The sequence below is a fragment of the Mixophyes fleayi genome, chromosome 2 (genome assembly GCF_038048845.1).
Source record: "Mixophyes fleayi isolate aMixFle1 chromosome 2, aMixFle1.hap1, whole genome shotgun sequence".
NCBI lineage: Eukaryota > Metazoa > Chordata > Amphibia > Anura > Limnodynastidae > Mixophyes > Mixophyes fleayi.
In genome coordinates this window covers 77547795-77619883 of record NC_134403.1, presented here as the reverse complement: position 1 = coordinate 77619883, position 72089 = coordinate 77547795, and the positions used below count along the sequence as shown (strand labels likewise).

The 72089-nt window shown below is 41.9% G+C and overlaps 2 protein-coding genes across 2 annotated transcripts in view; one reads left to right on the top strand and one right to left on the bottom strand.

The window, feature by feature from the left end:
- Window positions 1-573, top strand: part of TSPAN31 (tetraspanin 31) — a 22564-nt gene extending 21991 nt beyond the window's left edge. The window contains 1 exon segment of the mRNA XM_075199335.1: window positions 1-573. This exon segment is cut by the window's left edge and continues 968 nt beyond it. The gene's annotated coding sequence lies outside the window, so the exon portion shown is untranslated.
- A 14875-nt stretch (window positions 574-15448) lies between these two features.
- CDK4 (cyclin dependent kinase 4) lies at window positions 15449-47077 on the bottom strand. Its single transcript, XM_075199334.1, has 8 exons — window positions 46931-47077; window positions 42602-42855; window positions 31690-31825; window positions 27839-28006; window positions 20877-20986; window positions 19170-19220; window positions 18036-18171; window positions 15449-17213 (listed from the first exon to the last, which is right to left on the bottom strand). The coding sequence occupies exons 2-8, from the start codon at window positions 42817-42819 to the stop codon at window positions 17073-17075; spliced, it is 960 nt and encodes a 319-aa protein (XP_075055435.1). The 5' UTR covers window positions 42820-42855; window positions 46931-47077; the 3' UTR covers window positions 15449-17072.
- Between the last annotated feature and the right edge of the window lie 25012 nt (window positions 47078-72089).

Sequence of the window (72089 nt, the reverse complement as noted above, 5' to 3'; positions counted from 1 at the left end):
TTCCCAGTTATACGGCCCAATTCTAGGCTCCTAGAGCCTTGTAAGCCCTGAGACTGTAGTTCACTGATATATAAGAACACAACCATTCCAGGCTGGCAGGGCATGCAGAATACTGTTATATAAAGAATGAAAGTGCACCTATCTCCTATAAATAGTAGAGGCAGGCGTCTTATAATGTTACCTGATATCCATCAGATTCCTCTATTCATTATTAAGTAGTGACCTTACAAAATGCCTTATGGGCTTCACTAGTGCTTTAAAAATTTACCCCACAAAACAATATTTTGCAGGAAGCTTGTTTTTATTGGTGGAAATTGTATTTAGCAAAACTTATTGCATCCCAGTTAAAGGGTTTTGCACCTTGATATGACAATTTTATTGGCTTTTACCTGCCGCCCTGCAACTTTTTACTGAATACATTGCTTTTTCTTCCAGTCTTCTTCTGGACATTACAGCCAACTATTCATATCACTTTGCACATGTTTGTGTGTCCCCTGCTTTAGTTTTGTAGCGGTTTAGTTATGACCTACTCCAAGCACATAAAGATCCATTCCAATAAACTAGTTTCCTGATGGTAGATGCCTAATTTATTTTGTTCCAGAATGTCTAAATACATGCAATCAAAGAGATATTACGTACTTTCCAACTGTATCCTGCCCATAACGTTCTGGTACTGTGTGGCGGTGGGATGCGTTCTGCCTTTGCTGCAGGCGTTGCATTGTGAACTCCATTGTTTAATACTCTAATGGAAAGCTGTAACTGATGTAATCTGTTAGGTCAAGTTGTCCTGCCTATTCTATGTAAGGTTGTCATTTAGTCTCTTTCCATATTTCAATATGCAGTTTCAATGTATGATCGCTAAATTTAACCAACACACGGAGATGCTAATGTTAAAGTCTGTTCCACATTGTTTAATTTAATTTACTGTTTATTGACAGAGCCACGTTGCAGTAGGAGATACACCATGTATTTAATATAACTGCCTGAAACTTTAATACATGTCACAACTTGCATCAGCTTATTTAGAGTAGTAGATACAGCAGTAACAGCCTACAATGAGTAGCTCAGAAAATGCATCTATCTTTAGTAGAAATGGGTAGTGTATTGTACAACTGTCTACAGCCAGAAGTACAGTGAAGTGTGTGAGAGTCTGATGGCCCTTGTACTGTGAGAATTGAACTAGGTTTTACTGCATTGAATACGGAGGTGTCACAAGATTCTCTAATATCCTCAAACCCTTCCAGATGCCTGTTCTTTGCCCACTGTCCTTTCTCAGCCATATGTAAACTATAAGGTCCTTTTTCTCCCAGGGTTTAAAGTTAAGAAAGCAGAAATTATTTATACAAGTAGCTGATTAAGATACCTTATTTTATGTGTTCTCTGACCTATATGTGGCTTGAAGAAGTTACTTCATTTTTCTAAACACTCTTCATGTATTTCTCCAAAACATTTTATTTATTTAGCATGCATAGTAAGTAAAGATTTGGGACAAGTATAAGTGTGAATGATTTGGGGCAACTTTACTGCTACTCCACCACTGTGATTCCACACAACCCTAAACTAGTAAGAGTCTTATCAGAAAAAAAAAGAACAGAAACAGGTAATGGACATTGCTGGACAAAATATGGTTTAAAAAAAAAAAAAATTCTCATTGTTGACACTTGACAATCAAGAAATCAATTCTAAAGGCACTAGAGTTGGAAGGAAAATTTAAGTAAAGTGTCACATGGTTTTTTCGGTACATCTGAGTTAACAAAATCAGAGTTATTACAGGTTAGAACTTTGTTCATTTTCTGTTTTCCCTGACTTTAAAGTCAGGACTTGGCACAACCTTTCCCTGTGGAGTCTTGTCCAGTGGGTACATTGAGCTGTTATCGGCAACACTAGGGAAAGAAATGGAGCAAACAAATTAGCGAGAATAGCAAACACCTCACTTCTCTCCCTAGTTACAGCCTGCAAACTGATTCCGTTACGTCACTTACTCGAGATAAAAATATACGTTAACATTGAAACAAACATAGGTGGCACCGTATCTAATATTATAAGTTTTTAATGGATCTTGGGTGAATACAAATAATGTGTACATATACTTATGTTTAAATCATAATATGCAGAGGGAATAGTCTGTTCATCTAATGTCTAACAAAGAACAGATAATGCACATTCTTTGTGTTTGGCTCTACCAAGGTATGAGGAAACCAGATGTGTTGTGGGGCCCCTGCAAAGTCAAATTCTGTATAAGGGGAGGGATCCTAAAATAGGTGTGTTATTCAAATCTGCCCAGTAACAATAAAGGTGTATAAGACTGTTTAATTGTATTGTTTGGGGGTTCAGACTCTTGTTAGAGTGATGTTCCCATGCCTGCATGTCTGAATAAAGAAGCTAATATTTGGATATTTGGTTTATGACTCTGAATTTTTACTGCTTGGTAAAAACTAAGCTATAACGCTAACAGATCTGTAGAACTGGTCCTGGTGTGCTGCTTCACATTTCATTAGCATGAGACTGTATTGCAATGGTCTGTCTTTTGGCGTGAGTCATTGTCTTGATGATTCAGGATCTCCACTTCTATATCTGGTATATCAGCAGGCCCTGTATTACATGCTAGTTTCTTACCTATATCCACTACGTCTGCTTCTTCCAAGTTTGTGGGAATATTTCTGCAGCTGGTTTTATTTTCTTGGAGGGCTTTGCTCTCGTACTGGGCTTTACCCCTGCTGTAAGCAACACTTGCTTTGAAGCTTTTTGGGATTTATTAACACGCGCAATTGGATTGCAGGACGGACACAGAATTCGGCATGAGCTGTGTCACATGATGCTTACATAGAAATTGTAAAATGTATTGAGATAATATTAATCACAATTATGGAAATGAGGAAGGGTAGGAGAGACATCAGAGATGAGTTTGATTATTAAAAACAAACACCACCAGCATGAATGAGCTCACATATTGCTGAAGTACTGTAGGCAGACTTGACAACATTTGAATGTATCCTTTTATTTATCTAGGGGAGCTAAATAAGGGATAGCATCCTATACCATCTTCCACCAACTTAGGGAAGGAAAGTCGGGGGCCTTCCTTGCATACAAAAAGCAAGAGAGCTAATGGAGTAGTGGCATAAATATGTTTAATACATAAGTGGGTCCATGTTGTTCGTATGAGAGTGAGCCTATGTCGAGAACAGAGCACCAGGAGACCTGCATAGTCAGGCAATCACGTATATTGTGACCGATACATCCTTGCACATATCTGAAGTCTGAAAGAGGTTATATGTCATTTCTTTGGAAGGTAAAACTTTGTATCACAGTACCTGGCTTCTTAAAGATGAAGGTAGGTCTTTGATAATGTCCTCAAGGTATTTTAAGGAGTTAAAAAGGTTCTGAACACAAAGGGCCTAATTCAAATTGGCACGCAATTCGCAGCATAAAAAAAAGACTCTGGAACTTGAGCGTAGTCAACTTTAAAAGACTTAAAGTTGAAACGCGTCAGTGTAATACAGACGGGGGAGCTCTGATTGCCTGCTACATGTGTTTGGTGATTATAACATCGCGATCCCAACCGCTCAAGTCTTTTGGCTTACACTTGATTTCATTGAGCTTGTGACCCGCTCACCTTCTGGTACGGGCAATTGAATCCCGGTCAAATGGATTTTTAATATGTTTTATTAAACTGTGTTTTACGTACTACACAAGCATGTCTTTCTTTTTTCTCTACATTACATTTATAATTATGTGGAGAGGTGAAGATTGAAAAGACGTCTAAACATCATCAGCTGCTGCTAATCCGAATACAGGAATCAGCTGTATCTTGGACGATTGACACTGAATTCTTTGGAGAAAACTGCAGTCTATCATCTTATACAAGTAACTGCTACGTGAACATCAATGACTACTTGACTGTAAGTCTATTTCTTATAGCCTGCAACTTGAAAAATCTCATTTAGAGTGTGAAGAATACGACTACCATTTGAAGTCAGTAGTTGCTTAAATGCCCAGTCAAGTCTTCTGTATTTTATCTGATTCCTTATTATTTTGATGTACTTTTTGTGAATGGAATAGCTTGTTATCATTAGGATAACAGTTATAAAATAGCAAATCTTTTTTCTCTGTATTTTTGGTTATTAGAAAACCCAGTAGCGCTGCAATAACTCCTTCTATACCAGTATCTATTTAAACAGTATAATCTGGGTTTTTTAAAAAAAAAAAAAAAAAAAAGGGTTGTGTATAAAATCAAGCACTTAGCTATGCAGTCTCCATTTGCAAACATTTGTGATCCAAAATGGGTTGTTCTGAAGAGCTGAGTGATGCTGAGGATGCCACCTTTGCAATAAGATGGTTTGGGATATTATTAGAAAGTGGAAGCATTTAGGAACAACAGCAACTCAGCCACAAAGTGGATGGCCACGTAAAATCAGAGCTGGGTCAATGACTACTAAGGCGCATGGTGCATAAAAGTCGCCAACGTTTAGCTGATTCCATAGCTGAAGAGTTCTGAACTTCCACTGGCATTAATGTAAACACAAAAACTGAGGTGGCCGTTTTAATGGAATGGGTTTCGATGGCTGAGCAGCTGCATGCAAACCTCACATCACCAGGACCAATGCGAAGCGTCAGATGGAGTGGTGTAAAGCACACCGACACTGGTCTGTGGAGCAGTGGAAACATGTTCTTTGGAGTGACGAATCACACTTCTCTGTTTCGCAGTCAGATGTGCGAGTCTGGGTTTGACGGTGGCCGGGAGAACATTGCCTGTCTGACTTTATAATGTCAACTGTGAAATTTGGTGGAAGAGGGGTACTGGTATGTGGCTGTTGTTCATGGTTTGGCCTAGGACCCTTATCTCCAGTAAAGGGCACTCTTAATGCTTCAGCTTACCAAGTAATTTTGGACAATGCTATGCTTCCAACTTTGTGACAACAGTTGGGGGAAGGCCCTTTTCTATTCAAACATGACTGTGTCCCAGTCCACAAAGTAAGGACTACAAAGACATGGTTTGATGAGTTTGTTGTGGAAGAACTTGACTGGCTAGCACAGAACCCTGACCTCAACCCCATCGACCACCTTTGGGATGAACTGGAACAGAGACGGAGTCAGGCCTTCTCGTCCAACATCAGTGCCTGACCTCATAAATGTGCTACAGAATGAATGGGCACGCAGCTGGAAAGAAACAGGACCTTATCAATATCGCAACTAACACTAGAGAAACAAAAAAATCTTAATGCTGGAGGAAGGCTTCATTCTATATAAAATATATGAAGATGTGATATCAACTGATAAACTGTTGAATTTGATATCTACTTGTTAAACAACAAATAGGATCCAACTATATGCTATATAAAATAGGACGGCTCTCTATAAAACCAAACTTTATTAAACAGTAGTTATGTAAATCACAATGATGAAAGTTTGACTATTGTTCTATTAAACTTAAGTCGTGCGATAATGCAATGGCATGTAACACACAGTCATGTGGAGGTTAAACATACAGTGTGTCTTTCACGTTTGATATCACAACTTCATATATTTTCTATAGGATGAAGTCTTCCGTCAGTGCTGTTTAAGGTTTGTCTAGTGCTAGTTGGGATGTTTCCTTCCAGCTGCGACATATTGAGACTTTATAATTGCTATTAAAGAGCTAAGTGCCAGATTTCTACAATCTTTTTGTTTTATCCACTTTGAGTCAAGTGTAGCGCAGAGCATGCTAGAGGGGGAATTCGATCATCCGTGAAGTGTTGCGTGAGCCTTGTGCGATGTGCTGCTGTGCGCAATTCCGGTCAATTACAATACTGAAATCTTTTCTCATTTTTGCTCGCACCTCTACCATTTTGACGCTTTGATTTTAAAGACGTAATTAGCTAATGGGACCAAAGGGCATGCATGAGCCGTTTTTCTGGGATCTGGGATTCTTTTCATGGGAAAATTCAATAACTAGTCACAATTGTGGTAGGCTTCTGTCTGAATAGTTTTGACTGTAAGCCACACTGCTGACTTGTAAGTCATAATGGGGAGGATACTACAGAAAACATAGCGAAGGCAGATCTGTTCACCTTTACCCTCTAAGGCCTGCTGATGCATGGCTTTATTGCTGTTACTTGTTGTATTTTACAGCATGTGCCTCTAATGAAAAGTACCAAATAAACAAGAAAAATGCTGTATCATGTAAAATAGTCCATTCCTTTTTTTATGAGACGTTCCCATCCGTTAGAAAATTTAGATCATGGCTTGAATTTAGGCTAATTATCGCTAGTAGGACCATTGGCGTTTAGTACTGCAGGAGAGAGAGTTGCCTATGAGTATAGTATTTTGAATAAAACTTGATGGGGACAATAGATGTAGTCAGAACTTGAAGTAGATCAGTATTGTGCAATGTATCATCCAGTTGCTGGGGCCCTACAAACCGCATCATGCCTGCTTTGGGGGGGAATGGGAGGGGAGTATTATTTGGTAATACGAACATCAACAAGTGTTTGTTAATAGAGTAAATAGAGTAGGGAGGTGGAAAGAGGCAGAGGAATGCCATGATAAAGGCATTTAGGAGGGTAAATCAAAGGTGTGCAAACCAGTATCATGCCTGGGGCCCCGCTAGGTCTTATTCAGGATCGGAGCTGATGGGACTCCTCCTACAGCATACATTTCATTCTATTGCTGCTAGAAAACACAGAGGAGTTCAGCATTAAAAATTCTCATTTTCCATCAGGTGAATTAACAGTTACTTGAATGGCTGAAGATGTGACAAATGGAGGCCTGCTGTTCTGATAGGTGGGGCAGATTTACACCATATTTAGAGTCAGGCTAGTTCTTCTTAAGCAACGATTTTGCTTCTTTTGCAATATAATGTTACACAAGCCATTGTGCTCTTCATACTCAGAGGCTGAAGCATTTTTTCAAAGACATTATCTCAAGTTACATTTTGTTTACTTGGCCTATTGGACAGTTCGTTGATTTTTTTTTTAACCCAAGTTTATTGCTAGGGGCCCTGAAACATTTCTGGATTTAGGTAGGGGCTTCTCAGCTAAAAAACATAAAAATAAAATAGATCTTTCTCTAATACATTAATCCATTTCAGGCTTTACAGGTACATAGTCTGATATAGAGAAGGCTTATAGTCCTCATGATCAATAACATGGTTTTCACACCTAACAAAACTGCTCTCCTTAGGACTTCTGTAATACCCCATTCATACTGCACCAAAATCCCGGGTTTTTGCCGGGGCGAGCTCAAATGACCCGGGTCTTGGTGCAGTATGAATGGTACAAGTCTAAAAACCCGGGTCTTCAACCCGGGATTTATCGAGGGGTAATTCCCGGGTCGGACCCGGGTTGCCTGCACTATGAATGGTGCAACCCGGGCTTTTCAACCTGGGTTGCACAGAAAACAAGCTGATTGGCTGTCTGACCTGTAATGCTCACAATATTTACATTAACTGCATACATAAAACGAGAGGAAAACAACAGTATGGACTGAAACAACTACTTCTATCATCCACACTATAAGAAACAAACGAAAGAGAAAGGTCGCACATACTTTACATAGGTGACTAATGTAAAGTACGGAGCAGTGAGCAGTACAAAACGGAATTGGTGGAAACACTGAAGAAATGTCTGATTGTTTACAAATGATACAATGGAACAATAAAAATTAAAATATCTTATAAGATACACTCACACATCTTTATGGACAAAACAGCGGAAAAGCAGACTATTACAAAAAAAAAAAAAAAATGTTTCAGCCAATGAAAACTGCTCTGGTGATGACTCCCACAAATTGCCAGGGCACAGACTTGTGCAGTATGAATGGGGTCAACCCGGGAAATTCCCGGGTCCGAGGTACAGTATGAATGGTGTTTCTGAGCTGGGACGCTCCGAGCCCCGGCAAAAACACGGCTTTGAAAAACACGGGATATTGCCGGGGCGGCAGTATGAAAGCGGTTTAAATCACAAGTCAGCCCCTTGCTCAGCAGTGACCAAGGAAAAATCAATGAGAGCCACACTCGTGATTGTTAACATTTGTCATAGCATTGAAATAAATTATTACAAATATAAAATATAATTGTAACAGTATTGCCAGACCTGACCCTCAGGTTGCAGTAATTTATCTGTTTCCTCTCCAGCACAAACTCTTAATCTGTGATATTAGCAGCTGTGCACATGAGAGATACTGAGTCCTGTAACACTGCCTTCTCCTGTTATCCACCAAGATATTTAGATAAGGATTATGAAACATACTTAATCTACATACATGTACCTCCTTTATAGAACTGGAAAAGCAAAGCACAACACTTCCTCTGTCCCTAATTTATACTGCTCTTAGTTCGCTCTATTCAGTGCCGATCACCACTAAAGCCTCATACCCTGGTATGTTTGTGTAGATGTACTACTGAATATTTATAATAATACTTTTGTTGTGTAACCTGAATGCAGTTCTCAATATAGCTCTGAAACTTGCCCTAGCAGGGGAGATTTATAAATGCAGTGGGCCTTTGTCCAAGAGTACTGTTTGCCCACTCCCTCCTCCTCCCCCCCTCAAATAAATAAAGTAATAAATTAAATTACACACCAGACAAAGAACTACCCCCTCCCTCCTCACCTGCTTCTAGACTTCTAGGTTTGGTGTGTAGGCCATGCAATTTACCACGAGAGAGACAAAAAGTGACCTAATGGAATGCAGTTCATGTGCCTGAAATAAGTGGCGGAGCAGCGGTTACTCCTCCCTCTGGGAGACCTTATTTTGCTATGTATTCTATTGAAGGTGTTTTTTGACTAGAGCGTGAACACTGTATTGGGTTCAGTCCTCATCTCCTGCTTGTCCAGGATGTCCTCAACTTTGAAGTTGAGCCATCTGTAGCCAATCAGATCACTGGAATGATAGTAGGAGCTGAGGACTGATAATTTGGGAGGCAGGGACCTGTTCCCCTGTGTGATTATGTAGACTGGTCTTGAAGTGAGAAGGAAAGTTATGGCAAGTGCATTGTGTTCTGTATTCTGGAAGCAACTGTTCTTACTTTCTGTACTAGAGGTTGCCATCAATATGTTATTTAGCTTTACTGCCATTGGGGAACACTGTGAGACATTGGAGTGTAGTAGTGGGTGTGGAGTTTAGGCACTTATCAACTTCTTTGATCTCAACTCTCCTCCCCTACTATGCCCCTCGTCTCCTGTGGATACCTCAGTTTTTTTTAAGTGCTTTAGGAGTTAGGATACTTTGGTATAAGCTCCTGCCTATACCCAATTTATTTTAGATTATTGACATGTTTTAATTTTACATTTTTTTTCAAAGGTGCCACGCAGGGATTGATCCTAGGACCCAGAGGGGTGAACAGCCTGGCGGCTTACTTCACTCTGGGTCCCTGCGAAAGTTAAGCAGCAGCCACAGCTCACTTACCCTGCACCTCTTGCCGGCAGTTCATCCACTACAGATGAGCTTTTAGCCAAGATCCAGTTGATTTCTTGTTGCCATTATGGCTTTAGGTGCCCCACATAGGAGCCCCCTTAAATAGCGACTCAGGCACATTGTAGATGTCGCACTGGGGAGATGCAGGGATCAGTCTCTCCCCGCTGACGGACATGCCGGTAAGCCCCCCTCCCCCTACACAACAAGCATCGGCGGTCTAGCTGCGCACCGCTCTCCATGGGAGGCGGTGCAGTCAGTGGAGGGGACAGCCCACACGCTGCCTGGACACAGTAGCACAGCGTGTGTGCGATAGGTGCTGACAGCCATATTATAAATATGCACTGATTGGATTCGCTGAGAGGCGGCCATTTTGGGGCCGGATCCGGAGGAGGAACTTCCTTCCACCACCCTTCTATTTTCCTGGTCCTGCACAGAAATCGCCATATTGGGACTCTCATATCATCGAGCGGCACGCTGCTCTTCTCCTCTCCAGCAACTGGTATCGTTCTTCTGTTTTGAATGTTCCATTTGTATTGCCATTGAAAGCCTGTTATGCCAGATTATTGAGCACTGTATAGGGATTGGTGTATTTTTACAAGTTTTGTGACCTAGTATATAGACTTGGTGTACAAGCTTGCTGTGCTGCCTATAGACACTGCTATTCAGTCAAGTTATATCTGTGAATTGTGTTATCAGTTTGTTTAACCCTGTAATACTTTTCAAAAATGTCTGACAAGGGGACCACCAAAAGTAAGGGATCCTCTGGGGTGTCTGCAGTGTTTTATATTTGTGCCAAGTGTAACTCAAAATTATCTGTTGGACATAACCAAGATGCCCTTTGCACCACATGCGAGGCTGGAACTCAGGAGCGTTGTGGCCCAGTACAAGAACCAGCAGTCATGGAAGAGCCGCTCTGGATCAAGGCCCTAGCCTCAGCCATGGAAAGACTCACCAGTGTGATTTTGCGGGCCACAGAAGTACATGAACCCACTCCTCCATATACACACTCACTTCCCATTGGGGACGCAGGCACATGCTCTCCAAGCCAATCAGCTCAGAGTGAAGAGCGCCTGCTCTCTGTAACCCACAGGGCCAAAAGAATCATTCCGGATGCGGACCAAGGCCGCGATCCTGAATCAGATCATTCCTCAGATGAGGAGGCTAAATCAGACCTGGATACACAGGAAGAGGACTTGGCTAGCACATTAGATTCTGCCTCATTCAATAGTGTAGATAATCTTATTTTTGGTATCAGACATACGTGAGGGTTCCCGGACCCTGAACCCACGGCCCCTTCGGGGTTCCGCTTGTTCAAAAAGACCAAAGCCCAGGTGGTGGCCTTCCCACCATCACCTCAGATGGTGGAGATGGTAGCCCATACTTGGCTTAGGCCGAGTAGACAGTTCTTGATGCCGGGCAGATTTAAAACACTTTATCCCCTCCCGGCAGAAGATTTGATTAAATGGGAGGCTCCTCCCAGGGTTGACACTCCTGTTGCCTGCTTGTCCTCCTCCTTGGCGATCAAAACCCAGGAACGAGTGTCTCTCAGAGAACTCACGGACAAAAAATGTGATCACGCCCTCCGTTCTGCCTACATAGCATCAGGTAGCATGTTCAGACCCACCATGGTGGTGGCCTGAGCCAACAAAGCTGTCCAGCTATGGGCAGAGCAGTTAGTCACAGGCATCCAGAACAACACCCCGTGCGCAGAACTCCTCTCCTTAGCTGAACATATCCAGGAGACCTCCGATTATGTAGGGCAGGCAACCATGGATGCGGTGTCCGTTAATGCTAGAATCGGTGGACTTATCATTGTATCCCGGTGTACCTTATGGCTACGCTCGTGGACCACGGATGCCGATTCTAAAAGAGCCCTAGAAATTTTGCCATTTGATGGCGTCACTCAGTTCGGGGCAGAGCTAGAAAAGGTCATCAATGTGGCCACAGGGGGTAAAAAAAAGTAACGTTCTCCCCGTGAGATCTCACAAGCCGCGTCAGGGACGCTTTTGCTCCTTCTCCCGGTGTCGAGGTGGTCCACCGAGAGGTCAGTCATCTGGAACCAGGGCAGGGTATAGCAGAGGCACGCCTAGACACGGAGCCTCAAGGCCAAATGATCAGCCCCACCCCCACCCTAGAAACTGTTATGGGGCAAGTCTCCTTCGCTTCCAATGCCAGTGGTAGGCAGCCACCGCAGACGTTTGGATATGGGGAGTCATGTCGTTAGGCTACATCATAGACCTGGCCCAACCACCAAGGTTCTTCACGACCCCTATCCCCTCAGGTGCCACAAGCACTTCAGAAAGCTATTCTTAAGTTGCTGAGGGCCGGGGTCATTGTCCCAATTCCAGCGCAGGAAAGAGGTCAGGGGTTCTACTCCAGTCTCTTCCTAGTGCCAAAGCAGGACGAATCCTTACGACCAATCTTAAACCTGCAGTCCCTAAACAAGCAGGTAATTACCCAGAGATTGAAGATGGAGTCCCTTCGGACGGTCATCGCAAGTATGGAGCAGGGAGAGTTCCTAGCATCTATCGACACCAAGGATGCCTACCTGCATGACCCCATATGGGACCAGCCTCACTGCCTTCTCCGCTTCGCAGTAGGGGCCTCCCACTTTCAGTTCAGGGCCCTACCCTTCGGCCTAGCTTCTGCACCAAGCTCATGGCCACACTGGCAGGGATTGAAACAGAAGTGAGTCACAATAGTCTCCTATCTGGACGATCTCCTCTTGAAGGCTCCGTCGGCAGAACTCTTATCTCGTCATATCCAAGCCTCCATGCGGTTCCTGGAAACAAACACGTGGATTTTAAACTTACCAAAATTCTCCCTTATTCCAGCTCAGCAAATGCACTTTCTGGGTCTTGTGTTCGACACTGTAATTTAGAGAGTCTACCTACCACAGGACGAGGTCAGCGCCCTGCACTGCAGGACCTTGTTAGCCCGACAAAAATGTGTCTTCTCAGCTGCATGAAGCTTCTGGGGACCATGGTTTCAGCATTTGAGGCCGTACCGTTCGCTCAGTTCCATTCCCGCCCTCTTCAGATGGAGATCCTGTGAAAGTGGTCAGGATCTCAGGAACATCTAGACAGGCAAATTATTCACCTGTTGAAACCCACTCGCTTATCCCTGGCCTGGTGGTTGTCCATGCAGAATCTAGCCAAGGGTCAGACCCTCCAGACGGGCCTCTGGACCTCAGTGACCACGGACGCAAGTCTGTCAGGCTGAGGAGGGGTAACGGGGTCACTAAGATTTCAGGGACTCGTCTCCCCAGGAAGCTACACTTTCAATCAATTTACTAGAACTCGGCGGTTCACAGGACATTGACAAGGGCACAGAGGTTTATAGCAGGGAAGCCTCTTCAAATCCAATCAGACAATGCCAAGGTGGCATACCTAAACCACCAAGGGGGGACTTGCAGTGCGGGGACCATGCGAAAAACAGCCAAGATCATGATATGGGCGGAGCGCCACGTACGCAGATTTTGGCCGTGTACATCCCAGGTGTAGACAAGTGGGAAGCAGACTTCCTCAGCAGACAGAGGGTTCACCCGGGCGAGTGGTCCTTCGGCAAGGAGGTTTTTGCCCTCCTAGCAGAATGCTGGGGCATGCCAGAGATTGACCTCATGTGCTCCAGGCTGAATCACCAGGTCCCCCGTCTCGGGATCCTCTAGCACACGCAACAGATGCCATGTCTACCCCATGGCGGTTCCGACTGGTGTACCTATTTCCCTCCAATATCCGTGCTCTCGCGGGTGCTAAAAAGGGAGCGGGTCCCCGCAATCCAAGTAGTCCCTCATTGCCCTCGCAGGGCATGGTTCTCAGACATTCTGAAACTGACAACAGACCCTCCGTTCCACCTGCCAATGCTCCCAGATCTCCTCGTTCAGGGCTTCCTGCTCTGCCACGATTTAGATTGTCTGGCTTTGACGGCGTGGCTATTGAGACCCTAGTCCTCAAAGCCAAAGGGTTCTCCCAACGGTTATTGACACTATGATCAAGGCTAGGAAATCATCCTCCTCGGCCATATATCACAGGGTCTGGAAGACTTACATACTTTGGTGTGAGTCACAGGGTTCCCATACTTCAAGGTTTAGCCTACCTAGACTGTTGGCCTTCCTGCAGGACAGCTGGGGTCCCTTAAGGTCCAGCTCTCGGCGCTCTCTATATATTTCCAGCGGAAACTTGTGGCTCTCGGCAAGGTCCAGACTTTTCTGCAGGGGTTTCTTCATGCTCATCCCCCTTTCACTCATCCATTAAAGCCCTAGTACCTCAATCTGGTGCTCAGCCATCCGCCATTTGAACCACTTCAGATGGCGGAGCTACACTACCTCACTTGGAAAACTGTTTTCCTCTTAGCTATCTCATCAGCTGGGAGAGTGTCGGAGTTAGCAGCGCTCTGCTGCACCTCCCCCTTCCTTGTTTTTCACGAAGATAGAGCGGTTCTTCGCACTAAACCATCCTTTGTTCCAAAGGTCGTCTCCAGGTTCCTGGAGGACGACTTGCGGACGTTGGATATGATCCAGGCCCTTCGGTTCAATGTCGACCGCACAGCCACTGTCTGCAGGACCAAGGATCTTTTTATCCTGTACAATGCGCAGAAGCGGGGCGTCCGGCGTCCAAACAGGCTATTGCTCAGTGGATCACGTCCACAGTCAGACTGACTTATGCCAAAGCATCTCTGCCTGTCCCGGATTCGCTAAGGGCTCACTCTACCAGGGCGGTTGGCGCTTCATGTGCTTCGGCGGAGCAGCTATGCAAAGCAGCCACATGGTCATCTGTCCATACACTCGCTAAGTTTTAGAGGTTACAGGGCTTCGCATTCTCAGATGCAAGCTTTGGGTGTAGAGTACTACGCGCAGCCATTTCAGAGCATTCCCTCCCTTAGGGGCAGCTTTGGTATGTCCCCCAATGGCAGGAAAGATTAAAGAAGATTTTTACTCACCGTAAAATCAATTTCTCTTACTCCATTGGGGAACACTGCGCACCCTCCCTTGCTCTGTAAATAGTCTGTTATGTGAATTTGTATGCCTCTGTTCTTTGCCCTTCAGGGCGCCCCTTTCTCATACACTTGGTTAGTCAAAACTGAGGTATCCACGGGAGAGGAGGGGGCATAGTAGGGGAGGAGAGATAAGATCAAAGAAGTTGATAAGTGCCTAAACTCCACACCCACCATTATACCCCAATGTCTCACAGTGTCCCCAAATGGAGTAAAAGAAATTGATTTTACGGTGAGCAAAAACCTTCTTTTTTCAGTATTTATTTTTAAGACAACTGCTAGGGAGCATTTCTCTTGTTCGTTATGCTTAAGGTGATGATCAGGATCAGTGGTTTTTATTGTAGGATGTGTGAATATTACTTATTTTATAGAAGATGTAGAAGCAATATATTTACCCCATCCTTGTTGATCCCTCGCGCTCAAACTTCATCCTCATTCTTCAGTTTTCTTTTTGCAATATAACATTTGACATAAGGTAAATATTGTCACACTTAGTTTTAAGTGTTATTTATTTAGCCATAAGTGACTCTTAATAGAGCGATACCTAAACATGACCCTTGATTGTAGTTTTACATAGATTGGAGGAGTTTTTCCGAGGCCCAATTTCATGAAATCTATTTTGATGCCTGAAACACAGGACAGACTTTTAAAGTAAACCAGCAAAACAACAGGTCAGTTTCACAAAAGATGTAAAAATTTCTCACTGAAAAACTGGGACAAATTAGAATTCCCTATGAAAGGACAAGGCCACATCCCTTTCCCAGGTAGACTGCGTGTTTTTGGTCATCAATTGAGAATGTTAATAGTTATGGCTTTAGCATAAAGTGCTATAAATTTATACACTTTTTATCCCACTCTGTGCCTTGAGAAGCAGTAGATTTAAGATTCGACAAAAAAAACAAAAAAACTTCTGATTCGCTCACATCTAAGAAAGGTCTAACAGTAAAATTCACCATGGTCAGTAACAGATCAACATTTAACAGGTTTAGTCTCACTTGAATAAATGTTTCAAAACTACTTGTATTCTAAAACCCTTTCATTTATTGGATGTTCCCAAAACAACAAATTATATTAGTATTTCTTTATATAATACAATGTGAAACAAACATTTCATTTGGTGTTGGACTTAAAAATTAATAATTTGTGACATTTCATTTGAGTGTCCAATTTAAGAAAGAGAAAAAAAATAGGAAAATACTACAAAGATTTCCATCGCAGAAATCTAAAAAGTGTGCCTATTAGCAATAAGCAGTGCAGGAAGCCATTCTGTAGCTAGAGCTAGTGCCCCCTTTTGAATTGATAGGTCACATTCTCATGAATATGGTTCAGTTAACAAAATGACTGCCTTTACAATAGAAGATACTCTGCTTTTCATGTCCTATGTCTCATTTACAAATGGAAACCAAGTGAAACGCAAAACTGCAACAGTTCTGTTATTCAGGTGTTTTAAAACTAACCTGGTTAAAACAGAATAACATTGCCTTGGTGTTTTACTAGCCAGATAAATTCAAACTATTCATAAGAAAAAACAAAAACATACATTTTGTAAAAGAAGTAACAATAAGCTATTTGTGCGTCAGTTTTGCATTGCAGTGTTTCCAACTGTTTAAAAAAAAACAAACAACTTTTTTCTGAAATAGTTTCTATCACGTCAGTGGGAATGTATTAAATCAGGTATGTGTAGAAAATGTTTGGAGAATATAATTTGATAATACATAAGGTTGGCATCGCAAGAAAATAAATGTGTACAGCCTTTATATCAAAGTTTAAAAAAAGCTGAAAAGGAGCCTGGAATAAATACTAAGAAGCTATTCCGTAATACAAGAGTGTAAATATAACAATCTGTTTCTAAAAAGAGTAACAATACAATTAAAAAGCTCTGACATAAATGAGCGCATTCAGTTATCTGATAATGCTAATCCAATGCCCATCTGACAATTGGATCATTGACATTGTTTTACAACCAAAGTCCTTTATCTGTGCGTGAAGGACAAATGAGTAAATGTATAAAAGGATGATCAGAACAATAAATGTCATATATTTGATAAAACAGCATATGAAAACAAGCATGTCCTCTAAACAGAAAAACAGTCCAGACTGTTTCTAACATTTTCCGACTTCCATGTAGTCTTCCTTACTGTCACCAGTTCTGCATCCACAACTGTTGTAGATCGGGTTCATGAGGCCGAAAGTAAAAAATAGTGATTAAAAAAAGAAATATATCAGGATAACAACCCAACTTTCATGTGTGCACAAATATTTCATTGGCAGATGTATTGCACTTCTTGTTTTGTTTTTTTGAAATTGTAAGGTCTCCAGACAAATAATAAAAAAAATAATGGAGCTAGCTTAGGTCAGGATGACATTGTAGTCTGAAGTTACTGGTGTAGTGTCTTGGCGGGTAAGAATGATCTAAAGTTGTGATGAAAGGCACATACGCAGATATCCCTTTCATCCATTAAGGCAGTGGTGAATAATGGCAGTGTCTTTTATTTAGCTAAAGTCACGAAGATGAATTTTCTGTAACTTGAGAATTCAATCTCGGTCCAATAAGATACAAATTAAGATTGTATCCTCAAAACGTCCTTCCTGATTTCCTCTCCACTAATGGTAAATTCCTGATGGTCTAGAACAAATAAAGTAGATTGTGTTCAGTATCCACACGATGCATCTGTTTCTAACAAATACATTTAGATCACTTCATCTGCTGTGGCTCGTGTATGTGGGAAGGGTGCGGGGTTGGAGCAGGCCTCGGGATCATCGGACAAGAAGTCGTGATGCAGAGCCTGTGATGCAGATATGCGTCTCAGAGGGTTAAATGTTAACATTTCCTAGAAAGAAAGGAGACCTTGTCAATATTTGCTTTTCCATAAACAGTTCTATTTTTTACCCTACGTGATTTGAACAAGTACTGTATGAAAACATGGTAGAGTAAATTGGTTAAACCTTAACACAAGTCATCTTTTTCCAGATTAAAAAAACAAAAAAACAAACAACTCCATAAAATGGACCCCCCCCCCCCCCAAAAAAAAAAGATTTTATTCCAGCTTAATGATGTACTAGATATGATACAAATATGATTTTATTTAGGTGCTGTGCAGTGTAGTATTTGGTATTTTATGTGCATTATTTCTAACTGCCTACAAGCTATAGCCCTATGGTTATCCGCTATTTTAGGCTCCGTGGCTCTCTAATCTGTCCTTCATTAGGGATAGCGGTCTTCTACAAACCTTGTGCGTTCATGGACATTTTTAAAGTTCAGTACAGGCGTAAGTAGCCACCGCGCTGGCACATTAGGCTTGTGGGTGGTTGGCAGGTCGTTTTGCGGAAAGCTACAGTTTGAAATCACCCAAACGATCTAGTAACATTATTAAACGGGTAGATATCTGTTAATTACTTAACAAATATTGATATTTAGAAAATTGGACTTGAAGTGTACATTTATTTTCATAAGAATACGTTTCTATCTGTCCTTCCAATGTCATCAGCACTGGAACTGAACCAAATCGAAAATCTGCCCGTTATAGTAGATATATTACGAGATAGTCGCCCCAGTCAATCCAAGCAAGGATTATGAGGATTGGGCTTTTAGATTATGTATATTTATCTACCTTCTCTAACACACCATATACATGTTGGACACCAGTGCTTACCAGCAGAAGCTGAGCGCCAGCGGCATCAATTTCAGGGACAGACTTCTCCACTGGCTGCTGACTCCTTGGTGAAAAGGCTGAACGTGGCAGTGTTACGTCCTCTGGCCACTCATCCTCAGATGGGAGTCCTATCATACTGCAGAAAAAGGGACACAACAAGGAAAGACACTGTCATATAATGGTTGGCTTAGTGGTTAGCACTTCTGCCTCACAGCACTGGGGTCATGAGTTCAATTCCTAACCATGGCCTTATCTGTGAGGAGCTTGTATGTTCTCCCCGTGTTTGCGTGGGTTTCCTCCGGGTGCTCCGGTTTCCTCCCACACTCCAAAAATATACTAGTAGGTTAATTGACTGCTATCAAAATTTACCCTAGTCTGTCTCTGTCAGTGTGTGTATGTTAGGAAATTTAGACTGTAAGCTTCAATGGGGCAGGCACTGATGTGAATGAGTTCTCTGTACAGCGCTGAGGAATTAGTGGCGCTATATAAATAAATGGTGATGATGATGATATAAGAAATGATCACTTCTGTTTAAGGTGTCAATTATCCAGTGTCACACACACTCATTGCCAATTGTAGTTACCAGCCCTGCTCCCGTCACCCCCAGCTGCCATGCTAAATGCAGATATTATGGATGTCTCTTATCAGCATGCCCACTCTGATGAACACTTTGGCAACATTGTTGCTTGCTTCTTGGCCCAGACACTGCCCACTTTTATGAACATTGGCATCTTGCCTTGAATTAAACAGCTCTCAATATTTTGTATTACTTAATGACTATACCACCTTTGTGGACATTTTTTCTTAATAGTTAAATGCTAAAGACTCAGGGACTATTTTATACATGCAATCACCTACCTAGCTTACTTAGTTTATTATATACACTTTAGAGGAGTGTAACAGATAGCTGAATTAAAATGAACTTAGAGGGTGTAGTATGCAAAATGATCTCTTCAGTGACTTATCTAACTGAAGGGTCAAACCACAATTTTTTGCCTTTCTAGCAATTATTTTGTTCAATAAAATAGTAGTAACCAGGTGGAAGGGTGTCTGAAGTTTTCTCATGCCACATTCACTTGATTATCTAGCACATAAAACATTCTATATTCCAGGTGTTGCAAAAACACAACTTACTCAAAAATCTTGCAGAGCTGGTCAGCTTCCGAATTACCACAAAAGAGAGGTCTAGAAAAATAAAAATCGAACACAAAAAATAACAGTGAATACTTCTTATTGGCATATGAACAAGGCAAGTGGTAACAGAATGGGTAAAAAGACAGTCTTTGTATTTCCATTAATGTGCTATTATATGCTGTGGAGAAGCCCCTTTGATAAGGCGTTTATTACATACCACTGCACTTAAGATGTGTAGCGCCACATACACATTATTTCCAAGTACTCCTTAAATCACTAAAAACCCAATGAAATTGCACTGCCTTGTACATGACTTGATGCAGGTCTCCAGTCTGTACAGACGTGCGTGTTCTGGTATTCTAGAACACCTGGCTGTAAGGATTTATCTGTCCCCCATATTTCAGGCTGTGACTGCCCTCAGCTGAGTGTAGCGGTGAGGATGCAGCAGCTTCCAGCACCAATCACATACTGCATTGCCATCATGTATGCATACAGAACAGGAAGCGTATAGAGCACAAAGTGGTCCTATCTCTGGGGAAGGATCCATTGACTGCTGAAGGTGAATGGTGAGCTTGGTGGCCGTGTCAAGACTCGATAAGTCCAGCAATTAGGTCATAAGTGAAATCCAGATAACCTCAAGAAAAATCAAAGTGAAAGTTGCTGGTAAGAGACTAATAACACTGAGAAATTAAACCTAGTAAAATTAACAAACTCCCATTCACCGAAAATCATAGTTGGCAACCTTAAGATTGGCCTTCGGGAGCCTGGTGTGGAGGTGGGCGTGAGGGGACGGGACTCTGTGAATCGCATTGTTTTGGGCCCCGTCCCCTGTGACGTAATGACGCAAGCTCGTCATTTTGCCACTGAGGGCGGGCCAAAACGATGCGACTCCCGGAGAATCGCATCATGTAGACTTGAAATCTGCCCATTTTACTAGGAAGTGGGCAGACGCAGGAGAATTGTCAGCTCTCCCGGGAGACCTAACCGGATTTCGGGAGTCTCCCGAACATCGAACATTCCGGGAGATTTGGCAAGCATGTCTAAAATATATAAACATGGGAAGGTGTGCTCTCCCACTAGCACTAAGCCAGGCTTTCAGCACTTTCCCTGGGGCATATTTGATTCAGTTTCTCCTCCCCAATGTGCCCAAAACCACTATAACTAAACAAAAACATAGGTCACATTCTCCATAAACACAGAAGCATTTTGCACAAGTGACACTACATAAATGCCATGCTGTCCCAAACTTAGAAAGAAAAGGCACCAGACCATGTACAATGTCCACATATGGTATCCTGGGACTCAGAGCTAGCGGAATAATTTTAGTGTTGGACTAATAAAGATTTAAAAAATTTGCTGCCACTATCTGTATAAATAATAAACAGTGATGATGTTGGGATAGATTATATATCTATCTATATATCTCAATATAGATATATCTATTTTTTTTCTACCACCCCCAGTATAACAAAAATAAAATCACACCCCCCCCCCCACCTAGAACATTATATATCTATCTTGCACAGACTAAAATAATACATTCATGTTATTCCCAGTGAAACAGACTAAATGTGCTTTTGCAAGACGTGATTCTGTTCTGCATCAGCAGTTTGCAGATGAGTAATACATTTTAATAAAATGTCATGTACCCAACAGCTGAAAAACCTCTGAGCAGTGAAATACTAGGGAAACAGTCAGTGTACTCACTTCCGCCTGAACATCTCTGCAAAGATGCATCCTACACTCCAAATGTCCACTGGTGTGGCATATGTAGACTGTAGTAACACTTCAGGGGCTCGATACCACAAAGTCACCACCTGCACAAAGAATTCAAATATATGCATATATGTAACAATGAACCTGAGCAAGACAGCTTTAGAGCAATTTATTCACCACAAATCTCGCACACAGCACTAGCAATTATTTGAGTTATGTGAAAAGAGAGCAAGAAAAATCTAATTTTATACTTAAGGGAAAAAATGTAATGTCAACTAGAATGTACATCTAAATGCTAAATGGACCAGGCTGCACTAAAAATAACTTTATTGAACAGTTGCATATATTATTAGTTTACAGTTGTATCCTTGTGACTTGGTGAGTGTGGTTCCAGCTTGACAAAACGTGCATTAAGCGGTGCTTCTATTGTTGTATATATTGGCAAAGCAAAACCTTATACCATTTAAATAAAATTAACATTTATGAAAAAAGGCAATGGATGAAACACTGATCAGAGAATAACCAGGCACTCCACCAAAACTTCTGACTTCATCCATATTGGCTCCTCCACGGGTAGCTGTCAACCCTAAAAGAGGACATTCAGCTGGTTTGCTGTATCGGACAGCATGCTGCTCAGTGAAAATTAAGCTATTTCAAGATTATACTGCTATACCATTACTCCAAGGAATAAAACTATATCATAGGCATGCTGCACTCGCTCCATTACAAAGTACTATTAAGTAGACATTCAGCACCAATTGTCATGTCTGCAGGTCCTGCAGCACAGAGGCATAATAATGTACTAGCAGCCGATGTTCCGATGATTTGTTTTAGTGTTACTCTGGTTCATTTTGAGAACATTGGGAAACCACTTGTTTGCAACTATAACAGTTCAGAGGCTACATATACTTATTTGCCTGTTCTTTTCATTCTCTGCACTGTACAGAATGAGAGATTAACCATTTGTAAGATTACTTGTAGCAGCCAACACTAATATGTGAAATACTCTTCTTTAGCTCTATTGCCACTCCTGAAAATGTTTATTACATTAAGGATTATGCTATAGCAGATATGTTTTAATAAATATTCCTATTATTTTATTTGAGCCATTTCTTTGTTGATGAATCCTACCAGTTATAGTAGCATTTAAGGTTATTAATTAGTGCTTGATTATTTTTTTTTCTTTTACTTATCTCTTATATATTTCCCAGAATGTAAAGATTTTCTAAACCCTATCTTTAAAAACACACCAACTGGGCACGGACCCTTTTAATTTTCAACGGCTGAAACAGTATAAACTAAAATATAGCTTATATAAAATATATATACTAAATATCAATCATTCTTAAAATAACAGCCTAACTCCCTAAAGTAAAAAAATTTCACTTGAGAAAAGTTAAATCATATTTGCCAACCTTTTTAAAATTCTTTCAGGGAAATCCCAGGCAGAGGGGCATGGTTGGAGGGCGGGAGGGGCGGGCTCGGTGAATCACGTCATTTTGGCCCCGCCCCGCGACAAAATGCCTTTTTTGTCACTGGGGCGGGGCCAAAATGACGCAATTCACAGCAAAATCACGTCATTTTGAAAGCAGGATGCCGCTTACGGATATTTGCCTGCTCTCCCGGGAGTCCTACCCGAATTTCGGGAGTCTCCCGAACATTCTGGGAGAGTTGACAAGTATGAGTTAAATACACTGAAGAAAAAAAAAAAAAGGAGCAAACATGTATTGCCCAGTATTTAACAGACTGAAGAGTTTTAAAACATTTCCATCCCCTCCCACCACAACAAACAGATGAAGCCCATGGACATTGGACAGGAGGTAAAAAGTTCCAAATATAAAAAGCTAAAATAACATTTACTTGCTATGACATCACTGGCTCCTGTAGGTGAAAATACTAATCTGTACAGAGGATCGGTTTACAAGGAAACCAATCTAACTAGCAATCGAATCACACTGCGTTGTCCATCTGCACTGCCCCAACACCTCTATATTCTAGACAGCAGTTTTTTAGGCCTAATATTTCCCTCAGTAAAACAGGTAGCACCAGTCAGCTTTGATATGTAATAAATGGCCAGACACATAGTCAAAGTGCCCAGTGTGTGATGGGCCATCACTAAAAAGTAAAAACACTTTAATCTTGAGTATGATGAAATCATAGAAACGTGGAAACAACTTGCTGACTAGTATTCACAAACTAAGGGCCTGATTCATCAAGGATCTTAAATTAAGAAGTTTCTTATTTAAGTCTCCTGGACAAAACCATGTTACAATGCAAGGGGTGCAAATTAGTTTTCTGTTTTGCACATAAGTTAAATACTGACTGTTTTTTCATGTAGCACACAAATATCAAATACTTTAAATTTCAGTGTACAAATAAGCTATCAAGTATTTGTGTGCTACATGAAAAAAGTCAGTATTTAACTTATGTGCAAAACAGAAAACTAATTTGCACCCCTTGCATTGTAACATGGTTTTGTCCAGGAGACTGAAATAAGAAACTTCTTAAGCCAAGATCCTTAATGAATCAGGCCCTAAATCTTTAATCTGCAGTGTCACCCCAGCACTCTGAGGTAGGTCCTAATACATTGCACACTTATTCAAAAGGAGCCTTTACTGTTATGTTTAAAAAAAATTGAAATTAAATAAAAGTGATCTATGAACAATTGTCTGAAAGAGATGTCACTGCATACTCCATGAGCACGAATGCCTGTTTAATCTGACTGTAACAACACTGGCCAGGACCTATCTAAGAGAAACTTCCTTTTTCTGGAAATATATGAAAGGAGACTTTTCTCTGAAGACAATGGCACTCCCACTGCTGGGAAATAAACTTAAAAGAGACGCTCATCACATGCTGCATTTTGTAGAAATTAAAGTCTTTACAGTAATCCCGTTCTTTGAAATGCGAGAACTTTATTTATAGATCACATTATTGTCTGGCTCAATGTAAATTACACAGTTAGCAGAATAAATGGTCTGTAATCCATAGCACCCAGTCAGATGTTTGCTTGCACAGGACTATAAAGATGTAATTCATCAGCTTGATAAGGATCATGGTAAACTGTATCAAAAGAATTTTTGTTTTCTATAGTATGTTGATAAAGCATTACAAGACCATGATATGTATGGATTTTACATTAGCATCAATGCAGCAAAGTTAATAACCTGACATGATATATCACCATGCGTAGTGTGTCTGCCTTTAGTGGAAGACGGCAGAGTAAGAGGAGGCTAGAGGGCTGTGAGGTGGGTTTAGGAAGTGGTTACATCACTTCTGTCCATTATGTAGCCTCAGATTACCCTCTATGCAACATAGCTGCCATCTCCAGTACGTATAGGGACCCTGGGCATGGCCACTTCTAATTGCTTGGCTACTACCTCTAAGCATTACATAGCCAGCATGACCGCAGCATAACATCACAATGCTTGCATTATCAAGACATCTGTCAGTGAAGACTGAACGTCAACAGCTGGCCTGGTACAGCAAGCAGGATATAGAACGAAACAATAGTGTGCAGAGGTTGCACAAACAACACGGCACATGACTCCTTATGCATTACTCCCCGGACGCCAGTTTCGGCCGCACAGTGTTGCGGACCGGACTGTCAGAGCGGTCCCTACCTTAGGGGGTTGCTTCAGTACGTCCCCATGGGAAGCAGGGACCCCCAGATGGACTCGGAGAAATAGATTTAACGCGAGTATAATATATATTTTGTAGCGCCGACAGGTGCGGATGGTTGCACATGTGCATTAGGGAACTGAAGTCAACCAGTAACTAAGGAACTACAATAACTGGTTTGCACTGAGCTGCTGCTGGAGGACTTGGTAAGAACTTGCGAAAGGAAGTAAAGAAAAAAAAAAACTGAAGAAAACAATGGGACTAACTGAAAATAGCACAGACAAGGGAAAAGGAACGGAGAGGTCACTAATGGTGGAGGAGCGGAGGATAAAATTAAACGAAGATTTTATCACAGGGTTGTGGCGGTAATAAAGAAGAGATTTAAAATAAATCCTGTCAGTTGGCTCAGTAGTGAAACAAGTAACAGAAAGTTGCATGAGGAGAAGAGAAAGATCCTGAGATCTCATGAGGAAAGATCAGACAGCACTCAGAAATATTAAATTATACTTAGGAAAGGTCCTGAAAGACAGGGTGTGGTGGTTGTGGCCTGCTCTGTCCAATATACAATTGGTTTTGGGGAAGGGGTGAGAGGGGCTCGCTCCACCATACAGTTATATGAAATATGTCTCCATCCAAGTACAGTCTATATTACCACAAGTGTCCTGTATGGGTGTGTTTTTGTGGTGTGGCAGGGTTGCTTTGCATGGTGTGCACCCAGAGTGGCGATATTCTGTGTGGTGTGCCCAGAATTGGCGTATTTTCATATTGTCTGACCTTTTAGTATTAATCTTGCCCTCTACCACAGAGGTCCAAATAAAAAACACCCTCCAAGTTTGATAGCACTGTCTAACTTAATAAACTATGTGTATACTCATACAAAGAATGCTAAACTACAGCTTTTAAAACAGACCAATACAAACCTCAAAGCATTAAAAGTTAGTCATAGAAAACTCCACAAACTGTAGTCACAACAGAAAAAAAAAAAAAAGTGTGGGTTGACAAATACACAAAACCCAGTGGGTGGATGAAAGCCTGCCAAAAGTAATTTAGAAAGCTTCTGTGACTCATGAGAATTTTGGTAGTGAAAATCCCCAGCACAAGCATGAAAAATTCAGCCTGAATGTACTGCACAAAGGCTACACATACACGGGGAATCCAAAGGCTCCTGTCACTGGTCACTGTGCTTATCAGAGCACATAACAGGCCACTTATCTAGGACCACCTTCTAACCTCCACCACATCCTATCTATGTACAAAAATAAATAAATGTACGCTTCCTGTAATTAAATAACATACTTTTAATCTGGCAGGCTTGTGCCCCACAACACATGCTCCTTGCCCCTAGCAGAAATATAGACACACACAGAATAAAGAATGCCCATGTTTCTCTAGGGGACAGCAGAAGGTGCACATGATCTCCCCAAGCAAAATGCATTTCAAGATTTATGAAGCGTACTTAAGTGGCAAATAACCCCAGGCAGTCACTGCTCAGTCCTATACATTTCTTCTAGAAGTATCAGGACATGGTACGTGGGACCAGCATGCTTACAAACATCGCTGGTCGCAAAATCAAAAGGACCCCCCTGAAGAAAGTATAAGCCTTTAGTTGCTCCAAGATTATGGATGCAACACCGATACAATGGTTATGTTAACTCAAAACATGCTTTATATCAGACACGGGTCTTTACCCTTCGTCTGCTGAAGAAGGATTTTACTGGACAGGAAATAAAAAGGATCTCGGCCTCAGTTTCCACAAAATCACAGGGTTACCTGGTTTTCTACTGCATTGAACACGGACAGTCAAAGTTCACGGCAGGACAGGTAACTACATCACCTACAAAATATAGCTCAGTCTAAGAGCAGCTCTGGTTTCCAATGGACTGAATCAGCACAAATTGGCAAAGATAAGTAGATAATACATATGTCTCTTCAATGGAGCTTACATCTGCCATTAAAACAGGTGACCTCACTTGATACTAGACCCTAAAAAGGAGTCTGAATTATAAATTAGCCAACAGAAGGAGAACACACTGTATACCGGCCACAGGAACCATACCTAGTTTATATACTAGCCACCAGAACGGGGACAACATGAAATAGATCTATTTTGACGAAGAGTGAACCTCACTACTAGCCACCAGAAAAGGGACACCATAATTAAGTGTCAACGACACAAGGGAGTAATTTGAATATTAGCTAAACAGAAGGGCATATATTTTGTGTACACTTTTCTATTTTGTATATTATTTACCATAATGGTGTCGATTTTGTATACTAGCCACCACAAAGAGGTCAGGGTATATTAAACACTATTTTTTCTTGCAGTGTAAAAAGTGTTCCTGGAATTTTTTTTTACAAAATGCTGGCACCAATGTTAATAAGACAGGAGGCTAATTCAGAAATACAGGGAGCAGAATGGAACTGCAGCCATAGCAAGCACAGAGGCCTACATCACCTTGCAGAGACTGGACACATTTAAACATGCACTGTCAGCAGATGCATCAGTGTTGAGAAATGTGATTTTGCTAAGCTGACATCATCTTGTTGCCTTATAGCCATTTTGTTCTGTTATAGCTTAAAGACAAATTAGATGCAGCTGGTTTGTAGGAGTAATTCATTATTTTCAAGACTATGCTTATAACCTTTGACATTTCAGACAGGAGATAAGCCAACCCCCCCTGGGGAGTATTCTTGTGTGATAATGGGAGAATGTAGTAACATCTGTGAAAGGGAGCATGAGTGGTTAAAACCTTTTGGGGCGTAGTTTTCTGTAATACAAGTCCATATCTACATAGCAAAAATCATGTAACTAATAAAGCAGAGTTTATTGTACACTCAAACCATGCAGTGCATTTAATTCTCTCCAGCTGATGAGCTCATAACTGATAAACTGACACTTACAGGTGAACAATCGGATTTAGATTCGACAGTGTGTTTAGGGAAGTACGAATATAGAAGCCAGCTCCCAACTCTCCCTGTTATGGGCATTGGTATCAATATGGATCTTTCCTTCACAACCAATATAGAAAGCAGTTAAACATAAATTAGAGGCTAACTGTATACCATCAAATTTTAAGTTCAGCAACAGTCGGAGTATTTAAGGTTGCATTTGGCATCCTCTGTACTCTACCAGCTGTTGTTGACAGCAGCTTGATGATTCTGGGAGCAGTAATTCAATAACAATTCTGTTTTGTTTGGGGTTTTTTTTTTTTACATAGTGCACAGGCTATTATCCAATAAAGCACCAAATTCCTTGCCGTTTGTTTCCTTTTGTCCTGCACCTGTATAAAATGCCAAGTTTGCGCTCATATACATTTACAGTGGATACTTACCACAGGGGTGAGAGCCATCTGGCAGCTGTAAATTCGTGCAAGGCCAAAATCTGCTAGTTTGACCTGTCCACAGCTAGTCACCAGGATATTTTCCGGCTTTAGGTCACGATGCACAATGCAGTTCAGATGAAGGAATTCAAGGCCAGAGAGGAACTGCCTCATTAGGTCCTGGCATAGAAGAAAATTAAGAAAATTTGTAATTATACATTGAACCCAGCCAGCAGAAAATGTGTGAACTTGTTCTATCCTTTGGAACTATTGAGTAATCAGTGCTCTGGAATAAAGAGGCAGAAAATGTAGAAGGATAGATGTTAGCGACTGATAACGTTAGGTCATCCATAATAAGAAGCTTAAACACTATAAAATCTGTGGCAGATACATGCTCTAATAAAAGCCAGTTTCTCTAAAAATATGAAATAATCCTTATTTCCAGATCTGGCAAGAATAAAAGTTTAGATTTGTCTTCTAAAAATGTTCTAGGATTGTAAGAGGCTATACAGTCCATGTAATCAGGCAGTTATTAAAAATACCAAAATGTGTGCCCATTCACTGTCATGACTGTCGCAGAAGAAACTGTTAGGTCCTATGCTTCTACACATGCCAGATCTGATGGCACATGCATCAGGCACCTTTAGATCCATTGTGACACCCTCCCCCCAAAATTAAATCTGTAACATAAAATGTATTTTTGTCCTTTACAAACTCTCTCTCTTTATTTACTGCTATACATTGACACCGATTTTTACAAGGATCCAGTGAACTTGGAGGGACCTCACTCTACCCCACCCTGTGCAGTTACTTTGTACTCTTAGATCCTCAACTATCTCCCCACATTGGCTGTCTGCATTACCACTGATTGCAGGAGATCCCATAAGAGAAGCCTCCAACCCAAGGGAACATGGTAAATAGTAGCAATTTCTGCAACATGGAATTGACAAGACTACATTGCAAAGCAAGTATCTGGAAATCTAGGTACAACTAGGTATACAGTGCTCTTTGTAAATAAGGTCCAAAGAAAGCAGACTTGAATTGCTATTCGGACCACAAATGCAACAAACCCGTGTCCACCCAGCATTTGGAGGCGGTCCTCATAGTGATACCCTTTTTAAGGGGCGCTAACAGCATTCAGCCCATGCTCTAAAAATGCTCATAAAAACCATAGTTTAAAGGCTCATTTTACACATGCGTGTTGTTAAAGTTCCTTCCATAGCATAATGAACAGGACACACAAAACATTGCAGGGAATGTATAACATCCCAAGGCATCTCTACAGGCAAACCTATGGTCTACTTAGATGGAACACAATGTTTATTTAGAAAAAAAATAAATAAAAGCCCACTGACAAAATGCATAACAATTAGTTTGCTGTGGCCTGTGCTTCATTTTTTACAGCTGGCTGTAGAGAACATAAGGTCTACTCTGAGCAGAACTGTGGGAGATGTAAAAACACACTTGTATTAAGAGAGCCCTAAATGCATGGGAATGTAACACCTGCAAGACATTGTATTTATAGTCATTTTCAATTCCAATTTTCTAATGTAATAAATGTTACTGTATATTAATTCAGCAGTAAAACAAACACTGTTCAGTTGCAGCTGCTCTGCTTTATCTGCTGATGAGTCACACATTGTTCTATTAAAAATTCAATCAAGGGGAAAGACAGTGTTCATGTTTAATAAACACACTCCAGAGCTTCCAGGTCAACAAATCCAAGGAATTTTTATTCCAAGCAGATCATCCAAAGCATGCATTAGGCACAAGCATGTACACAAATACACACAAAGCAGCATTATAAACACACACAAGGCATGTACACATACATACAAAAGCAGCATTATAAACACACACACAAGGCATGCTCATAAATACATACAAAAGTATCATTGAAAATCCTGCCAAATTCCTTGTTCCAGATTTCCTTTCTACAAGTATTACAATAATGCTGTTGGGCAAGGTCTAATGAAAAGAAACAGGTTTTTTTTTATTAATGGAAAAAAAACACAGTATTTTCTAGCACACGTCACATTATATTTAAATGTAAAATAAAAACAACAACTTTTCATAAGCGTAATAAAGGATTAGGCTTGTGCGCAATGTTTGATTTGCACAATACATACTGCTCATCATCCAGGCCAAAAGGTTTAAGTCTGGTAAGATCACAGGACACCCTCCCATCTTTGTGGAGTTCCTTGGAGATTGTTAAACAAGGTATGTTATTGCTTCTATTGCTGCCTCTGTCTACTGTAGCTTGTTCAACAATTGGCTTTGCAGCAGCAAAGTAGAACTCTTTATTTTATAGGTTACTATGTCAATAATAAATCAGAAATACATACATTGAGGAAGAAGCCTCTAGTTAGTAACTATGTCAAGAATATTGCCCCATAAGAGCAAAATCTTTATTTTATTTATTATAACATTTATATTATAGAACAGCTTTCAATGATTTTTATATTAATTATATGGTTGTTTTGGGGTTTTTTTAAGCAGTGTTTTTTCTAGTGTTGGGTATTAGTCCACATGAATGGTAAGCTGCACAGGTTGTATTAAAAAGGTTTTTTTGTTTTATTTTAATATGTGCATTATTATTTATGATTATCTTTTATTCATAAGGTGCGCACACAAGGTCTACAGCACCGTGCATGACATACAGAACACAATGATCTATAACATCACATGATACATAAAAAACAAAACAAAAAACAAAGACCAAACATACTGAAGAAACAAATATACAGGTAACATGGTGAATTATTTACGGGACAGTGAGTGAGAGTGATGGTAATGACCTGCATGAAGTTGGTCTGTGCTCAAGAAATCAGGCCAAGAGGTACAGAGGGTGATGGAATAGTAGAAGGAGAGCCCTGGAAGGCTGGCTATGTACTCAGCATTATATAAACTACAGATGAGCAGTATTATATTATAAATGCACATTTTCCTTTAAAGTGCATTACTAAACATTTCAAACAGCACTAAAATATATGTTTTTATACATCTGTTCTCTTCTACACAAGAAGACTGATCGAACCCTGAAAGGGGAGACCCACTAAGCCTTTATTTATGATTTATCTAGTACGTGTGCGCTGGATATGTGGGTTAGACACTAATTCTTTCAGCAATACTTCACTATATGGGCACCAGCTCTTCTTCCCCAGATTTACTACATCTGGAAACACAGCAGGTGCCTGGGAAGGCTGCCACCTCTAACAGAGGAAGCGAGTTCACATTTAGCTTGCAACAAAATACAAGCACAAGCTTGGACTGGAGTTCACTAGAGGATGTGAAGTTAATTTACAGAGTGCACTATAGGTAACATCTTGGTTATAATAGCAAAAGTACTAAGCTAGTATTGCACAAGTGTGTGTGTGTGTGTGTGTGTGTGTGTGTGTGTGTTGTATATACACACACACACAGACATATGTAGAAGAGATACCATCATGCTAGGACTCCCATCTCTCATATTTTCACTACCTTTAGTTATTTAAACAGGTCATTTCAAATTGTCTTTCAATACTGAACAATTTAGGACTCTCACCAGCAACCGTCAACCACTTTAACAACTCTCCCGCATCATAACTTTAAATCTTTTATAGGATTTATTGCTCCAGAATAACATTTTCCAAAATACTGAGGAGCCCTAGTAGAATCACAGAATCTGTTTTGGATTCCCATGATCAGATACACAATACATTCAATTAGGAACCACTTCTTTTGGGGTCCAAGAACAACTGCACCCGGACACTTGGGGGTGCGGGATACACAAACAGGTTCAGCACCATGGGCCTAGAGCAGACTTATACAACTATAACCACTATGTGAGGGAATGATAAAATAAGACCTAACACTGCAAATACCTTAATGGTGTCCAGAGGCAAACCAGGAGAGGGGACTTTATTCAAGTAAGTCTTCAGGTCCTGATCCACATGCTCAAAAACCAGGGTCACTTTAGTTTCCCGGTCTGTCCGGGCAGAGGCGCAAACATCCATCAGCCTGGGGAAAAAAATGGAGGAGAAAAAAAAAAAAAAAATAGATTTCACATATATTTTTTCCATCTAAGCAGTTGCTGTGTCATATCCCACTGCAGCACTTACGTTCAAGGCATCATACAGTATTTATATTTCCACCCTTTACATTACAGCTTCCTGTTTAAGACCAGCAACCACTGGCGTCATGGTTTCAAGAAACAGAACCTGACATTCTACCTTACACATTCAACTAAATATTATCCAGTTACTTCTTCTGAGCCTCACAGTGTTAAAGCTGATCAGTTCTAAAGGTTCTAAAGTGCCTACAGTATTAGTAGTTATTTACTAAGACATCAGATTAGTCTAACTGTATCAATGTAACCTAGCATGTGTCTAATCATTTTGTAATTGCATGGTGATGTTATCTTATTAGCGCACTCCTCCAAAGCCTTGTTCCAAAAGCAATACATTACATTAATAATATATAAGGTTTAACAGAGTAGATCTAATTTGTTATACAAGCCCTGAGCAGGTTACATCTGTATTACTGCTGAACTAGGACCAGTGCACCAGAAACAAGAGATATTGGGAAAGGAGTGCGGTCCTCAAGAGCTTGCAGTTTATTCAAATCTTGATGTAAACATTGATTCAATAAAGAAGATTCTCTGGGGGACCAAGACCGAGAGCTGGTGGGGGCTGAGAAATCTATTTGATGATGCTCTTTGTGGCATTATAAAATGACAAACATAATATCCTGTCCTGTATCACAATACACATATATCTGAAACCATACAAGCAGAAGGGTTGACGGGTTTAGGTTTTGTACTAGGGCTCAGAATACGTATTTTACTGGAAACTGAAGGTCATGTACATAATAACCTGCATCATGGTGGAAATAGATGTGATAAGAAGATTAGGGATCTAAATTTACTTTCCCTGGCTTCGGTAACAGTGAGAGAATACGAAACAAGGCAGGATACTATGCCATAGAGAAATTCCTGTCCTGCAGATTTCCCACTGGCAATATCGTTCTATTTGAGAATTATGGTACACATATGTATTATACTGTATAGTTACTGAGCCAAATACACAAAAATGGAGTTAGCAAAAACATTCAAAAAACAAACAATTAGAGATTTCATGAACTTTTACCAACTTGATTGGAGGTTTTTAAAAGTCATCTTCAAAAGTGGGCATGTATTTTTGCTACAAGAAATGCGATTTTCTTTTCTTCTTGTGTGCAAAAGCATTTTTATTATAAAACTTTTATGCAGTGGCCTAATTAGTGTGGCAGCAGGGAGTAAAGCCAATTGCACACACAGGCATCATCACCCCCTCAGCTCTATCGCACTAGGTATTATTGCTATCGCCAAAGAAATAAAAGGATGCAATATCACCAGTGATATAACAATGGGATGCATCATATAGGGGCATCATCACTCACAATTGCTGTGGGCAGAAAGTATATTTTATTGCTGTTACCATGTCAATGCACCTATTGATTCCATCTATTCCAGGTTTAGGTTCATGTTGTCGAACTAGAAGTCCCAGCACACAAAGTCCACTGACTGACCTTGCAAGCTGAAATATGTAGTTGCAATAGCGTATTAAATGTGAGTACCGGGGTGAGGATTAGCAAGAGGAGCGTGACTGGTGAGTGTACAACCAGAATGTAAGTCTAGTTGTAATTGTTGCATTAGTTACTTGAGCATAAATGACAGTATGGTAATTAAATCAGTGCAATATATAAGTTCACATAGGTTGTAAGTGCAGTGTGGGTCATGATATGCAATGGGGTAACATGCAATGCATGACATCATCAAGGGGGGGCTTTATGTTGGAGAAAGTGAAAAAAAAGATGAATATTCACTGCCACACAACAAACGACACTGGTTCCAAACCAGATCAGATCCCAGTGTAACACATATGAATGTCCTAGTACTTAAAATCAGCGGGAGAGGGATCTGGGAACATAACCTTTTATGACAATATTTGACACACTAAAGAATGGGTCTCAATTTAGCCTTTTACTTTGATTTGTACAGGCAGATTTCACCTTGGTAGCCTAATCCCTGCCCGGCACTCCTGCCCTCTCCCTGCGCTCAGCCAATGATCGCCGCCTCTCCTCCACTCTTATCAGCTCTTCCCACTCCAGAATCCAAGACTTTTCCTGTGCAGCCCCCCTTCTCTGGAATGACCTCTCTAGTTCCATTCGTCTCTCACCTACTCTGTGCTCCTTCAAATGTGCACTAAAAACTCACCTCTTCCACAAAGCCTACCAACCATCTACTTAACCACCTCACCTCCTCCACTCGCTCTCCCTTATCTCCCCCTTGCCTCTTCTGGCTCCCCTTGTGCCTCTTCTGTCCACCCTTCCTTAGGATGTAAGCTCACATGAGCAGGGCCCTCTTCCCTCCCGTCTCCTCACCTGTTGTTCTGCTCCGTGCTTATTGTATTAGCCTGCCTGGAGTTTCTGAAGTATTGGTAATTTTGTTTATTGTTCTGTACTGTTTCACCCTGTATAGTCTACTGTTTGTACTGTGTACAGCGCTGCGGAAATATTGTGGCGCATAACAAATAAATGATAATAAATAATAATAATCCCAATTAAAAGTCCATAGACTTTGACACTCCATATATCTGGCCTAAAATCCTGAAGGCCGCTGCTTTGATCCATGGTTCGACACTTTCTGGTTTAAAATGTATCGCTCCACATATCACTCCTACTTTTTTGCAGAAATCCTTATACTGTGATACAAAAGCCTTAAACAGCCTACACGTAGGCGGGATTCTCTGGTTCCGCCTGTGAAGACCCAGAATACAACTGCATTGACTCAAGAGCTGTTAAACAAGTGTCACAGTGAATTGCTGTCTTTTTATACTCTCCCTAACTCAATTATTTCACCTGGTCGCCCATGCTAAGCAGTAAAATATATGCCATGTACAGAGGGTGAAAATCTGTAGGTGACAATTCTGATACAGTGATGACATGAGAAATGAGCGAGATCATTGATGACATCCTGACATCAGTCCACAGACATTATATCAGTTATGGACATGAAAAGATGGCACAATAATTCAGTTATACCACTTAAAAAACAGTGTGCCCATGACCTTTTCACATAACGTAACAACAATTTGGTCACTACCTTCTACTGTTCAGTGTTTGCGCGATGTCCTTTTAAGAGATAAAAGCAACAGTGTTTTGCAGTGATAAAATGTCAATTAGTAGAAGCCATATGTCAACTACTCTACTAAGCAATTTGAAAAAGGCAGGTTTCGCAAGTAAATGAGATAGCAAAAAACAGCTATTGCAAAGTCACCAGCTATTGTATTCTACAATGTTAACAAGATAATAGACTTTCGAGGAATTGCTCTGTCTGTTTTGTCCACAATTCAGTTTTTTTCCACCTTATCAGCCCTTACAGTGTTTGAGGGGGTTAAACCTGCTTTAACAGAAGAATAAACTGGTGCTGGACTACTAGTCCAATATTTCCTTATATGGCAGTGGAAAAAGTGCAATCTTTGAAAAGTTGAAGTTTTTGCATGTGCATTATGTGAAAGGTCAGGCGAGAAAAATAAAAGCATATAGAATCTGTGCTGCCGGAACGGTCTCCACCTGCGTAGCATTGTGAGCGATTATATTCTCAGTATTCATTGATCTGCAGCAGAATAAAAGGTTAATGATGGATTTAATCAGGTAATATTTGTAAATGTCATTGGTCACATGTCCACTTTACCAACAAAATTAAATAGCAATAAATCACCAGCGATTCCTACATAAAGATGCTTTTGCATCTGTAAGATATACACAAGTTTGCTTTAACTGTTAAATCTACTGTAACCAGAAGCAGCCAGGTCCCCACCTATAATGTTCTGTTGTGAAAAAAATAATCACATGTGACGGACAGGAGAAGACATTTTGGGACAAAGCAAGGATGAATTGCTCCGTAGACAAGTTAAACCCAGAATGCAGACTTCTGATTAATCTGAATATAAGTCACCAAACACAGAATCAGTCTCCAATTGGGTACACAGTGATCCTATAGAATTGCTTTTTGGATTGACTTGCATGGTTGGCTTAGTGGTCCTCTAACTCATGGTGGCAGATTAACCACACAAATATTTTCAGGACAAGTATTCCAGTCAAATTGGCTTTAAAATAAATGTAATCTCTCATCATCATTTAATTATATAGCACCATTAATTTAGCAGCGGTGTATAGAGAATATTTGTCATTTACATGAGTCCACGCCCCATTACAGTCTAAATTCTCTAACATACAGACAGGACAAGGTTAATTTTGATAGCTCCCAATTTACTTACTAGCTTGGTTTTGGACTGTAGGAGGAAACAGACTCAAACACGGGGAGAACATATAAACTCCACACAGATAAGGCCCTGATCGGGAATCAAACTCATGACCCCAGCGCTGTGAGGCAGAAGTGCTAACACTATGTGCAGGTGCAAGATTTGGAAGTTACAAAAAAAAAAGACACTGAACATTTTCCACCGTAATATAACTTATTGTTAAAATGGAACTGCTGCTATAAAAATAACATTTCTTTCTCCATCTTTACAATAAACATTGTAAACAAACAGTGCCCCACAGCTAAACCGTTCTATGACTTTTGTGTGCAATTAAGAACTGTGGCAACAGGTCAGCAATGATATAAAGTGCTTGCAGTGGGGAAAATTCGATTGTACAATTTGCCTAAATGGTGACCATACAGACTATATGTACCATATATTGCATGTACACAGAACGAATATCAGCTAAAACCAAATGCAAAATTCTCTTGATCCCCATGACTATTCTCATGGTCTGTATTCTTTTATATGAAACAGACCAAACAAAATTTTGCCTCTTATTGCAGGTTGCCACTAGAACCGACAGCTGATCTATGGCACCTCTACTGAAACAATATCTGACAACCAATTGGATCTCAACAGCCCAAAAGAGCCAATAAGAATGTAAGAACCAGTTGTAGCAAGAAAGTGGATAAGTCTTATTAGCACACCCTCTGTGTAGAGAAAATAAATGCAGCCTAACGGAGGTAAAGAGGAGACCCCTGTTCCTCTGAGAAAACAGTAAGTGGATGTAGACTCCAAAGCACAAAAATACAGAAAAGTAGTGTAGGAATTGCTGCAGTTTCAGTTCATAATCCAGCTCGAATCTAAGCCAATATAGAAGTGTGTAGATGTGCACAGGGTAGTGTTAGTAAAATAAAGTAATTCCAACGTATTTCGCCTGTGAACTGTGCCAGGCTTCCTCAGGGATAGTGTGGAGAGTAGCTGCTTCCGGACCTTGAAGCCTAATTAGCTAAATTGGTGCTTAACCAGTTGCTAGGTCGCTATCTTTAATAATCTTTCACTTCGCTAAACTGGTGCTAGAACAGAGTTCCAACCTTCGGCAGCTAAGAAAACAGCATGTCCTTATGAGAATACATTTGTGTAAGGGAGTGGAAGAAATGTAAAAATGGCAACTGCGGAGACCATATGATAAGCATTCGTTACACTTGTGTCACTATATGTAAATACCAGGTATAAAATATAGTAAAGGAAGTAGGTGCAAGAACTGAAACAAATGCACTCTCAGACATAGACACAGGAATTTTTAATTGGGCACCATGAAAATTGTGTATATCTTATGTGCCCATTCCATACCAAACTGTCTTGCTTGGTATCAGTAGCGAATGGTTATACGTTTAACACTCAGCTAACATTTCATAAGGGTACACCACCCACCATATGTATCTGTAGTCAATTTAAAGTGAAAATCCTTGCTCTAAATGGTTTATCCTAACAACTTTCCCTTGTCCAAGTTTGTTGGTGGATAATCACTTGCATAGTTATACATTCATTTCACAAACGTGGTCTTCTATAAAAAGAAATCATATGCCTTTCATAATGGCATTGGCCAACAACCCCCTCTGCAACTCAATGAAGTGGGCACACCAACCAAGTATATAAAATTACAGCCATTGTAATGTAAACCGCACCAAAATGTTTCTCCTCTTCCAGCTTTATTTATTAAAAAGAGAATGACCAGCTCTCGCCTTCTGTTGCATTGTTAGAGGACTATACATGTTGTTCTAATCACTGAAGAGTCTATTCTTGACCGTCTGACTCATTTCAAGCTGGACATCGTTACCGTTAGGGTTGGCACGGGTGGCCAGATAAAGTCTACTTCAGCTGTAAAGACAAACTGTACGTTATGTCTCTAGTCCGTCTATAGTTATCTAGTGTGTGGGTTACATGGTCAAAGATCTGTTTTAGATTTCAAACCATTTCTACTTTACTTATTGTTTAGAGGAAGCGATGACCACTGTGTGAAAAGCCCAAAAAAATATGTCAATTCCTGACATACAATAGTTAGTACTGATAACTTCAACAACTTTAAAGAATTACGAAGTATAGTGGTTCTCAAACATCTGGTGCTTAAATAACTCACCAGAAAAAGTTTAATAAAACGTGAGCATGAAGTGACCCACTAGTATAAGCGACAAAGGATTATAAATCTTATTATATGAAATTTCCTTAATTTATCTATAATACTGTGCTCATGTTCTAAAACAGCATCAACAATGTGAATTTGTAAATATTTCTATTTTTTTCTCTTTAAACAATATGCATATAATAATATTGTGTATAATATGCAAGTCATTTATGTGCAGATAGTTTCCTTTGCATTGTACTAATGGTTTTTAGCTGCCTTTCTTTCACTTCAGTTATAAAAAGAAACCAACCATCCAAAACTGAAAGGCGGAAGATTATTACTGTGCATAAGTTCCGAATTGTTGCAAAAAGTAGCACAGAGTGTAAACCTTCCATCTGTCACAAATAGAACTCACTGTTAGTGATGAAAATAGAATACAACATTGGTCGCACTTAAACATCAAGAGCCATCATTGTAAAATAGTTCATATGGATACAATATTCTTTTTAACCTGCATGCTGCACAGCTAAGTGATGGTTAATCATCTGATGGCAGAAACATGGAATCCTGGCATTCTGAACCACAACTGTGAATTTGGAGGGGGAGGGGGGGTAAAAAAAACACAAAACAGTAAAATAGTTTTGGTCAACCAGCCATAGCTCTTCAGCTCCTTACATTTCACAAGCCATTGAAAATGTGCATGCTCAGTTTTCTTAGGTAATGCAAAACACTGTTCTTTACACAGCTCACAACATGAGTCAGTACATAACATTGTACTGGTTGCTGGTGATGATTACTGCAGAGTCAGGAGGGTTCAACCAGAAATGTGACCACAAGTGCATGCAAGTGTATGAAGGTCATCATTTCTCCACTATGAACCAAAGGGAAAGGGAATCAGACTTGTTCAAGGGGGACTCAGTGTGGTCTGGAAAAAATGATGTGTATTGTTCTTTGTTCAACCTACAGATCATTTTCTAGATTTGTCTAGATACATTTTTGCTTTTGGGGACTTTACATGGATTCTACATACAGATCAGAAAACCGTCCAAGTCCATATAATTCCCGGTCCTTACACTACACTTATCTATGAATACAACCTTACAGGCAATGTTAATGTGTAAATGTGTAGTCTTATGCATCACACTGGACAATTTTTTGCAAAGTTCGTTTGGTTACAAATAAGCGGTACAAGGCAAAGCTGGAATTGCAACAAAAATAAAGAAATGAACAAATTAAAAATAAAAATGCAGTACAGTATAGAGAATATAGTCATTTAGAGTCATGAATTGGTTCAAAACACTGTCTCAGGCATGTAATACAAGGGCCTGGCCTAGAAGTGTTATATTTCAAGAGCAACAGGCCAAGTAAGCTACTTGTCAGCATTGCCCGTTAGGTTATTTCAAATATTTCCTCTGTAGACTGAAAGAGGAATGGAGAGGATCAGATGTTAAAACATATGGACGGAAATATTATTCATTGCAGTTCTCAGTAGAAATAAAGTACAGATGAAAATTGAAATGGAGCAGCAGCAAAATGGCACCTACAGTCCATTCTACATGTGTTGTCTCCGTTACCGGTCTGTGACATAAAGGTCTGTAAGATAAAGATGGCAAAGTGCCGAACCTTCAGAGAGTGACTTAGTCAATTCAGAACTAAAGAGATAAAAGGAGCAGAGTGGAAGTAACACTCATGTAATAGTTATGAGCGCATTATGAAAGTATTCATTTATATACCTCTATAGATATATAGAAAATGTATCAAGTGGCGATATGACCTTTTGAAAACCGCCATCTAAGAGTGTTATACCAAGGATGATATGGAGACATCACCATTTATTTATATAGTGCCACTAATTTGCAACGATGTACAGAGGATGTTTGTCACTCACATCATTCCCTGCCCCATTGGAGCTTACAGTCTAAATTCCCTAACAGACAGAGAGACTAGGACAATTTGGTAGCTGCCAATTAACCTACCAGTATGTTTTTGGAGTGTGGGAGGAAACCGGAGCACCTGGAGGAAACCCACACAAGCACAGGGAGAACATACAAGCTCCGCACAGATAGGGCCATAGTCGGGAATTGAACTCATGACACCAGTGCTGTGAGACAGAAGTGCTAACCACTAGGCCACTTAATGAAATTGATACTTTTAAATTGCACAGACATAAATTTACGTGAATATAACAAGGATACACAAGCACACAGTACTTCATACCTTCCATTCTTACACTTATAAATACACTGTAATATACAATCAAATACATACACAATTACAGGTTCAATCACACGTGAACTAGACACATATACATGAACAAACAACAGACATGCTTGAACACAAACTTATAGGGACAGTCAGAGTTATTTCAAATAGAATTTAACCATTGCCGCTCTTGCACTAGGCAACAGCCCTCTGGCACTGTACTAAAGTTTACTGACCAAGTGCTTCAGTTTGCTGAAAAAGAGGCCATGTAAATGAGCATAAAGAGACATCATAAAGAGATAATCACAGACATGTTCCATAAACCACAATAAATCAATCATTCATCTTCATTTTCCAATGTATTTTAAATGAAATTCACATTCACTTTTTATTTGTGCCTCATGCAATAAGAACGAGGCCCAGGAGAGAGCATCGGACGCCTGCTGAATGAAAAAAGGATCTCTTCTCAGCAAACAGAGCTGGAATATCCTTTTATTTCTGCTTATTACATGGGGTACAAGGCACTACATATTAAGCAAATAAAGAGCAACATATTGGATCCATTTAGTAATTTTGGATTTAAAAGTTATCATGTATTATGTGTCATGACATAGAAGAAAATTACTTTTTTGGTTTGCACAATAAACGTTACATTACCATAGTAAGGAAATATTAATTACAGCACTTGAAACGTGACCCATAGCTGCTATAGCTCACAATGTTCCACGCGTACCTTGTGAGTAGGAGATGTGATCTCTGTCATAGGTAGGACAACGAGTTTTACAAGATACAGGAAAAATCTGCTACCACTTCTACACTTAAACAGATCTTCATAAAAGGACACAATGTGAACCTATATTTATACTTCAATGACCAAACCAATTGTCAAGTTGTTGTGATGAATCCGTTTCACTGAGAATAAGAAGTCTACTTTATATTGATTTATTGTTACACAATTAGCACAAACCAAGTAACTTACCCTGAAAGTGTAATCAGCTGGCTCAGCACTCCTGTTGCAGTAATAAGGCCAAAAACAAGTTTATTTCTAGCCTTTAATAGTATCCTGGGACACTATGTGCACTGATGCACTGATCACAAGCACGGCTGTTTTAGGGGGCACTATTCAGGGAGCCCACCTGTACACTTCCTAGGAGCGGAACCGAGAGCTACTATCTAGAACAACAGATGTCCTGGAAGGACAAGAAGGCCCCTTGTTTTAAAGGAGGAGTTTACTCTTTAGAATGAGTTTAAATTCCAAGGAGATAATAAGACCTTTGTTAAATTTATAAAAGTCTAAATTAAACAAATTAAAAAAAACCCACAACAGTCTGATCCTTAACCTGTTTTTGTTTTCCTCTCTAGACACGACCTAGGACATACAAGTTACCCAGTGCACTAAGTTTGTAGGCACAAGGCTGTGGGAGCCATAAAAGATCTTAAAGCAGCACTGGTCCACAAGGCCAGAAAGCAAGATTTCTATCACTAATATCAGACATCCATAACAAGATCCCCTCTCTTTCTCAGAGTTGGCCCCTCCCCAGTTATCTTCCCTTTAGGATGAATGAGAGGCTCATGGCGGTGGTTGACAATGCTGCAAGCAGTTTTAAATAAGTCCTCCCTAAACAGGAGCGAATACCTTGACTGGGGCATTTTTCATTCATCACAGAACCAGCCATATTAGAGGAGCGCAGGAAAGTGACATTTACTTATTTTATTTACCTCACATTACTCCGTCCAAAAGTACAAATTTATAGTGAAAAAAAAAAAAGTAGCTTCCATAAACGAAGATATTTACAATGTCCCTGCTTTTGTGTTCATGTGTGTTGTCTGCAAATCAGTAACTGCTATCACAAGATTACAGTTTACAGCAGTAAAAATAAAGTTGATAGAAGCACAGAAATCTGTAAAAGTTATACATAGAAGCACACATTGATTACACTATATCTTTCTGTCAATAAAACAATAAGCTTCTTAATCTTAGAACACAATATATTATCTGTAGTTGTCATTAAGTATTAACCAAAGAAGATTAATCATTAGTTCTATTTTAAATGTCAATGAAGACACACACCCCTGCAAGCAAACAATTTTTTTTTTCCACAAACTAATAAAGGGTACAGATGACAAAAAACCTGCAAAGCAAATAATTAGTTTACTCACTTTACAATGTTTGGATGGTCAAAGTGCTCAAGGCGTTTCAGCAGTGCTACCTCTCTGACTGTAGAGAGGGGGAGTCCATTCTCATTAGTCTGAACTCGCACATTTTTGAGGGCCACGAACTTCCCGCTCTGTAAATCTCGGGCCTTATACACTGTGCCATAGGCTCCAACACCAATTTCAGCAACAGGTTCATACTGCCCACGTATCTCTTTATCCATATTCCTGAGCACGCGACCGATCCTCACACTCTCTACCTGAAAATACAAAAAGTTGCTGTTATTTTTCCGTAAAATCAGGATACAGAGCAGTAAACACAATCTTTACCTTAAGGCAACACTAGAATTCTTTCAGTATTGTACAGAATGATTTCAGACGATAAAACAGTGATGTTGAACAGGCAGCCCCCTGAGCCTTCACATGCAGCCCTTCCTGCTTTATTGTCAGTCTCATTTGTTAAAGCTTGTTCAAACTGACTGCTGAAATGTTATTACAGACAGGCGTCCTTTTCTTCATTGAAATGTATTTTATTTTTTACTTATTATTGCAATTAAGGGTAATGTGCGGCCCTTTTCAAGATTAGAGGGCGCCCACGCGGTATCAGGGTGCCCATCGCTGCTGTAAAATATGCTCTTGCAGCAAGTCCAATACGTTCGTACCAATATTTATTTAGTGGGCATAAACATAGTTATGCCCAATAATGCTGGTGAAACGCTGCAAGCTGTCTGTGAAATATTTGACCGCATGGGTAAATAATATAAAGGGGCAATACCTAGTAAAATGAAAACTGTTTCTGTCATCTGGATAGTAAGGTGCAATTTAAACTATTTGTCATCCCACCCCTCTATACGTAACATGAAGGATAGTCCATACTTGCCAACTCTCCCGAAAATCGGTCTCACGGACTCCTGGGACAGCATCTCGCAATTGTCTAGCCTAAATGACGCGATTCACATAATTTTGGCCCGCCCCCCACGACAAAACGGCATTTCCGTCGCAGGGCAGGGCCAAAATGACGCGTTTGGCCCTGCCCCACCCCCTCCCGCCCTCCAGTCACGCCCCTCTCCCAGAATACACTTGCCAAAAGTTGGCAAAGTATGGGATAGCCCAAGCAGCGTGTAGTGTTGGGACAATGAAATCTAGCCTAAACTAGACTTTGTTCCCCTACAGGAAGGGGCAGGTAGAACAACAGAGCAGAGAGTACCATAGAGGACTGGCTTTTTAACATATGAAGAATGGCTCATGGCTACTGCATAGTCTATTTTACCCTTAAAAATAGCCATGCATGCAGCTAAACTGCTCATAGGTCTGATCGGGGGATTAGTAGACATAATAATAGGTATAATACATTAAAATTCTTAGGCAGAAGTGGTTACTAGTATTGTATTATGTACTATCCAAGTGCATTGTTCATTGCTACCATTTAAGTGTTAACCTCACACATGAGTCTGACCGCACCTAGAGTGACTAACTATACTTAGCGTGAAAGCTAATTCAGTGTCCAGCACTCAAGTTGAATAACCAGATCCTACGAGGCACAAGTCGTGCACGCTACGAGATAGCCACCGTGACCGCATTTTCCATTAGCATCAGAACATTCCAGATTACACGTTGATCAGCATTGACAATCATTGTGTGCCCACATGCACCTTTACTTTTGTGGAAGGAAAAGGTAAAATAAATATACAAAAAAGACCAGAGAAACTTTAATTAAATAAATGTTATCAGAAGCAAGACAGCCGCAAACTGGCCCTAACTAGAAGAGGAGAATAAAAATAGAAGAGGAAAAATGTACTCTATAAACTTTGTAGTCTCCAGCCCTGGATCAAAGCCTCATAAACAAGATAGATCTGTTTAAAACGATATTAAGCCCTCAAATGTATTTGTAGCATGGATGTAGAGGCCTAGTTACACGTTTACATTTCCTTGGAGGTCAGAACAGTTCTTTCAATGGGGATAGAAGACAAACAATGTGGTTACATAAAAATTGGTATCCACAGTATCGACCCCTCACATGCTCTAAAACCTGCTCTCTGGGCACCTAAGAACCATTCTCAACCACTAGGAATAATCAGCAGACAGACAGCACACACCAGAACTTCGCTGACTGCTATTTACAAATAAAGTGCATTTTCTTCCTTTTAAATAGGACAACTTACATATTATGTCTAGTGGCCATCTACCATGTGGAATTACCTAAACTATAATATTAATTCTATTTGTTTGTGTTCTACTGTGAATATGACAATAAAGAAAGTCACATTCTGTAAGTCAGCCCCTTTCCTTATGTGAATTATAATGTAGCTCTGATCTACCACAATCCTGGAAAGTACCTTGAATATAGTAAATAAAGCCATAACTTCATAAACGTATAACAGTGACTAATGAAGTGTCACATAATATGATTACTACATACAGTACAATGATTGATGTCTACCTATCGCAACAAAGAGCTGAACTAGAATTCTCAGTTTTATGTATTTAGAGCAATCCCACAAAATCATCCTATAATTCATCTAATTCAGCCAACTTTAGGGATAAGAAATGTAAACTTTACTCACAGTCTCAGGCAGATATAGGGGTATCTGCCTGTTAAACCAGAGACTCCTAAATACACCTTCTTTACATCACTAATAAAAACCAATTCAAACTGTCAGTATAGATCTATTATACCCCATTTTATTAATGCCCTGCATGGGATAGGTACTGCAGCTATACCATAAAACTATGGCGGCCTGCAGATCAGAAGGTAGCTCCTGGTGACATCATCAAGTCACAACAAGGAAGTGGTCAAGTGCTATTGCACTGAACAGTGTTCTCAATAGAAAGGGTCTGTAGAAATCACATGGCTGATCTATTGGTTGCTGGCCTGTGTCTAGACCACAAGGTTGTCATTGCCAGTCCACAGTCCGCAAGATATGAGGAGCATGGTCCCTTCATCTGTCAGATATTACCTGAAGGGGTTAACATAAACCTAAGGGGAAAAAGGAAAGCAGTCAAAAGCTAAATAAAATGCAAATAAAAAGTGGATGACAGCAGGGTAAAAAAATAAAATAAAAGGATACAGTATTCTTATGTCCTATTACCTTTAATAGAACCAGAATGCTATGCGAGATGTGCGGCCAACAAGCTTTTTTTGGGGGGGCCAGAGAAACAGATGACGATGGCCCATCAGCTTTTGGGGTGCCTTTAGGCCCCACAATGTACTTAGACATCTACATCTTATCCTAGCCAAAGGCAGAGAGTGGCCAACAAGCCTCTATTTTATATGCAGTAAAAAACTTGACTAAGTTTCAGAAGCTAATTATTAACAGTTGGCAACATTATCCAATAGCGTGTGTCTCACGTGCTGAGAGTTGTAGTTAAATAATGGTTCGTGTACAAAAGGTTTCTTACTTAATCCCTATCTCATACAACAATACAAAGCATGTACATGTTACATCAACCTTTATTATATACAACAGTGCCTACAATGCCCAGCAAACTTCTATCCAATGTGGTGAAATGTTCTTTTTTTTTTATTACAAAGTGTACATAATACTCTACTGCTTGAATGGTATAGAAAGGCTAAAAAGAAAAATAATCCTTTTGCAGAAAGTCTTCATGTAACCTGCCGAATAGCATTGGTCTAAATAAATGCATATATATATAAGGAGGTAGGTTTGTCACACATGCTGCTGATTGGGAAACCATCTTTTGTGTAGAGCACATGGGGCTCTTATCATGAATGGGCACGAAAGGAGGAGGAGGAGGATCAGCTTCTGCCCACTCCCTCCCTGTATTACACCATGGAATAATTAAGTTTCATTCTTTTCGCATACCCACAACTTTCCCCTTAATTTCTCCTCCCCTTCCTGCCACAAAAAAATTCTCATTAGCTCAAGGAGTTTCCAGGACTTAAAAAAAAAAATACAAACAAGTCTGGCAGGGTCTGTGAGTTTTCAGGATTCACCCCACACGCATGCCATCTGTTCCTCTCGGCAGCCACATGTTTGACTCTTTATGTACCAGGGCATCTTGTGAGATCCACCTGACCGAATGCAGGAGACATTTTCCCCCAGGCTAATTCCATACGGGGCGCTCCCTAAATGTTGGCACTAACCGGCTCCTCAGACATTAACACCCCTAGGTCACCGACTGTAAGATACATTAGTTAATGCATGGGACACTTAAACCCCATTAACCTAAAGACCAATTTCATTTTTGGACATGAGACTGCGGAGTTCCAGGTTCCCCAGCGCCCTAATAACCAGCAGCTGGCTAGCAGATGACCAGGATGGCCATCACTAACACGGCTCACAGCTAGAAATATGCGAGTTGGTGATTTCTTACCCGGATGTGTATCACTTCAGCAGCAGCCGTTCAACAAAATCATGTCGAATCCCTCCGTGTTCGAATGAGAGATTCTTTATCTGGAGCAAATTCACATGCTCACCATTCAGTCACCCAACACATAACAGAATCACTTCCTGCCCTAGCCCACTCCCACTGATAGGCTGGAGCTCACCCCCGTCCGTGTCCCACCTACTAATTATGTGGCCTGTCTCAGTATAAAGTCTGTATATCCCCCTGCAGCATTTAGGACAGCCTAATAACAAATTACTCTTTTATCGAGGCGAGGAGAAGATACATAGCACAAGTAATAAAATGTCAATGGTTAATTTATTCTGATACATATTGCAAAGTTAGGGGCAATTACAAATTGCTTCAGATGCTCTCTGCCTGCAAGTGCACCATTTCAAGTTTAAAATAAAATAAAGGAAAATTGTTCCCTAGGTGGCTGTGCTAAGTTCCACGCAGGCACCATATTTCTTGTGCTTTTTGTGTGGAGGGTGTCAGAACATTTGATGAGTACCCCCAGACCTTATCTCTAATCTGCCTCCACTGGTCTGTAGCACCTGAGAAGTCTCCTCCTTGTACACTGTAGCACAAACTGTTGAAAAAGTTAATGCTGGCTATGATAGGTGAACACACAGTACAGCGCAGCTTGCTGTGTAGCTGCAGACTTGTCAGACTTCCCATGCAGACCCATGTCCACTTCCAAAAGAACCTACAATGGGCACTTGAGTGCCAGAACTGGATCATGGAGCAGTGGAAGAAGGTGTCCTGGTCTGATGAATCACGTTTTCTTTTACATCATGTGGATGACCAGGTGCGGGTGCATCGTTTACCTGGGGAAGAGATGGCACCAGTATCCACTATGGGAAGAAGGCAAGCCGGCGGATGCTCTGGCATTCATATGAATGTTACTTTAACACATACCATCTACCTAAACATTATTGCAGACCAAGTACACCAAATAGGAAAAATATATATCAGGCGCTAGTGAGTATAAATATTATTAATAATAACGACAATTGGTGCCCAGCTGACCTGCAGCTCTCAAAGTAGCAGGTTGTTACAACCGCCAAAGATAGAAGAGAGCCTTTACTAATCCTGATTAGCGCTAGCAGACCAGGAGTCTAACGAGTTCCCCAGTATTCACCAAGAACCGTCACAAGGCAGGATGGATTTTTCTGCTGAGGACTCGCAGGTCACGGTCCCCTGGAGCAGCAAGGGGAGTCAGAAGCACGGCAACTAAGTTGTTCTGACACAGGACAAATGTTAGAGTGAGGTTTAACTAATAGAAGGGGTCTTAAAAAACCTGCCCCGACAGGAGAGCCATGTCAGCCAAAACCCTGGTAGTGCCGGCAGAGGACGGTGCTTGAACGAGAACTGGTAAGTCTTTGACACTGTGTACTGTAACTACTACAAAAAAAACAACAAAAAGAAAAAAGAAAATGATTAAATCGCTGATATTGTACAAAAATGTAATTTATTGAGACCAAGTACACCCCTTCATGGCAACTGTATCTCTGATGGCAGTGGCCTATTTCAGCAGGCCACTGTAGAAAGAGCCCTGTACTATCCACTGCAGTGTTGCAGAGGATAATGCACCCTGCAACACTGCAAAAACTGTACAGGAATAGTTTGAGGAACATGACAAAGAGATCAAGGTGTTGTCTTGATCTCCAAATTCCCCAGATCTCAATCCGATCGAGCATCTGTGGGATGTGCTGGAAAAATTAGAACCATGGAGGCTCTACCTAAATTTACAGGAATTAAAGAATCTGCTGCTAACGTCTTGGTACCAGATACCACAGGACACCTTCAGAGTTCATGTGAAGTTCATGCCTCGACGGGTCATCGCTGTTTTGGTGGCACGAGAGGGACCTATACAATATTAGGCAGGTGGTTTTAATGTTGTGGTTGATCGTTGTATATATATTGTGACATGGGCACCCTTCGGATGTTGCACATATGACATTGTGTGAACACACAAAGTTCCACTTTCTTGTGACCCTAATGCTAACTTAAGAGAAATCATCTTCCTAGTCACTGACCAACTTGTTTGGCATCGGTCACACTGCATAATGAGGAGCTAAACTTCCCTAAAATGTGCCCTCTCCACTACTGTATTTCATTTCAGTAATCTTGCACTACCAAAACAAATTTTCCATTGTTCCGCCAAACTTGGTGCATCGAGGCACCTACGCTGTACTTTGCAGGAACCATCCTGACTTTGCAAAACTCTTCCCCTCAGCTTGTACAAACATCTGCTCCTCCGCAAAGCTATGCAAAATCTAGGTGCACAATATGGGAGGGGCGTAAGGATATATTTAATTGTGCGTCAAATGTTTTGCACTTCATAAACTACCTCCGCAGTAAGTAAGGCCAATGTTAGCAAGGGTACAGCAAAGATAAAGCAGGTGCAGTGTGGTGAAACGAGGTATTAATAGCACCCTAACCAGCCTTTCCATTGTTTCCTCACAAAATGTGGATTATAGGATGTACTTTTTATAGCCCTTGATTTTGTTCCCCAGCCCAGCAGAGAACAACTGCAGTGTCTAATTACTAGAGATGTTCACTGACCCCCGTGTTTTGGTTTTGGATCTGGATTAAGTTTGTGTTTCGGTTTTGGCAATATTTTTAGAAAAATAGCTAAAATAGGCTAAAATCACATAATTTTGCTCTTTTTTTGTGCCTACATTATTATTAACCTCAACAACACTAATTTCCAATAATTTCCAGTGAATTTTGACCACCTTACAGGTTACAATATTATTTTCATCCACTTTCGGACAAAGACTGCAGCGACCTGGCTGGATGCTAAGCGACAGAGCAACGACACAAACACACCGCAGTTCATAGCACATCTAGGAAACATTGCCAGACAGCAGTGGCAGAAAACAAAAGTAGTGCAAGATGGAATTGTCCTTGGGCCCTCCCACCCACCTCTATGTAAGATATTGAAAAGAACATGTACATTTTAACAAAGCAAGCACTTCAGCGATAAGGAGTGCCACTTTTGTGGCTGAAGTGCTTGGTTTGTTTGGGCCCCCACAAAAAAAGCTACCAATAGCTTAGCTGCCTTAAGCCCAACAGTGCTGTCAATGAACTCTATATTATTAAACCATGTCTGCTCGTGATGCTTCTTCTCCTCTCTAGATACTTCCCTCTCATCCCTGAAGAACTGCCAAACTTATGTAGACACAGGAATGGATATTACAACTGGAATGGCATTAGATCTGCTTCAGACAGACTATGACACGAAACATGTGGGCAGCATGGAATCCGTCATTCTAGAATAGGCTGCATTGAACAGAGATTTGAACCAATATATAGACACAGTTGAGGAGACCGTACTTAAGTTAAAACTTGACCCACCGGATGAGATCCCGGATTTAAGAGAGCTTGTACACAAGAGATACACTGCATGTCACGGGCACTAGGAGTCTTTACCCAGGTATCACCAGATGATGGACTTACCAGAGCAGTATAGATGGTAATATGGTTCTCTGGTAGCGGGGTGATAACGGAACAGGAGACAGCAGATGGTAAGAGAATGCTCGTGGAAAGTCTATGACTAGCAGCACTGGTAATATATAGATAATTGTACACGAGGAACTGGATGGACAAGGAAACGTGAGGGTAGTCAGTGGTCTGCGGATAGCAAGTTGTACCACTGCTATAGTGAGGAGGAATGTCCAGAAGTAACGAGGAGGTGATGAGAGTCAGCGGTCTGCATATAGCAAGTGGTACCGCTGTCTAGGTGAGGGAATGGAATCCAGGTGAAGGTATCCGGGAAGTCAGTGGTCTGCGTTAGCAAGTTGTACCACTGCTAAGTGAAAGGATACAGGAAACTGGTGACTCAGGAAACAGGGAACAGTGGTCTGCCTCTAGCAAGTTGTACCACTGAAATATATCTGTGAGGAGGGGCACGGGGAGGTAAATGCAATGCAGAGTATACACGGGCACACTGAACTTGATCCCACGATGATATGCACAAAATAGTAATAACTGAACAGCACTGCACAAATATACAAAGTCACAAGAACTCCAGAGGAGAACAACTCAGTCCAGCAAGATATGCAATACACCAGCACAGTCAATGAGAAGTATGCATACCGTGGTTCAGGAGAGCAGGCTGTCAGACAGAAGTGCAGGGATACCTGAACGGCTGGAGGCCGGCAGGATACGAAGTCCCAGGAGGGTGGAAGCGGTAATCAAGTAGGTGCAGCGCACAGGTAGGTAGACCAGCAGGGATGGAAACAATACTCAGGAAGCAGTAGTATATAGAACTGGACACCTGGAGAACACTGAAGAGTAGAGATGGTCTAGCCGAGATGAAAGCAGCGGAGCGTTGATCCAATGCAGACAGGCGAGTTGACACAAGCGGAGACACTGTAGAAGCACGGAGAGCGGATCAGCTGGCTGCAGACACGAGGAGTACTGGAGGGTTGCGATGAGCAGGGCACTGCAGATACACGGAGGCAGCGGATAGGAATCAGCTGGTGCAGTCACGATGAAACGGGAGAGTTGAAGTGAGCAGGATACTGTAGATACACGGAGGCAGCGGATAGGAATCAGTTGGTGCAGTAACAATGAAACACGGGAGAGTAGAAGTGGTCTGGAAACTGTAGAAGCACGGAGGCAGCAGATAGGAATCAGCTGGTGCAGTAACGATGAAACACGGGAGAGTTGAAGTGGTCTGGAAACTGTAGAAGCACGGAGGCAGCGGATAGGAATCAGCTGGTGCAGTAACGATGAAACACAGGAGAGTTGAAGTGGTCTGGAAACCACAAACGAACAACAGGAATCAGCAGGAGCGGAAAACACGAGGAAACACAGGAACACCTTCAGAGGCTCATGGGGAATGAGACTCCAAGATCAGGCAACGAGGTATTGATCTCAGATGCTTTAAATAGGGAGTGTTGCCTGATCAGCCAATTAACTAAAAGGAACATGTACTGAAGGTTTGAAAGGGCTGCACATGCGCAGACCCTCAGGATGGTGGACGGCCACGGTTCCTAAACACACGAGAAGTAGCACTCACAGTCCGGTGAGTGACACTGCGCTTCAGAAGAGTAATACAGAGGAGGCCCTGAAGCAGGATGATAAATATGTCCAGTTTAAAAAACAGCTAAGAGACCTGAGAAAACAAATGGATGTGTCACCGGCCCCTGCAGAGAAGGTTTTGGAAGATGAAGACGAGGAGATCGCCGTCACCCAGAGCACTCCTATAGCATAGTTGGAGCTGGTGAACCCTGGAGTGAAAAACAAAGTATGTGGTCACACGTACGAGAGAGAAGCAATTGAAAGCAAATTTAAGAAGGGTAAATCCATCAGTTGTCCTAAAATTGGCTGAATCACACTAACGTGTATATCAGATCTTGTTCCAGACATTACACTAAAAAGAGCCATTGACATTAAACAGCAAAAAGCAAGGTCATCACTGAGCTTAGAATTGGCCCTAATCCCCAAAAAATTAAAATATAGCTAGGTACCTTTGATGTAAAGTGCAGATTACAAACACTTTGTGCAATAGTGATGAAAAAGCAGGAAAGTGGAAGGTTTGAGTAATGCATCTACACATCAATCTAGACATTCATGCTTACATTACTTCTGCAAGCAATGTTGTTCTTTGTTACTAAAACATCTAGGTAAGATTGGCACACAGCGGTAGCTGAAAGGAAAAGTGGTGCAAGATGGGATTGTCCTTCCACCCACCTTATTGTGGCTCTTAAAAAGGACATGCACACTTTAACAAACCAAGCACTTCATTGACAAGGAGTGTTTGGGCCCCCACAAAACAAGCTGACAATGGCCTTAAGGCACCTTAGCTAACAGTGCTGTGAATGAACCAGTGGCAGATCTAGGGGGGGGGAAGGCGATCGGGGCAATCGCCCCCCCTAGCAGGGGCTTGCTGCCGACAGCTGCACACTGTGCAGGTCCCGTTCGGCAGTGACAGTGTGCTGCCCAGCTGCTCTGATTGTGTTTTAAACACAATCAGAGCAGCCAGGCAGCACATCGTCACTGCCGAACGGGACCTGCACAGTGTGCAGCCGCCGGCAGCCTTAGAAGTCAGAAAGGAGGGTGGGGCCTAAATCTCCCCCTCCCCCATATCGCCCGGGGTAGAAAATTTTTCTAGATCCGCCCCTGGAATGAACTCTACTGTGGCAAGATGTTGTCATCATCCTCAGCCTCATCCTCTCCCTCATTAGTGTGTACATTATTAATTCATCACCGTTGGAATCCACCATTACAGAAGTCTCTGTACTTTGCTGTACTTGGCGGTGAAAGGCATTCTTCGTGGAAATGGTAGTTAATTTTGCTGAAGATCATCTTTTCCACATTTTGAGAAAGTAGCCTCCTACGCCGATCGCTGACAAGGTTCCCGGCTCTACTGAAAACTCTTTCCGAGTAAACATTGGAAGGTGTGCAGCTTAGGTAGTGCAAAGCGAGTTGGTACATGGGTCTCCAAATTCTCCTTTTTTCCGTCCAGTATGTAAAGGGACTGTCTGATGTGTTTTTTTCTATGCTGTCGTTAAAAGAATCCTTCACCATCCATGGGATGTTGATAGTAGGATCAGGTGGAGTTACAGCAGAGGTGTCAAGTTTTTTGGTCAATTCTTTTAGACCAGACCAGATGTAAAAATGTTGTGCTGAGTCATCTGCATCATCCGTGCATCTCTTGGGAAAGCTAATTTCGAGCAGCAGTTGACTGAGAAACTGAAGGAGGAGACGTTGTCCTGTCACGTAACATTTGAGCTGTCATCTTGCTCACCAGGAGCTTCTTGCATCTTTTGAGATCTGGGTCAGTTGGAAGCAAAGGGAAGACAAAGCTCTGAAACCGAGGATCAAGCACAGTCGCCAAAATGTAGTGATCCTCTTGGATCCTGGCGAAGCAAATAAAGTTCTTGATCTACATACTTCGTGTAATTGCTTTGTTTCATCTCTTCCTTCAGTGTCTCAAGCTGCAATTCGAAAAGTTTAATTAAGGGAATCACTTGGCTTAAGCTAGCAGTGTCTGAACTCAGTTCACAAATGACTACTTCGAATGGTTGCAGCACCTTGCACAACACGTAAAGTATTCTCCACTGCGTTTGAGTAAAATACATCCCCCTCCTTTCCCAATGTCATGGCTTGTGAAGTAAGCATGGATGGCTTTTCGCTGTTTCTCCATCCTCAGAAGCATATACAGGGTGGAATTCTACCTTGTTACCAACTCTTGCTTCAGTTGGTTGCAGGGCAAATTAAATTGCTCTTGTAGCAATTGCCCTACATCTCCACCCTCCTCTCTATTCATGCTCCATCCCGCCCTCTCCGTTCTGCCTCTGACCGTCGCCTCTCTTCCCCCCTTATAACCTCCTCCCATGCGCGTATCCAAGACTTCGCCCGCGCTGCCCCCCTCCACTGGAACAAGCTCCCTCCCTCCATCAGAACTTCCCCTAATCTGTCCAGTTTCAAACGGGCCCTAAAAACTCACCTTTTTCTTAAAGCTTTTCTGTCTCCCACTTAACATCCTACCTTATCTTCTGCCTCCGTCCCCCTACTCTCACTCTCTCTGTCTGTCCACCCCTCCCCTTAGATTGTATGCTCCTCTGAGCAGGGCCATCTCTCCTCCTGTTTCCACCACTTCTAACTCTGCTCTCCAGCTACTTAGCCCTACTCCTCGAGGGTCCTCCGCCCCACGTCCACACTCGCTCACTCCTCCGCCCTGGGGGTCTCCCTGTCTTCCGCTCCCTCCTTCTAGGGCCCCGTCATTTGCGGATCCTCCCTCCCCCTTCCCCGCCCTCTCTAGCTGTGCATTGAGCTTATTGAGTTACTGTGCTTACTGTTTACTGTACTGTGCTGTCTCCCATTGTATTGTAATTTGTTTGTCCCTGTACGGCGCTACGGACACCTTGTGGCACCTTATAATTAATAATAATAGTAATAATAATAATAATAATAGCTGCTGCAATCTCCTACATGCTGTTGCAGAATGCCGGAAATGTCCAGATATTTTACAGGCCACAGACAGCATCTCCTGCACGTCCCTGTCATTTTTTAAAAAGCTCGGCACCATCAAGTTTATTGAGTGAGCAAAACAGGAAATGTGATGGAATTCAGCCAGCTGTAATGCTCTCACAATATTGGTGGCGTTATCAGAAATGACATATCCTGAGGAGAGTCCAAGTGGGATAAGCCATGTTGCAATGACATCCCTTAGTTTTTGTAACAGATTGTCAGCTGTATGCCTCTTGGTAAAGCTGGTGATACACAGAGTAGCCTGCTTTTGAAAAATGTGACGTACTTGGGTACATGCTGCTGCTGTTCCTGGTGGTGAAGGCGAATCACCAACACAGTAGACTGTCAAAGTCATATAATCTTTAGTTTGCCCAGTTCCGCTTGTCTACATTTCTGTGGTTAAGTATACAGTAGGTAGAATGGCATTTTGTCGCCCAATAATTACATTTTTACGAACCTTGTGGTAGAGGTGAGGAATAGCTTTGCTAGTAAAATGGTGTCGAAATGGAATTAGGTAACGGGGACACAAGACATCAATTAACTGTCTCCATTAATAGTGGATATTGGATGCAGATCTAATACTAGCATAGTCACCATGGCGTCTGTGATCCGCTTTGCGACTGGGTGACAGCTTTCATACTTGCTTCCTCTTTTAAAGGATTGTTTAACAGTCAATTGTTGTAAACTACTAGTAGTCTGCTTCTGGGATGAAGATTCATCCCCAGCAGCAGCAGCAGTGGGACTAACGCTCAAGAATTCTTCTGAGGAATCCTGGATAGTGGAGGAGTCATCTAGCCTTAGCAACTTGAATGCAGGACTAACTCCGGTCACTACTGAGGATATTGATGAGGAAGGTTTTGTGGGTGTAGCTTGCAGGTGCCGGGATCTAGCTGAGAGAAGGGACCTAGCTGATGCTGGACTGCTTGTTGTTACTTTTTTAGCATAAGTTTCAGATTTTCCCAACAGCTTGCCATGAAACCCCTTCAAATGGCGTAACATGGATGAGGTTCCTAGATGGTTAAGGTCCCTACTTCTACTGACTGTGGCTTTACAAATGCTGTAAGCTGGGCCTGAGCATCTCTACTAATTACATGTGGATAAGGAAACATTGTAGCTCATTGTAAATATGTATATTGTGTATTGTACATTGATTATGTGGCAGGGAGGTTGTATTCATTGTCCTTAAAGTGAAGCCAGGGGGGTTATGTATAGGGATCAGGTTGCAAGATACTAGTGAGGGGGAATGCTAATTAGTGTCCATTGTTCTCACAAGACTAGTCCAGACATGCCATCTAGCAGGGGAGTTTTCTGTGGAAGTACAGCTCATCTCCACTCCCCTTTCCAACCCCCCTAGTCCAGAACTCACCAATGTTTAGCAAGAAGAGGCCCAGGGGTTTGCCCAGCGAGGGGAAAGCACTTTGGAAATTTGACCCAAGAACCACGAATGACAGCGCACCCAAGAACCTAGAAAAACCTATCATTGGCACTGCACAGTTTGTGCCCTGGACTTACCATATATAGGCACTACTATCCATTAATAGCCAAAACATTACTCACGAGTGCACCCATTTCAGGTACTTCTAACGTGGCAGGATGCACTACTGTGAGCATGTCTGCCAGTCACTCTGGGCTACCGCACTTGTACACCAGCCATAGACAATCCAAGATTTCTTGGCCTTCATAGTCCCTGTATTAAAATAAGTGGTGGTCTGGAGCAGAAGAAATAAAAGACAGTTGACATTTTCAATAAGGAGATAAATACCAGGTTTGTTCCACTAGGGAGCTGCTGATGTTTGGCATATCTGTAGATTAAGAACAAAGCACAGATGTGATCGGAGACAGGCCAGAAGCCAGGATGAACATCCTAGTGCAAGGTCAAATTAGGCCAAAAGGTCAGGATAACCAGGAGACATGATTGGTCAAAAACATTCCACGTCGATAGCAAATACACAAGCAGAAACAGGAACATCAAAAGCAAGGACTCTGCACACTTCATAGAGATCTATGGACACTGCTGGTCATGAGAGCATAAACACTGCTGAATTGGAACAACATTGTTTCCACAACATTTTCAGTCCAGTTTAAAAATCAAATGAAATGTTACGATGTGCTTTGGAACGATAAACATTAATTGTTGCAGCGTACATACTGTCAGGCGCCGTCCCCTTGCCTAGCAACGGGACGCTTCTCACTGATTCCGGCGGTGGTGTTCAGCGTCACCACAGCCAATGATAGGCCAGCCCCTCCACAGTATATAATGTTAGCTCTGGCACCTGGAGGGTGCCAGAGTATTAGGTCCCTAATCTCCAGCATCCAGAGTTCCTGCATCTTGGTGTTTCTTGTGTATGACCCGGCTTGATCCTGACTATCCCTATTTCCAGTGCTCCTCGTGAATTGACCCAGGCTTCGTTTGACTCCTCTTCTATCTCCAGTGCTCCTGATATTTGACCCGGCTAGCTTTTGACTACGATTTCGGACTTCCCTTGTGGCATCTCCTGATTACACGGCTAGACCCGGACCGCCTGACACCTCTTCCATTCTAATCGCTTCACTGGTTGCTCCCTCCTAGGACCGTGACCTGCGTGTCTCCCGCAGCAAAATCCATACTCCCTTGCAGGGGTCCCTGGTGAAGACCTGGGACACGTTAGACTCTGCACCTCTTTGGTGGGTAGTGTTGAAACCAGTAAGCTACATATCCCCTAGTATCGTGACAGTATACTCTGGCCATGACGTCAGATGGAACAGGGAGCTTCTTCTCCACCTTGCTCACTTAGTTGAACAGCAGGAGGCGGATCAGGCTCACTTACTTCAGTGTGTCCAAGGAGTTGTGTCTCGACTAGATTCCTTGCAGGGGGTCTTAGCTACACCTCCAACGGAACCCTCTATTGCTCCAGCAGCTCCCCCTCTCTCCGCTGCGGCTTCGGTGGTTCCTTCTTCTTCCTCGTCTCCTTCTCCTGGGCTCAGGATTCCTCCTCCGGAGAAATTCGACGGAGATCCAAAGAAATGCAGAGGGTTCCTCAACCAGTGCGCCATCCACTTCGAGTGCAACTCCTTAGCCTTCTCCTCTGAATGCACCAAGGTAGCCTTCATGATATCACTGCTCAGCGGACAAGCCTTGGCCTGGGCTTCACCTTTATGGCAGCATAATGATCCTCTGTTGGAGGATTCAGCTGCATTTATCGATATGTTTCGCAAAGTGTTCAATGAACCTGGTTGGGTCTCCTCAGTTGCCTCTAGCCTCTTGAATCTTCAACAAGGTTCCTTGTCAGTCGGTCACTATGCGGTACAATTCCGCACTCTCGCCTCAGAACTCCGATGGAATAATGAGGCCCTCATAGCTACCTTTTAGCAGGGTCTTACTGACCGAATCAAAGACGAACTTGTCACCAGGGAACTTCCCTCCGAACTGGATTCCCTTATTTCCCTATGCATCCGGATCGACCTTTGCTTCAGGGAGAGAACGTCGGAGAGATCCTCAACAAGACGCACTCCCCGATTGGCACCCAACTTCCAAAATCCCATATCTTCTACAGAAGAACCTATGCAGCTTGGCCGCTCAAGATTGATGCCTGATGAATGCGAGAGACGGTTCAAGCAGAGATTGTGCCTATACTGCGAGGAGTCCAGTCATGTGTTAAGTCTCTGTCCTAAGAGACCGGGAAACGCCTTCTCCTAGACGGTAAGAGGGAGGCCGTCTTAGGAGTAGCTGTTTACACTCCCTACTCTTCTTCCAACCCTGAGTTTCTTATGTCTGTACAACTGGTTACTTCTAAGGGACCCCAGCAGACCCTAGTCTTTGTGGATTCCGGTGCCGCAGGGAATTTTATCTCGGCCTCTCTTGCTTCGCAGCTCCAATTATCCATTCTGGACCTTCCCCAGGTGCTCACTCTTACGGCTGTGGACGGTAACCGCGTCAGCAACAGTACCATCTCCAGCATTACTAGCGCTGTGCAGTTGCTGATTGGAGCTTTACATCAAGAGTGGATCCAATTCCTAGTGCTACCTCAGTCGGTCAATGCGCTTATTCTGGGTCTTCCTTGGCTCCGAGCCCACTCTCCACAATTTGACTGGGCTCGTGCCGAAGTTATCTCCTGGGGCCCACAATGCCATACAGTGCATCCTCTCACCTCGCCCACGAGTTTGTCTTACTCAGACCCATTCCGATAAGGTCACTCTACCCTCAGCCTACCAGGCCTTCAAGGATGTCTTTTTCAAGCAGAGATTGGAGATTCTTCCACCCCATCGCCCTTGGGACTGTCCGATTGATTTAATTCTGCGAAAACAGATTCCACGTGGCAGGACTTATCTCTTATCTTTGCCGGAGACTCAGGCCATTTTACAATATATCTCCGAGAACCTATCCTGAGGTTTCATCAGGAAATCATCCTCTCCTGCTGGTGCAGGGTTCTTTTTCGACAAATAGAAGGATGGGTCTTTACGCCCCTGCATCGACTACCGACAATTAAACATCAAAAACTGCTATCCTTTGCCCCTTATTGCCGATCTTTTTGACAGGATCAGCGGAGCGCAAGTCTTCACCAAACTGGATCTCCGAGGGGCATATAATCTTGTACGAATTTGTCAAGGAGACGAGTGGAAGACAGCGTTTAACACACGGGACGGACACTTCGAATATCTTGTCATGCCCTTCGGGCTTAGTAACAGTCCTGCAGTCTTCCAATCTTTCGTTATTGAGGTCTTCCAAGATCTTCTATATCACTTTGTTGTTGTCTACTTGGACGATATTTTGATTTTCTCCCGGGACATCCTCACCCATCGCTCTCACAGTAAAGAGGTCTTATCCCATCTGCGAACCCATCAACTTTATTTCAAATTAGAAAAGTGTATTTTCGAGGTCGATCAACTCCCTTTCCTTGGGTATATTGTATCAGGCTCTGGACTGCGAATGGATCCAAAGACAGTATCAGCCATTACTAGTTGGCCTCTTCCTCAAGGCACCAAGGCCATTCAAAGTTTTATTGGATTCGCCAACTATTACAGGCAGTTCATTAAAAACTTCTCCTCCAATATTGCTCCTATAACTGCTCTGACTCGGAAGTCAGCCAATCCCAGAAGCTGTCCCCCGATGCTCTGAAGGCCTTCAACCTTCTGAAACAAGCCTTCTGGTCTGCCCCCGTCCTTTCTCAACCGGACCAACTAGAACCCTTTTACCTGGAGGTTGATGCTTCCGCCGTCGGTATTGGTGCCGTGCTGTTCCAGAAATCCAAACTTGGCGTGCATCTCTCCTGCGGGTTCTTCTCTAAGAAGTTGTTGACTCACGAAAAGAACTACGGCATTGGCGACAAGGAGCTTCTCGCTATCAAGGCGGCCCTGGAAGAGTAGCGTCATCTCTTAGAAGGCTCTCGTCATCCAGTGACAGTCTTAACAGACCATAAGAACCTGCTTTAGATCAGCGAAGCTCGGTGTCTCAACCCACGCCAGGCACGATGGGCATCTTTCTTTGCACGTTTTGACCTAATTCTGACCTTCCATCCTGGGTCCAAAAATATTCGGGCAGATGCCCTGTCCCGATCCTTTGATAACACCGACCTTTGCACTTCTTTGAAGCCTCTTCCCATCCTAACGCCCACTAGAATTATTGCTCTTACCAACACCGCTTCTAAGACTCCCCCTAGGGGTCTAATCTACAATCCAAGGCATTACGGTGGGCACACTCCTCCAAATTATCTGGACATGCTGGAGTTAAGAAGACTTATGAATTTCTACGTCGGCACTTTTGGTGGCCTGCACTGCATGCTGACGTGCGGAAATTTGTGGCTCTATCAGGCCTTCTGCAACCTCTTCCTATTCCAGACCTTCCTTGGCAAAGTATATCCATGGACTTCATCACTGGTCTTCCCTCTAGCAGCGGTTTCACTACAATTTGGGTTGTTGTTGATAGATTTTCTAAAATGGCCCACTTCGTACCCTTGACTGCTCTTCCGTCTGCTTCTCAGCTTGCCCTTATCTTTATAAAGGAGATTTTTAGACTTCATGGCTGTCCCCGTGAAATTATCTCAGAACGCGGGGCTCAGTTTGTTTCTCAATTCTGGAGGGTTTTTGCAAAACGCTTGGTTCTGACCTCAAGTACTCGTCCGGCTATCATCCGCAAACTAATGGCCAAACTGAACGGGTTAACCAAGACCTCGAAGTCTTCCTACGATGCTTCTCTTCAGACAACCAAACGGAATGGTCTAACCTCCTACCCTGGGCAGAATTCTCCCATAACTTTCATCATCATGAATCCTCCGGTTCCTCTCCATTCTCTATTGTCTATGGAACCCAACTGGACGCCTGTTCCTGCTGGCGAGCGCCTGGTTGGTAGGCAACCAGGCGCACTTTCGGGTCGGCGGTGGCTGCGCGTCCCGTTGCCTAGCAACGGGATGCTTCTCACTGATTCCGGCGGTGGTGTTCAGCATCACCACAGCCAATGATAGGCCAGCCCCTCCACAGTATATAATGTTAGCTCTGGCACCTGGAGGGTGCCAGAGTATTAGGTCCCTAATCTCCAGTATCCAGAGTTCCTGCATCTTGGCGTTTCTTGTGTATGACCCAGCTTGATCCTGACTATCCCTATTTCCAGTGCTCCTCGTGAATTGACCCAGGCTTCGTTTGACTCCTCTTCTATCTCCAGTGCTCCTGATATTTGACCCGGCTAGCTTTTGACTACGATTTCGGACTTCCCTTGTGGCATCTTCTGATTACACAGCTAGAACCGGACCGCCTGACACCTCTTCCATTCTAATCGCTTCACTTGTTGCTCCCTCCTAGGACCGTGACCTGCGTGTCTCCCGCAGCGAAATCCATACTCCCTTGCGGGGGTCCCTGGTGAAGACCTGGGACACGTTAGACTCTGCACCTCTTTGGTGAGTAGTGTTGAAACCAATAGGCTACATATCCCCTAGTATCGTGACACATACTAATGTGATATCGGGCTGAGCGGTCGTTTCTCATTTGATTGGCCCGATAATCGGCTGAAAACATCCTAACATATGTCCGACAATGATGTGTTATCTCTGTGCAATATGCATCTGGCAATGAGGGTTTCTGTACAATATATGTAGCAATGCAGGGGGTGACTTCCCTGCTATATACAACTGGTAATATGGGTTATCTCTCTAATATATGAATGACAATAGGTGCTTTCTTTGTCTAAAAAATGGCTGACAATAATTAGCTAGACCTTCATGAGTTAAAAGAATTACTAAATGTGTGATGAGAACATTGATACTGAAATCTGTAAGAAATGACCTTGTTGTGTAAGGGACTATGCTTAATCAAATACATAATCTTATGGGTAGAGAAAGGAGAATAGCCTTATATTTTCAAGATGGTCAAGTTAAATTCAACTCCTGAGATTAAATTGTAAAGAAGAAGGAAATGTTTACTGATAAGAGATCTCTTATCTCAGCTAAATCGTATTGTGTACTGTGTATGTTAAGGTTTTTCTCCTGTCATTGTTTTCAGATAGAAAATTATATGAAAAGTTCTTGTAATACAATTAGGAAGTAGAGTATGCATTGTAAATTGCATGGTGAATCTATGGTAGTTTGAATATTCTACTGATTGTGGACACCCATAGTATAGAAGCTTATCGTGTGGAAACGTCTACTATCCACTATGGCATTTGAAGCACACAGTATCCAATTTGGATACTATGATTGGGATGACAGGAAAAAAATTAAACAGTACCAAGTACTATGAGTGGGTTCTCTGCAGTGGCAGTGTTCTCTGAATCTGAAGAACATTAATGGGGGCATAGGGGGGGCATTGGATACAACACTGTCCACGCTAACCAAATAAATACTTGCAGATTTGTAATGGGAAAAACAGGACAAAAGGACACTCAAGGCTGTGGTATTTCCCAACCAACACCTGACGTGTTCTGCCTACCTTGTAAGCACTGTACCAACATCTCCTGGAAGCAGCACTTGGCAGACTCCAACCTGTCACTTGTTCCTAGTATGATGCCCATGTAGGCCCAACCATTGAAGCTGGAGCCAGGCATCCAGCCACCTTGCCTAGGGTTAATATGCAGCCATTGTTAGCTCCCTACATTGCTATACCTATGATCATTCATCATAACCCTACCTCCCAATGTAGACCTGTATATTACCTACATATGACCCCATGACATATGCTGCCGTAGAGGTTGCACCTCCTCAAGACAGCCTTGGGATGATATTCAATCTTTTGACCGCTACCGTGTTACAATGCTTCCTTATCCGCACTATGCCCTGATGGATGCTCCTAACTGAAAACCAGGTGTTTCACCTTACTTGGTTCATGCCCCTGCAATGTGTCACTACTGTGTCTGGCTTGCTGCTCTGCTTTTATCCACCCCTTTGTAACGTCCCCCCATGCCATGCCACTGTTGCTGGCTTAATATATAAACCACCATTGACTGCAGCTTGACGGACCTTAAATTCTATGACTACATGTTGGGCAAATGAAACCTGTCCAGGGTCACAGGGCTATTTGCCTTCGTTAGGCCGTTAGATCTGGTAGACTAATAGTCTGATTGCTTTTCCCTTTCACGCATACTTTTGCTGAATCACTTTCTCCACAGAATGGACCAGCTTGCCTGAACCTGCATTATACCATTGCAAAATGCAGTGTGTTAAAAGCCTCAGAGGGACAAACAGCGTGGGGTTGCCTCGAAAAAGCCGTTACCAGAAACTAAACTATCACAGATTTGGCTGGTGACATTATAAAAGGAGACCCACAGCATGGAATCCCCTGTCTTAATTTCAACCAGCCCTAGCCTGTTCAGCTCATGGCTAATTCTCTAACGGAATCACACACTCAAAAAATAAAAATAAAATAAGAAACCACCCTGGACTCATCCCCTGGAGCAGTGCGTTTGGAGTAAAAAACAACAATAAACAAACAGTAAAATAAATACACAGACAGTGCAAAAAGTCCTTTATTAAAATGAAAACACCCCACAAACCCTTGTTCATCACTTTATTTCACATCTAAATTATCTTCTTCTAGTTTATAAATCTCGTGGGAAAGCTGTTCTGTATTGGTTAGGACTGGCAAGACCTCATGTGGGGTCTCACCACTAAAAGAAATGAGCTACAATGTAGTTCATTGATACAATTTAACTTACATTCCTGCTTTAACTCATATATGGAATTTATTCACATTCACAGCGCATGACTTTGAACATTCTTTAGCTTGCATAGGTTCTATATACAGGACATTACTTGGTACATGTTGCATTCCATAAACAAAATGTTAGCTCACACTCTGCACATTCGCAGCAAGTCTCTGTTAACACTATATAGCCTGAAGGGGATTTATACATTTGACATTTATGGATACATATTATTATTGCCATTTATTTATATAGTGCCAATAATTCTGCAGCGCTGTACAGAGAACTCACTCACATCAGTCCCTGCCCCATTGGGGCTTACAGTCTAAATTCCCTAACACACACACACACACACACACACACACACACACACACACACACACACACAGACTAGGGTCAATTTTTTAGCAGGCAATTAACCTACCAGTATGTTTTTGAGTGTGGGAGGAAACCAGAGTACCAGGAAGAAACCCACACAAGCACTGGGAGAAGATACAAACTCCTCACAGATAAGGCCATGGTCGGGAATTGAACTCATGACTCCCATGCTGTAAGGCAGAAGTGCTAAGCACTTAGGCACCGTGCTGCTACATACTATACAGTGATACATGCTATATTATTTGATGCCTAATTACGGCCCAGGACTTGTGATATACGTACAAGCATTATATTTGTTTCAATTTGTTACTACACGTGTAAACATATATAAGAAATCTTTGTTCTTTAATTTTGTTTTTAATATATTGTACAATGTTTTTTTTAAAGCAGCAACAGCAAGCACAGACAATGGTGCCTGGATAATAAAAGTTCTAAATTAATTTGTCACCTCCCACCAGGAGTTCTAGGAAGATAAGATATCTCTTGTTTTAAAGAGAGGAAGCCCATCTTTTAAGATGCTGCTTGGCCAAAAACAATCCTAAGAACTCCAGGGCCAGTTTTAAACATTAAATAAGGATAATATCACTTACCTTAATTTAAAGCTGCAGTACCTCCTAAAGTGGTGAATATTTTATCACAACTTTAAAATGCCTGCAGAACAGGGGTATATAGGAGGACCAATGAGAAGCTGCAATGTCCATGATTGTGGCTTATCATTGGTCGACCTGCTTAAACTCAGGACTGGCACAAGCAGGTGGGAGAGAAACCCTCTGCTCCTCAGACTTGGCAGTGACATCATAGACATGCGCCAAAATCCAAACGTAACACTGACTGAAGTAGCAGCGGCTGCTTCATCTTCATGTTAGCGTCTGGTGCTCCATGTGGAGGTGCCATGAGGGTGTAAACACTGGATAAACAATACTTTGTTACTCATTCAGTGTTTTAAGTGCCTCTTAAACATTGGCACTCTAAGCAACTGCCTAGGTTTATCTAATAGTAGTGCCAACCCTACTGACAACCATCTCCAAAATGGCACACAGCTGGGGCTGTGAAACTAACTATGAAACCCAGTAAAAGAACGGCTGCATGGAGCAGGCCGTCGGCCTCTGAGGAGCACTCAGAATTATAATGTCACTCCATTACCTCACTAGGTAGAGTGCATCTTTTTTATTTAATAGATTTTTTTTATTTATAAGGCACCACGAAGGATCCACAGCGCCTTACAGAGAGCATGCAATAAAAAGTAGAAAATATTACAGTACAATACGCAGCAACAAAGCCACATCAGCATCAATGAGGTGCAAGGCAGGGTAATGCCTCTCACTCTAACTTGAGGTGACAAAATAGAGAGCAAATCAGTGCAATCTGATCCTGTGCTCAGGAAGACGGGCGGAGCAAACAGGGACTGAACCACTGATTGAGGACAGGAGAGTCGTGACACGTGTCCTGGTTTCATAGGTAATGGAGGAGACCACGATAGAAGAGGACATTTAACACAAATGCTTACGAGTTGCTAACATTGTCCTAAATTTGAATCTAATACCGCTTTCATACTGCCGCCCCGGCAATATCCCGGGTTTTTCAAGCCGGGTTTTTGCTGGGGCTCGGAGCGTCCCAGCTCAGAAACACCATTCATACTGCACCTCGGACTTGGGAATTTCCCGGGTTGACCCCATTCATACTGCTGTGCCCTGGCAATTTGTGGGAGTCATCACCAGAGCAGTTTTCTCGAATCTTCCACGGGCTCCCACCGATGACATCATCCTCCAGAGACAGGCAGACAGCCAATCAACTTGTTTTCTGTGCAACCCGGGTTGAAAAACCCGGGTTGCACCATTCATAGTGCAGGCAACCCGGGCCCGACCCGGGAACTACCCCTCGATAAATCCCAGGTTGAAGACCCGGGTTTTTAGACCCGGGATTTTTGACTTGTACCATTCATACTGCACCAAGCCCAGGGTCGTTTGAGCTCGCCCCGGCAAAAACCAGGGATTTTGGTGCAGTATGAATGGGGTATTATTCAAGCTTGAACACTAACCTTAATGAAAACCTAACTCAAGTAATCTCGAATTCCAAAAAAAAAAAGCTGGAATTAATCCTCCACCAGATTAAGAAACTGTATTACAATGTAATGTATTCCAGTGGAAATGAAACAAAAATATTTTTTTTAACTTTTACTGGAAAATTATACACTTTACTTTTAGCCTATGGTTGTAAATTATCCCTTAAGCAAATTGGAATGTGGTCCCTCTAATAACCATTTCATACCTAGGCTGAGTGGCATCACAAAACCTAAGATGTAAACCAGTGAGATGACCAGCCCAGGGAAAAATGTTTAATCTTTGTTTGCCTGTACTTTATAAATTCAACAAGGGAATTAAATGTCTGTTTATAATATTTTATTGGCTTTAGCACCTTTTTTTAAGATTAAGTGGATAATCTCTACTATTGTTCTCAGCAGTGACTGCCGTGAAGCCAAACTTTTTGTTTCAGGGATTGTGTATTCATTTGTGAATGCTCTTCAAGGAGAAAATGTATTTAAATCTATATAAATGCACAATGCAGTGATGCATTATGCTACTTATCCAAAGACATTAAATGTTCTGCAATTTTATTCTCTAGAGATAACACTGCATGGCAATGAGATTAATTAAATGTCAAATTACTTGTGTAATTCTTTTTATGAAACCTTTTCAAAACATTAATGAAGATTTTGTACACTGTGCTGGATCGCCACAAAGAATATGTCTATAAAAGCAATAGGTGGTAGCCCAGCAAGGTATGCAGCTGAAATAGAAGCAATGAAGGATTTTAAAATCACTTGATAAAGGTTCTAGAACTAACTGGCTTACTAAATATGAACATTTACAGGTTACTTTTATGTGCGCTGCTGATCATGCAAAGAAATAACAATGTAAATTGATACGCTTTGTATCTATGTACAGTCATGGGCAAAAGTTTTGAGACTGACACAAGTATTGGTTTTCACAAAGTTTGCTGCTTCTGTGTTTTTAGACCTTTTTGTCAGATGTCGCTATAGTGTACTGAAGTTTATGCAGAGTCAATATTTGCAGTGTTGACCCTTCTTTTTGAAGACCTCTGCAGTTTGCCCTGCCATGCTGTCAATCAACTTCTGGGCCACATACTGACTGATGACCGCCCATTCTTGTCTAATCAATGCTCGTAGTTTGTCAGAATTTGACAATTTGCCTTCTTGACACCAGGCCATCCTCCAAAAGTCTTCGCCTCACTGTACGTGCAGATGCACTCACACCTGCCTGCTGCCATTCCTGAGCAAGCTCTGCACTGGTGGTGCCCCGATCCTGCAGCTGAATCAACTTTAGGAGACGGTCCTGGCGCTTGCTGGATGTTCTTGGTTACCCTGAAGCTTTCTTCACAACTATTGAACCTCTCGCCTTGAAGTTCTTTATGATCCGATAAATGGTTGATTTAGGTGCAATCTTATTTGCAGCAATATCCTTGCATGCGAAGCCCTTTTTGTGCAAAGCAATGATGATTGCACTGGTTCCATGGTTAACAGAGGAAGAAAAATTATTCCAAGCACAACCCTCCTTTTAAAGCTTCCTGACTGTTATTCTAACTCAATCAGCATGACAGAATGATCTTCAGCGTTGTCCTCGTTAACACTCTCACTTGTGTTAACGAGAGAATCACTGACCTGATGTCAGCTGGTCCTTTTGTGGCAGGGCTAAAATGCAGTGGAAATGTTGTTTTGGGGATAAAGTTCATTGTCATGGCAAAGAGGGACTTTGAAATTAATTGCAATTCGTTTGATCACTCTTGATGACATTCTGGAGTATATACAAATTGCCATCATAAAAACTGAAGCAGCAGATTTGTGAAAAGTAATATTTGTGTAATTCTCAAAACTTTTGGCCATGACTGTACATTACATTTTATTTTCAAACTGCCCCTCCCCCATAAAAAAAAAAATCTCCAACACTTTTCTCTCCAGCACATTTCTTGTAGGAAACTCCATGATTGCCACTTTTCATCCCCCTCATCACACGGCACACGCACCCCATTGTGCAGTTGGGGTCCTGGGAGCAGCAGCTGCAGTGTTATTGCTTCTGTACCCTTTTGTTCCTCCACTCTCAACAGTGGCGGATCCAGGGGGGGGGGGCGATCGGGGCAATCGCCCCCCTAGCAGACACTTGCTGTCGACGGCTGCACACTATGTGCAGGTCCGTCCAGCCGTGACAGGCAGGGACAGTGTTCTGCCCGGCTGCTCTGATTGACACAATCAGAGCAGCCGGGCAGCACACTGTCCCTGCCTGTCACGGCTGGACGGACCTGCACATAGTGTGCAGCCGTCGGCAGCCTAAGATTTTAGAAAGGGGCGGGGCCTAAATCGCCCCCCCTAAATCGCCACGGGTACAGTACTTTTCTAGATCCGCCCCTGACTCTCAACCCTGCTTATTTCAGAGTGGAGTGTGTAAAATGTGGGGACTTCGAGGGCAAGAGTCACAGGAAGCTTCGCTTGACCAACTGGCCTGACAATCTAAACAAATAAAAATGTGTTTCAAAAAGGGTTATCGGAATCCAACGTTTGGGGAACTACAGTCACGGTGAGAACACGTGACTCCTGGTAGGAACATCTTACTTGGCAAGTCTGATGATGCTCTTTTACCTGTGCTCTGTCACACCTCTAAAAAATGTATGTTCGCATTAATATTGTATAATTGTATAGAAGCATATTTCAAAAACATGCTACTGTTGCAGTATTTGTCCTTGGCATGCTGTAACATGTAGTGCACCAGAGCAGCTACCAGATATTAGCGAGCCTATTATGCAGCAATGACAAAGATTTTTTATCACAGAGATAACTAATAGCATTTCTCAGCTCCCAGGCAGGTTCACACATGCATCATGCACCAAGCCTTCACTTGGGTTCCAGTTCCACTTGTAAAAAAAATATAAAAACTGTTTAAAAATGTTTTTTTAAAAAATAAATAAATAAATAAAAATAAATTTAAATAACAATATTTGAATATAATTCAGAAATGAAAAATGCTTTATTTACATATTTTTTTCTGTTACTATTCCCTGCTTTTGCCAGGAGATGGCGATAGGAGGACTGTGGAGGTACTTGTACCAACGCTGTCCTTTGGAGCACAGGGAAGCCAATAGCAAACCCGGTGCAAACTTCTACCTATCAATGGTTGACTGCCGCTAAACGAGTCTACTAGACAAACAAATCACTTGAATGGCTATGTCATTCACATGCTTCCATCATCCGGAACGATTGTCAGGCAAACACGGCTTCCCCTTCTACCAGGCAGGACTGCCGTCTGTCCCAAACATCAGCCTGCTTTTGCTCCTTTTTTGCATCTTTTTCAGAAACTATAAACTCCAGCTAATCTTGTTAACCTGTTAGTGGCTTCCCCACACAAAACTATTGGAGAGCTGTCCATTGCTTCCAGATTCTGGGATCCAACCTGTGAAGGGGAAAACACTAAGAGATACAATAAATATATGTGTCCATGCTCTTTAAACTAACACTTTGTTTGCCATATGGTAAAACTTAAGAAACGAGGGAATTTCCCCCACGAGAGAGAGGGTTTCAAGCGTGCTTAACCTTTATTGACAGTGCTGGCCTGGCTCATGAAATGAACATTTTCTGTGGATCCTGTGTATATGTTTGGTGTTGTACTGAGTGCCATTATGACAAAATACTTTCATTTGAAAAAACACTTTCATAAATGTAGTTGTATACAGCTCAAGTCATAAATTTCAGAGGACAAAATGGGTGTGAACAGTCTACAAATTACTGTGGCATGATGGGATATGGTTGTGGTGTTGGCAGATTTGAAACGTGGCCTAACTTGTCCTAATTTTACAAACAAGAATGTTGTGAGGTATGTAGCTGCTACTAATAAACTGCATGTTGACAAATCTGTGCAACGTTACTTTTTTTCCATGACAACTGCATATAGCAAAGATTATGTCAAAGTGGTATTAAAGTGTTGCTATCAAATTTTCAGAAATTAATATATCATACTTGCCCACTCTTCGAATTCCGGGTAGGTCTCTCGGACTCCTGGGATAGCAGGTAAGTTTCCCACATCCTGCCCGTCAGGTGTCAAAATGACGCTATTTGGCCCAGCCCCACTTTCTTCCACCCTCCCCAGGATCTCCTGGATTCCAGCTACATCAAATAAGCAAGTATGTAATATATGCAGTGCATTATCCTAGGACAGTAAATGCACCAATACTTACCTTGATCCCAAACAACAAAATTTGCAAATGCCCCATTTTGCTTTCCGTGAAAATGCGGGCAATCTTTTCTTTCATAGTTTCAGGAGGCTGCCTTGCATAGAGAGATTGGGGACTCTCCTGAAAACTGGTACAGAAATGTGTACAAAAAAGTCCCCTCAGCAAAAAAAAGTGTTGTGCTTTGGAAAAAACTTAAAAAGCCTGAATCATTAAGGAGAGCAAGGGAAAAAAAAGGAGTAACTTTGATCCTGGACAAACCATGTTACGATGCAAGGGGTGCAAATTAGTTTATTCTTTTGCATGTAAGGAACATACTGGCTGCTTTTTCATGTACCACAGAAACTCGACAGCTTTAATTTTACACTGAAATGTAAAGTTGATCTAGGACATGCCCTACCCCAAATATAAATATGTCCTTATATTTTAAATTTACCTCTCCCTCCAATACAACATGGTTTTGCCAAGGTGCAAAGTTACTCATTTTTTTTCCTTTGCTCTCTTTAATGACTCAGGCTCCAAGTGTGGAGGCAAACTACAATAGATATGTTCATGCCAGTATTTAATTACCACCACAATGCAATGTCAGACTGTGGGAATGCTGCACTGTATTAATAATCTGTTTCACTCTCGTTCTCGTTGTATTTCTTGCCGGAACAAGTGTTCACGACTCAATATGGTTTTTTTAACCAATGGATTGCCAATTTGCAAGAAAGAAGAAGACACTCCCAGGATATAGGTGAGCAATAAAGTAGTTAATGAGGGTGTGTGGAGTTTTAATTTTTAATAAAGGATTTTTAATTAGTGTGTGTGTTTCTTGTAGTGTATTTTTTTTACAAGTGCATTACAGGTCTCAGTGAACCTGCTACAGGGGTGTATAATATATATATGACTGGAAAGTAACTTACCCGCTATGTCGCAGTGCCTCCACCATGGTCTTCTATTATGGATCCCAAAATGTAGTAGGTTTCCAAGGGATTGACCTGGGAGTGGTTAACTTGCTCAGACACAGGTAAACAAGTAAATAGGGAGAAGGAATTAGTTTATTTATAGGGTGATGGTGGTGTATTTCATTTAATAACGGGGCCTTTTTAAGGTGGTGTGATGGATCCTTTAATTTAATGCTGGGGTGGTTTGGGGGCTATCAATTGAATGTGAATTTAAGTTTGGGGTGAGGGTGGAGTGTGGGTGGATCACTTATAGATAACCTATTGTATAAATTTTAATTAGTAGCGCAGCTTTATGTAATTGCAAATGTACTGATTTTTTATATTGTGTTGTATTTCTGTATCAGAAATGTATTGATTTCTGATGCAGTAGCCATATGTTGGAGGAAATCTGCTTTGTAACTTCTAAAGGCAGGCTAATCACATGTTCATTAAGTCTTTTCATCTCAATGCCAAAGACCTCTTTTAGCTTGAATGCACAGGAGGGGGGGGGGGG

Coding starts and splice junctions, on each gene's coding strand:
- CDK4 (XM_075199334.1), bottom strand. CDS start 42,819: ATGGATAAAGAGATACGTGGGCAGTATGAACCTGTTGCTGAAATTGGT. Junction 28,007..31,689: donor TGCCTCTGGACACCATTAAG/GTATTTGCAGTG, acceptor CTTCTATGCCAG/GACCTAATGAGGCAGTTCCT. Junction 18,172..19,169: donor CAGCTCTGCAAGATTTTTGA/GTAAGTTGTGTT, acceptor CTTTTTCTGCAG/TATGATAGGACTCCCATCTG.